The following is a 72,089-nucleotide window of genomic DNA, read 5'->3' on the forward strand; positions in this document are numbered from 1 at the left end:
GCCAAATCGTTAATGGTTATTAAATGGATGCCATATATTACTTGTTTTAAATGTACATCATTACAGTCGACACGTGTTCTCTTACATTCACCAATGTTACTACAGACACTGCTAACATTAGCATAGCAAAGTCAAGAAAGATTAGCTGTCGGTAGAAAAATCGTAAAAGCGTTTGGAGAATGCGGGCATCGATCCCGCTACCTCTCGCATGCTAAGCGAGCGCTCTACCATTTGAGCTAATTCCCCACATAGATAAGCTAGACCGGGACTTATCTATTTTAATGCTGTGCACTGTCTGTTGTCATATGACCTTTCACGAGTGGGTTTGCTATCATGATACCCCTTAGCACGAAGCTAATGCGCTTCAATAAGAAGACTTACGCAACATTAAGTGTTGGTTGCCACAGTTACTTTTTGTAACCCATCGAAAAAGTATGTATGGCAGTCTTCAAACAGCGGCTCCCTTCGATAGCTCAGTTGGTAGAGCGGAGGACTGTAGGTCTGATCTAGAAATCCTTAGGTCGCTGGTTCGAATCCGGCTCGAAGGAGAGGTCTATTTTTATTTACAGTTATTTTTCTCATTTGGATCGATTAATTTGCCACAACTATGCGTTTTGTTTTTTTTAAGCCAATCAGACGAGCGGGTCAAACATTGAACAGCCCAGAACTAAGAGCGTCAATAATTTGATGAGCAATTGGGAGGCGAGTTCAATCTTTTAGGCTCATAGCCAATCATCGGGATGCGTCAATCTTTTGGTGGCCAACCCAATGGGCCAAACTGAAACTTGCGCCGCCTACAAGGCTCATCCATTTCCATCGTCCTGACAGGTTGATACTTCAGGTGCCGTCAGAGTTTGGTGCGATGTCGCCGAACTGGGGAGAACTTTATGCGTACCAGTCTTTTCTGATTTCATTTACTATTTGTGTTCCCGCTAAAAGTCACAGGTATTTAGAAATCACCTACACAACGCAGAAGCCACGTAATATGCGTCGCTGCATTGTTACAATTGTCATTAAAGAGTTCAAATCGTTCATAAATTATTTTGTAGTTAGGCTATACCAAAGCGTGCACTTTTGCAGAATGGCAACAGGTATTTAGAGATCAGCTACCAAGTGGCAAAAGTCGCGTATAGGCCTAATATGGGTTGCAGTAAACTGGTCATATTAGAATATTCAGTAAAAAGTTAAAAGAAAGTGGCCCTGTGATGGACTGGCGAGCTGTCCAGGGTGTACCCTGCCTGTCGCCCAAAGCCAGCTGGGATAGGCTCCAGCTTCCCTGCGACCGCTTAATTGGATTAAGCGGTTCAGAAAATGAATGAGTTAGAAGAAATGATCCATAGTTTATTTTGTAGGTGTAGTGTATTTATAATATATTATGCGGCCTCTGCCCTCTTGTGGTCATGTTCAGGTACTGACTGTAACCTGTGTTGTTGACGTTGCCAAAAAAAAGTCCCAGTCTGCACGCTGAGCCAGTGTCCGTCTTCCTCATTTAACCCACATCAATATATTACAGTTTGGCGACGAGGATGGGATGCTTAAACAAGGAAAAGCATCCCGGAAGACGAGGAACATAAAAATATAATCGGCAGATCACAAGAAAAGAAAATTGTGGCCCCAACGTGAGTGGCTAGCAACGAGCTAACAAGCTAACGTGACTGCAAGTTATTGTTGGACTACAGCATGGCGCGAATCGGCAGTATATCGGAATACAAAGAGGGTAAAGAAGATTTTGAATCTTACCTAGAGAGACTGGAACAATGGATGGTTGCGAATGAAGTGGAGGATGAAAAAAAAGTCAGTGTTTTCCTGTCCTTAATTGGAGCGGACGCCTATAAACTTTTGAAAAGTTTACTTCAGCCGGAAAAGTCAAGTACAAAGAGCTACGATCAACTCACCAAAGCACTCAGCGACCATTACAAGCCCAAGCCACTTGTCATAATGGAGAGGTTTCGATTTCAGAAGAGAAATCAACAAGAAAATGAATCAGTGAGTGACTTTATAGTAGCTTTGAAACAACTGTCTACTAACTGTGATTTTGGTACTCACTTAGATGATGCCCTCCGTGATAGGTTTGTGAGTGGACTGAGAGCAGAAGCAATACAGAGAAAATTACTAGCAGAGACAAATGTGACTTTTAAAACTGCATGTGACACGGCACTGTCCATGGAGATGGCTTCCCGCAACACTTTGGAGTTTTCGGGGAAAATTAAAGAAAGTGCAACAGTTCATCGTGTGTACAACCAAAATAAGAAGAGAGATGACAAGCATAAATCAAGTAACACAAGCTATGGCAAGAGTACAACCTGGCAAAAGAGCAGCGTGGATGACAAGCAGCAGCAACCATACCAGCCCTGCTACAGATGTGGTGGTAAGCATTCAGCTTCTGTGTGCAGATTTAAACAAGAGAAATGTCACCATTGCTCAAAAGTGGGACATATCGCACGCATGTGTAGAAATAAAAAGACCCCACAGAAAACCCATTATGTCAAACAAGAGGCTGACACAAGCTTGGCAGATGGGGATGATGAAAATTCATTTGGACTGTACATGGTTTACACTGCTTCAAATGGAAATGATGCTATGAGGTTCACATGAACATTGAAGGACAGAACATGAAGATGCAGTTGGACACAGGAGCATGTGTGTCTCTTGTATCAGAGATCATCTATAAGAGATCACTCACTCATTTGCCACTTTCACCATGTAAAATACCGCTGTCTACTTTTTCTGGAGAATCCATCCCAGTGTTAGGAAGGGTGTTGGTAAATGTAAAATATCAACAAGTAGCCAACCTACCATTGGTTATTGTGAAAGGCGACCGACCCGCACTAATGGGGAGAAACTGGTTAAAGACATTTAAACTGAACTGGAAAGAAATCTTTCAAGTCAAGGCAACAGGAGATGTTACTGATCCAGATGTGGCAGTAATTCTACAGAGGCACATGGGGGTGTTTGAGGAAGGGCCCAGCACCATCCGGGGGTTTAAGGCTTCGATCAAGATGAGGAAAGAGGCACAGCCAATATTTAAGAAAGCAAACCCAGTGCCATATGCTCTAAAAGAGGCTGTGGAAAGAGAACTGGACAGACTAGAGACCATGGGAATCATATCAAAAACAGAGAAAAGTGAATGGGCTGCACCTATAGTGACTGTGCCTAAGGTAGACAAATCAATACGGATTTGTGGAAACTACAAGGTGAACATAAATCAAAGTGTGGAAGAAGAAACTTACCCATTGCCCAATACTGAAGATCTGTTTGCAACATTGGCTGGAGGAAAGTTATTCACCAAACTGGACTTATCACATGCTTATCAACAGTTGGAGTTGGATAAGGACTCAGAAAAGTACCTCACCGTGAACACTCACCGAGGGCTCTACACTTACCACCGGCTGTCATATGGAGTCTCAAGTGCGCCGTCCATCTTCCAGGCAGTGATGGACCAAATCTTACAAGGAATTGAACATGTGACCTGTTTCCTCGACGACATCTTAATCACAGCAGGTTCAAAAGAAGAACATCTGTGTAAACTGGAGGAAGTGTTGAGTCGTCTGGAAAAATACAATGTGAAAGTCAAGAAATCAAAATGTCAGTTCATGACAAGCAAAGTGGAATATTTAGGACACATTGTGGATAGTGAGGGACTTTATCCCACAAGAGAGAAAGTGAAAGCCATTGTGAACGCACCAAGTCCCACCAATGTTACCGAATTACGTTCCTTCTTAGAACTACTAAACTATTATGGCAGGTTCCTGAAAAATCTGTCCATGCAACTGCGACCCTTGCATGAGCTATTGAAACGAAAAAGTGTTTGGAAGTGGACATCAGACTGTGAAACTGCTTTTAAAAGTGCAAAAGATCACCTTCTACAGAGCACCTTAGTGGTTCATTATGACACCAGAAAGCCACTGAAATTAGCCTGCGATGCTTCACCTTATGGTGTCGGGGCGGTGATCTCCCATGTGATGGACAATGGAGAAGAAAAACCAATAGCATTTGCATCTCGTACACTAACTGAGGCAGAGAGCAAATATGCCCAAATTGAAAAGGAAGCCTTGTCTATTATTTTTGGGGTGAAGAAGTTTCACAAGTATCTCTACGGGAGAAAGTTCACTCTCATTACTGACCATAAACCCCTTTTGGCTATCCTTGGGCCGAAGTCTGCAATTCCCACACTAGCTGCTTTGAGAATGCAACGGTGGGCACTCATACTGATGGCTTATAACTATGAAATAGAGTATCGCCAGTCTGCAGATCATGCAAATGCAGATGCACTATCAAGATTGCCAAGCAAAGTCGGGGATGGCACTGCAGAAGAAGGACAAATCTTCTATTTTTCAGTCATGGAGGATTTGCCTGTGAAAGCAAACGACATCGCACACAGCACAAACAAAGATCCGTTGCTTAGCCGAGTCAGGGAACTCACTTTAAATGGTTGGCCAAGTCATGTGAAGGAGGAGTCACTCAAGCCGTTCCTTCAAAGAAAAGCTGAACTATCAGTGGAACAAGGATGTGTGCTCTGGGGTATGAGAGTTATAGTTCCTCCATCTCTCAGACAAAAGCTGCTGTATGATCTTCATCAGGGTCATCCTGGAATGTGCCGCATGAAAGCGCATACAAGAAGCTACATGTGGTGGCCCTGTTTGGATAAAGACGTTGAAAAAACTACAAGAGTGCAACGCATGTCAAACAGTGAGACAGCTACCAGCAGCAGCCCCATTGCATTGTTGGAAATGGCCAACTCGTGTGTGGCAACGGATACACATAGACTTTTGTGAAAAAGATAAACAGTACCTTTTAGTTCTGGTTGACAGTCACTCGAAATGGTTGGAGGTTGTTCCCATGACAACCACAACATCAGCTAAGACTATTGAAGTCCTGCGCAGCATTTTTGCATCTTATGGACTACCTGAAGAAGTGGTTTCGGACAACGGACCACAATTCACATCCAGTGAATTTAAACAGTTCTTAAGAGGAAATGGCATCAAACAATCCTTGGTCCCTGCATACCATCCAGCATCCAATGGAGCAGCAGAAAGATCTGTACAGACTGTCAAATCTTCACTGATGAAGCAAGTTTTGGCAGATGAAGGGTCTGTTACATTACAGCATAAACTGGCAAATTTCTTACTGATGTACAGAAGCACACCACACACAGTGACAGGTGTTTCGCCAGCTGAGCTGTTTCTTAAGCGTCAAGTGAGGACCAGATTTAGTCTTTTGAAGCCAAGTCTAGCAGAAAATGTTGAGAGAAAACAACAAATGCAGAAGAAATACCATGACAACAGACGGAACAGGCTGAGAGTGTTGACTAGTGGTGATCTAGTGCGTGTGAGAAACTTTCGTGAGGGGAAGGAGAAATGGATCAGAGGAAGAGTTGTAAAAAGACTCGGACCTGTTTCCTATCTCATACATGATGGTGTGAGAGAGCGCACAGTTCACATAGATCACCTGTTACTATCGCATGAAGAAATTGTGGATTACAGCAACGCAAGTGATGATCATATGACACCAGATCTGGATTCAAACCAACCCAGCTGCATCCAGGAGGCAGAAAAGAAGATCGCTACTCCAGTCCCTGCTCGCTCTGTGGTGAAGTCGGCAACTCCGGTAACACTCATCCCTGCTCACTTCCCACACTCTCCACGGAATACGCCTGTAAAACCTGCAGAGCCAGTGACTGTCTCAGCTGCTACACAACAACCTAGACGTCGTTATCCAGATCGCGTGAGAGTTCCACCAAAAAGACTGGACCTTTGAAACCTTTGAGTCAAGTGTTCATTATAAAAAAAAAAAAGAGAGAAAAAAAAATGTTTTGGAATAATTTACTGTTAACTATAGTGAAAGCTAACTGTTTAGTTTGCAAGTAGCTAACATTTAAAAAAAAAAAAAGAAAACTAAAAACACAAAATAATATTTCTGTTGCTAGTTTTGCAAAGTAAACATTTGCTGACAATAGTTATTAAAGTGCAGCATATTTTGGTTTTGGGGGTTAAAGTTTAAAGGGGAGGAGTGTAGTGTATTTATAATATATTATGCGGCCTCTGCCCTCTTGTGGTCATGTTCAGGTACTGACTGTAACCTGTGTTGTTGACGTTGTTGACGTTGCCAAACAAAAGTCCCAGTCTGCACGCTGAGCCATTGTCCGTCTTCCTTATTAACCCACATCAATATATTACAGTAGGTATACACCTGGGCGTGATGGCGTAATGCGCCAAAATAGTCCTCCTTTTCAAAGTTACCACCAGGGCCTGATATTGACTTGAATAAGGACTGTATAGCCTACTACTAATGGACATGGCAGTACGAAAATTGACTGAATGGTTTTATTTTAACTGTCAGTTTATTATGGTTTGTCAAGTTTTATCTTTATTAAAGACGTCGATTGTAATAGCCAATAGGCCCAATCAAGAAAAAAAATCAATTAAACACACACACACACACAAAAACATGGTATATTTACCAGAAATCATTAAGTCGCTGGTTACAAGTCCGACTCGAAGGAAATGTTCTCTTTCAAAAAAGTTAAAAAAATACTTTCCTCCCTGTGTGCAAGACATGGAAAATTGCAATATACCAATTGAGAATAGTTTCACTTACTCACATATGAAATGTGTGTAATTTACTGAATTTATACAATGTGATGTCGTCTTAATCAATGATAGCAATTTTTATTTTTCCTCATTGGGATTGATAAATATATTTAGTTTAATTGTATTTAATTTTATATGAATTCATTTTCATCATAAAAGAATATATTTGTTCTGATAAAAAAACACAACATTTTTATATCTTTATAAACGTCATTCATTCATTCTTGCCTAAGTATGGCAAATGCAAGGAGAGGTCTGATGCAGTAAGCCTCATACAATCTCTAAATTGTTGCTCTGCATGTTGAAACAAAATGATACCACCTCCAAGCACTTTTTATTTTTAAATATAGTTTAAAGGTTATAGGGCTCTATTTGTTTGCTGCAGACAAACATAATAATTTACATTGGAACAGATTATAATTCTGCAAACACATATTGATAGATGACTCAGTTATGATAATTACTAGTTGTGCCGAGGACTGTAGCAGACATATAAAGTGTCTTTGTTTATAGTGTACATATTCCTGTTGCATATTTTATGACTTTGTTCAGCAGTATATTCATTTGGACTACATATTAAAACACGATGGAATGACTAAGTTCAGGAATCTGTTTTCTGAAGTAGTTACAAAGTTTCATATAAATTTTCCATTATGTGCTTTCCTAAGATGAATTTTTGCAGAGACCCATAACAAAACAGTCACAGTGATTTATAACTCCTGGTTATTGATTAAAATGACAGTGAATTACAGAGCAGCCTGTTGTTATTTTCAACAAATGGTTTTGCTCTGTGTGGTTTAACAGTAACCAATGTGTTTCCAAATACTTTGTGAAACCCTTTATACAAAATTATATGTTAAATGAATTTAGTATAAAATATAAAAAGCAAAATATCTTCACGTCATAATTCTGATGGCTTTTTGACCCATCTGTGCAAAACTGTCGCTTTCATCTGACTCATACAATATGACATCTGCATCTTGCACCTCTGTTCCGTTTATAGCAAGGTCGCATGGAAATGCAAGCAGTGCTTTTCACACATCAGAGTCAGTGAGTCATGTTTAAACATTTCAGACAGATGTTGTTGCCAAAAATAATGAGTGTCTCTCTGTCCCTCTCTAATTTGTCTTTTTGTTTTTATTAATCCATGTAGCAGCATCAGAAAGCAAGTTTGGAACTACATCTGCAAGCATGCACAAACCTCATGCCTTTAAGTTGAGAAAAGATAAGGACACATATTTTGAAGTCACCACTTTCATATCTTGCTCTTAAGTTGAAAGCTGCTGCCTTATGTGATTTGTAAATGAAAATGTAAAATAGCAGACCTATTAATTTTCGTCATTAAGTATAGGCATGTGTGTTTCACTGCTTTTCCTGTGATGCACTACAAATGAAGTCTTTGTGATTTTAGGATGCTTTGGGGACGCTGCTTTATTCGCTTTTAATCATTAATCTTTAAAAAGGCTGAACTAGTATGATTACATATTCATTAACAAGCGAGGACTGCTCCGATGCTCCCCATTTAAGTGACGCCTAAAAGTGAATTCAAATTAGATCAATTAAGGAGATGTTCTGCGTTGTGTTTTTGTGACTGAAGTGAATTCATAATTTTAAAGCTATTAACATCTGACTCATAATATTGCAGCTCCTGTTGGCAAAAATCCAATAAAGATTGACAAATTAGGAGCAGTATGGAGATTTCTCAGAGATGAAAGGCCACTATGAATACACGACAAAACTGCCTTTGAAGCCAAAAGTTGCCAGTTTAAAGAGGCACAAAGTGAAAGTCCTTGCTAAGTTGTACTCAGTGCTTTGGGGTATATATATTAGAAGTAACTACAGCCTCTTCCAGAATACACAGCAGGAGGCTTACTCACATACAAACACACACAAACAGCACCACAACAGAAAAATCTATGTGATAAAAGAGAGGATGAAGCGGAGCAAAGCGTGCCATCTGTTCTCATGTATGAATATTTTAGTTAGGTGGAAGTCAGATGGTGAGCAGTGATTTAAAAAGTCTTTGTAAGCTATTCTAAAAAGGTGTTTTTGCCCCGAATTGACCCTCTGAAGGAGAAGTTTTCACCTCACATCCTGGTTTAGCATTCGATAAGCTTTAAAAAGGTATAAACATACCTCGAATAAGTTATTCAAAGTTTAATAAGAGCACAGCTATATTTGCATGTTAAGTTTACATATTTCACTGATATACATGTATCTAGGTGTTCCCTTGTAAATCATCTCCTTGCTATGTTTTTTGTTATGTGACGTACAGAGCACAGTCGATCTTTCACCTGATACAACAGTTTGTGACAGGATGAGTGTGATTTTCCAACTCGGCTCATCCTTCATTTTTGAGATATCTTTGTTTGTAAAGAGTAAACAGCAATACAGCCCCTCTTTCCGTGTGTGTGGATGGCACAGACTGTGATTACTTATGCACACAATTTGAATTTAAGGAGGTGGGCTTATCTATTAAAAAAGGAATATGTTGAAACAGAAATATCATGACAGACAAGCAAAAATACAACTATTTACCAACCCCAGCACCACAATTCGCCTTGGCAATCAAGTACTCCAGTGGGATTCGAGCACTTCAGCATAAAGAGTCTTTAAGTTGTGTTTCAAGATGCATTATTTTAATAATTCTAGGACACTGAAATGTATTTGACAAACTATGGTACCACCTGTTTTCCTGCATTTTTTCCTTATTTTATTCCATATCAAGTGTGAGATTCAGAGCAGTACATGTTGCCAGGCCTATCTATCCATTCATTTATTTCTACAATATTCTACTTTTAAATTACAACAAATGTTTTACTGGTTGCTACATGGCTGCATCAAACCAATTTAAAAACAAGTCAAACACAAAATACAGAAAAAAATTAAGTTTTGCACTGAGAAAACAACATACTGTATACTAAAGCGGAACAGGCCAGGCAGTATTCCCATCTGCAAGACTATTTGGTTATGTCAACCTGATGGTAATTGCAGTAGTACAATGCTGTACAGATAGATTGGTAGTGTTATAAAGCTCATTCGACCAGAAAAAAATAGAAGAAATCTTGCACTTTGTTGCACATAGATTATGAAAAATAAGCGTATGTAAAATTTATTTAGCCGTTTCCCAGATAACCAAATCTAACATCACTACGGACTGATCTGCTCGATGAATCTAAGATGAGCCCTGACTCTCTGTAAATTGTTAAAAAGATATTTGACATATATTGACTTAATTATGGAAAAAAAAACACCAATACATACAGTCAGGCTTCAACATGGAAATTTACATAACATTATTGCTCAAAGAGTGACGTAAAAGAGACGTCAATCTCTTTAACAGGCATCACTGCAGCTCACGGTTATGGGAAACTGAGATGCACTCAGTATTCAAGAGCTTGTCTCAGCCTTGCCTAAAGCTCACACTCTTAAAACCACAAGATGTGCAGTACTTTACTCAAGAGTATGGGGAAGCAGGGTGGTTTTCACATCTAGTCGCTGTGTGTTTACATATCAAGACGTATCTGCATCAAGCAGGTTAGACTGAGGGTACATAAAAACATGTCAAATTCTTTGATATTATCAATGTTGTCATGGAAATTTAAAGTTTTTTTTTCCATTTGTTTGTGCTGTTTTTTTTTCCACTAAGTTTATTTATGCAGATGCAGCGCAGCAATTTCCATGGCTTTATGGATTGCTTATATAATTTGAGTACACTGTGGCTTTGCTATGGGTACACACCACTCACATTTTTTCTTATTGTCTATCATAAAAGCCCCACAATTACTCATGAAGTAATCCTGAATGTCATTTATGTAAAAACTACAAGCACAATGCCTCAACACAAGTTGTGGGCTTTCATATTTCACCACAAAGAAAATTACTTAAGTCACTCAGGACATCTTTACAATCCCTTGTAACAAGTTATTTATTATAGCATTTTGTCTTTATTAAAGAGCACCATTAAACTGATGACAGGAATGTCAGACAAGACTTGACCTGTGATGATGATGTTCAGCTTTGTCTGTGCACAGTAAGAGCTTCTGCAGCATAATACATAGATTTATTTGTGAAAATACCACTTTTTTTTAGTTTATCCATTGATTTTGATCAGCAATAGACCAGTCAAACAAGCATAGTTTTGCCTTTTTTACCAGGGTGCACTGCAGTTGGACTTCACTGGCCTTCACTGCAACATGGTGAAAGGGTGCTATCTAGTGGGAGAAAGAGAGCAAGCTTCATTTAACAGTTTCACAGCTGCATACTGACATCATTGCAGGCGTCACCATCTCACTGCAGGTGTAGTTAGGCGGCTGAGTGTAGATTTAATGATTAATTTGCCTTTCACTAAGTAAATTGTGTACAAGATTGAAGTAAGTAGCAGATGACACTGCATGAGATTGGTGTATGGGAAGCATAATGTAAAGAGCTAATGTCAATACTGAAGAGTTTGAGTCTACTATAAACCTGATGTTGGTGCACAATATATATTTTAAACCAAGCTTAACAGCTTGTATTTAAAGAAAATATGGGATGAGGTTATAGTTATGGTATCAAGGTATCATTGTAAGGGCCCCTCTTCTCCACAAGATGGCTCCAAATGCATGTAGCAAAGCATTATAGGCTCTTGTAAAATGATCGAGTAAAGAAATATATCATTCATTCATTTTCTGATGTATATAAATATATATATATATATATATATATATATATATATATATATATATATATATATATATATATATATATATATATTTATATGTATGTATATATGTATATGTATATATAAAAGGAATGTTTGAGTCCATGCACAATCTCTGCCCCTTTTTATTGATCCTAATCAATACTATTTGGAAAACAGAATAACGGACATTAAAGGGTTGTAAAACTGCTGCATAGCTAATAACAGAAAGATAATGAGTCCTTGATACTTACAAAGTATTCAGAGTTTAAGGTGAATCAATTAGGGTACATTGCAGTCTGTCTCCAGTGAGTTTGCAGTAGTACAATAGTGCCTGGGGCATGAGGGGAGTCTCACAAGCATATACTGCACCTGTGAGCCCAAGGGGAATGAACAAGTATGCAGCTCACTTGTTTTCCCAAAGCTCCTGAGACTGATAACAGAGCACTTAAAACACACCTGCTTCAAATGTGTTTCTACAGGCATGTTTTGTGTGCCACTTACGTGTGCTGTGAACATTAAAAAAAAAAAAAAAAAAGCTGAGGAGGAAATTAACAGAAATGCTTCCCAAGTCATTTTCCCAGATGAATATTTAAAGTGTTGGGTGTAAATTATATGCAACCATGTGCAAAGAACTGATGTGCCACTCACAAAGCCATAAGCTATATCAAGCAGTTATTTAGCAACAACAGGTTTGGAAGCTGCCAGAAGACATCCCACTTTCCTCTGTGTATGGTTATTAATTTGGGGTGCTGGGTATTAGAATGGTAAAATGGATGAATGGATTTGTATTTATAGTGATTTCAAATCATGCCAACCATTCAAAGCTGTCATATTCACACACTCTGATAAGTAAACCAGGGGCAAACTTGGGGTTCAGTGTTTTGCCCAAGGACACTTGGAAATATAGTCAGGCGAAGCCTGGAATCGATCTCCCAACTTTCCTGTTGAAAGACGACTGCTCTTGAGCCGTAGCTCAGGTGGAACTTTTACTACTTTTGTACTATTGTTGTTTTGTTTTTTTCCTAATGAAACATTTTCTAGTTTGCAATGACTAAATTTTAACATAGGGTTATAGTCACGGGGAATTCAGGAGGATACTTCTGGTATACGCTGTGGGTATCAATCTATTCATTTCTCCTGCAGGGGGAAATTAATAGATTATATATATCTATATCTATCTATCTATCTATCTATCTATCTATCTATCTATCTATCTATCTATCTATATATATATATATATATATATAAACTGTGACTGTTTGATGTCATTATTATAAGTAATGTTTCTTTTTTTTGTAATTTCATATTTTAAAAGGTTTTCATTTATGCCATTATTTGCTTGAAAGAGCATCCTGGTGACGGGGGTTGATGTGGAACTACATTCAAGCTCTTGGAAATTGGGGACGAGGGGCTTCTGCTTGCACTGGCACTGGGCCTGACAGTTGCCATGGTCCACTCATTGTCCCTCAGCACATGGGAATAGCATGAGAAATCTCCAGTGCAAAAATTCTGGATAAAAATGTAAAATGGTGGCACCTGAAGCAAAAAAAAATCAGTTGTTTTCTGTATCATGCAAGAATTAGTTGGAAAAATATGAACAAAGCATGTAGACAAAGACAGCAAGACAATAAGGGTCTTTATTCATTCATTTGCATGCATTTAGAGTCACCACGTGAATGCAGATGAAGCAAATTATCATAGCTTCAGCACGAAGATGCAACATTTGCAAACGCTCCCGAAGGCTGTATTTCAAACTCCCGGTAAGTCAGAGCTCCCAAGTAGTATGAGTCATGAGAGGAAGGTAATCACTGGCAATGATGTGGACTGCTGCCGGGCAAGCCCCGTTGTAGAGGAATACCCTTGAGAAAGTCCACACTGTCTGCAAACGACTGCTCACATAGGTCCAGGAATCGCACTGACTTCCCAGCTAATCATTTATGATGTTTTATACCGGTTCAACGCATTTAGCCAATCAACGCTCGTCTTATAATCACTGCCTCCGCGCCATTGGTTGAACTTAGACAAGGGCGTTTTTCCCCCCGCTCTCCAACAGCACCATCTCTGGCAGGTGGTGTGTGTGTGCTTTAAAATCATACAGTAGGCTAAGGTTTAGGACGATAGGCAGGTAGTTGTAGGGAAATAACTACACTTTATGTTGTTAAGTAACTGTTTTTGGTCGTTAGTTTTGTGCTGTGTGTCATTGCGTTTTCTATAAAATCACGAGAGCCGCGGTGAATGGGATGAACGTCGGGGTTCCCCTTTTTTGAGCTAGACATTTTGTGTTTTACGACCAGCGGTGAATTAGACAACTGCTTCTTCATCATGCAGCTTCAGAATGAAGACGGAAAAGCCCTACATGTTGATTTTTATTTCACCACCGGTTGAAGCCTGAATGAGAGAGAAAACCTTCCGGCCACGACTGTCAAGGTCTCACATCCTGGAGCTGGCTCACTTCATCCGCAGGAACTGCATAGAAAATTATATGTTGATGACATTTTTTGGAAGCGGCTGTGCCTTTTGTTTTCGTATCGGGATCGTATGCGGATCTGCAAACGCCACGAAACCCAAATGAGCAGACGTTTTTTTCTGCTTTGAAAATGAGGAAGCGAATTCATAAAGACCCAGAAAATGGCAAGAAGGTCTCGTCGTCCGTGGGCCCGGATTTGAGCAAAATGAGAAGGAAAGGGGCGAATGCAACAGCAGCATGATTTTTTTTTCCACCCCAGAATGACACCAAAGGAGGTAAAACGGTGGAGGTAGATAAGACGCAGCATCGATGAAGGCAAACTGGACAAGTTTTGAGTCGCTCATAATGAACAGAAATACTTTACAGCTTCATATAAGATCATTTTCACTCTGTTAAAAGATATTTTCTAATTCACCAGTCATTATTTTTGCATTGCATCTATTGTATTACCCCCCCCCCCCCCCCCACCCCCCCAAGGTTTTTCTTTTTTAAAGAAAAAAAAAAATCTTTTTTTTTTTTTTTTTTTTTAAAATTCGGATCCTGCCCTGACTATCAATGGAAGTATGTTACCAGCTACCGGTTTTGCCTCTAGACAGGCCGGTTCCCAAGCATGTCCTCAGCCGGAGGGGAGCCATTAGTTTCAGCTCCAGCTCCTCTCTCTTCGGTGCTCCTGATCCAAGACAGCTGTCACAGGTAAAGAAATTGAACTTAATATATCTCAAATCCTTAAATAATTTAAATACACAGTTTACTTCAAGATAGTCTTTTTCTGTTCATTTTTTTTTTATTTTGAAACAAAGTACATGAATAATCCACAGGAATCTTGCAGGTGGTTGTTGGATATTTAGGCCTTAACACGTACAGAGCATTTCCTTGCACAGAAGCACCCAAGAAGTTCTTATCTTTTTGACCTAAAACACACGCAGCTCCCAACTTTGTATTTGTGTGTGTTGCTCTTTGATGAAGGGCCACTACACTTTAGCCTGCACTAACATAATACTGGAGTTTGTCAGTTTACTATACTCTATTTATGTTTGCGCACACTGACAGAACATAAATCATTAAGTCACACCTGGGCTTCCTGTTTCTTGCTCTCTTTTTTGGCACATCTCTATATTTATTTGACCTAGTCTGTGGTGACTTAATGTGAGCAGCAATAACACTCTGCATGTTGTGAGATCATATTTTAGCCTGACTTTAATATATGCAGATAATCTGGAAATAGCAATGCAGGGCATCCCCATAAAAAGCCAACCCTGTACTAAGTCATTTAAAGCATTTCTATATAATACAGCTCTCTATGCATTGTAGACGAACATGTTTTAAGATTTGGGACTCCAGTATGTGCTCAGGTAAACTTTTTCTTCAACCATCTGTTATGCATTAAATCACTGTTGTGCGTGCCCCCTCCAAGTCTGTCCATTAGTATTTTGTAGAGGTCCCTGTTCCACATAGCCACCCATGTATGTCTGCTTTGAACCTGTCACCCTTCCTCACAGACAGCTCCCTGAAAAACCAATGCAGTCTTGGCAGTGGAGCGCTCATCCCCTGTGGCTTTTTTTTCAGTGGGGTTTTTGGGTGTCTTTGTTTGATGTCATAAAATATTTGATAAGCTGACTGGGCAGCACTTTCCTGACTGTCTTAACCATCAGCCTTTTATTGTATACTCGCAGTTATTGTCCTACTACGTTATGACAACTTTAGAAAAAACTTTTTATGGTCCTTCATGTCATCCTGCTTTTTGGGATTTAATTCTCACACAGAATCCAAGGAAGAGTTCCTTGGGAAGGTCCCAAACCCTCAAAAGGAAATCCATCTGCATGAATTTTGTTGCTCATTTATTGCATATGAACACAAGTGTGAAGCTGTTGTTTGTCTTTCAGGTGTCAGGTTCAGTTTCTCACATAGGTTTTTGTTTCTTGTCACATGGTCAGAATGAGATGACCTGATATTGTGCTCCTATTGTTATAGAAAAAAAAAAAGAATAACTTTTTTTACTCTGAACAGTCATCATTGACTCTATGATTTGGTTCAGAGACATTAAATAATATATTTTCAACTCTTTATTTATAGTGCAAAATGTAAATGCACAAAAAAACTTGGTAGCAAAAGAACTTGCCAATAATTGAATTTGTCCTGTTTCCATGTAAACATGGGCAGATTTAGATAAAGATGCTGGCATGCGTACAGTTGTGTCACTCAAGTCTTTGTTGTGGAGCAATTACACTTCTACAAATATTCTGTTTCAGGCCTTATTTATGACCATAAGGATGCATTTGTCCTTGCTGGCTGCTGTGTTTTTTTGTGTGTGGTTCCACAGGCCTGTTGTTTGTGGAAGCAGGGCTAAAGTACCATTTCAGAAAGAGGCAGTTAGGCATGTGCCTGGGCTCTGTGGGCAGTGGTTTGGCCCATTTCCAGACTCACAGATGGCCAGAGTCTCGATCTCTTTTCTTTTGCTGGCTATCTTGTTCCACTCACTCACAAGCTCCGTCTCTTTATCTCTTTCTCCTCTGCCCTCCCTCCTCTTCCCTTGCCAGTGAAGACATTTCCTCTTATAAACAGAGTATAAAAGAGTAGGACTGAAGACACGACTGAGTCTCAGAAGAATATGTTGCTCTGTGGTTGTGGAATGCTAGTGACTGGGTGTAAATATGCTGCTGAAGAGGCGTTGAAAACTGCATCAGATAGATAGGCTTGTTTGTACTTCACAATGGCTTTTTTTTGTATTTAGTATGCTTGTTTAACTCCCAAAGTAAGGTAGAAGATGAACTAGAAATTTGCTTGAATGGAGTAAGGGATGCGGGTCCCATCTGGCTGCTCTTGAAAATATGAAGGGTAAACACAGGACCGAGACTGATTAGATTGGTGCAAATTGAAAGGACCAAGAGCAGCAGACATGGAGTGGGACACAGTAAAGAGTCATATGGTTCTCATTTAAACTATAAAGCACACATGCATCTCTGCAACTCGACATTGTTGCACACATTTTAGAAGATGCCAATGGCTGGAGTGAGTGTTTTTCTGCACGATGTGGTTAACAATCCTGATTTATTGCTTGTGAAACACACTTGCACAGTCACATGTTTGTGATGTGGTAAATACTTTACAACCTTTGTGAAATAAATTAATTAAATTTAAATAAGCAGAGTATTGATGAGGCTTGTTAAGTCATGTGACTTGTGGTGATAACGTTAGAGACTACAAGCACTGAGACACTGATCTGCAATCTGCTTCAGTCTGTTTCGTAACATTCAGTTAAAGTATAGTGGCCAGAGATCTTAGATCAGGTCCTTCAAATTTGAAATGTTTAAGCAGGGGAGATGATAAGCCCCATGTCTAAGGGTGGGAGATGGCAGCGTTTGTTCCAGCCACACCGTGGATGCTTCTTTGCACAGACTGATAAGGGAATACAGTACAGTGCCTCCTTTTGTGGGAGTTACTTTGTTGATTTAAACTGCAATCAGATTGACGTAGTTTCAGGATGTGGTAAGAATGCTGAAGGAGCCGTTCAGAGTCTGAGCGGGGTGTTTCACAATCTCAAAAACGTTAACCCCTGTGCTACCAAAATGTGGGTTTTTAACAGATTTTCTGTGAACAAGCTGAAATGTGCCGCCCTGTTTGTTGTTAAGGGAAATGCCTGGCATTGACAGTAGTAAATAAACTGCATCCTGTCCTCACTTTAGATGAAATGTGTGCTTTCCCCATGTTGTTCTGCATGTCTGACTCTCTATAAGGGGCCCCTATTATCACATGACCATGATGTTTTCGTGCAGCAACGTTGAGTGCAGTCGTCCATAAGAATGTAGCTATACATGTTTAGAGACACCATTGGCTGATGTGGCTGCATCATATTTACTGTTGCTCTGTAGACCTGAACAGAAATGGAGAATTTATTTACCAGTGTAGAGAGGATTTAAACCCAGGATAGATCAGTAGTTGTGTGACCAGGGTTTTGTTTGCCCTCTTCAGAAGGCTCCAGGGAGGGGCTCGAGGAGGTGCATTAAGCTGACCCTGAGAAGCAATTAGAGCCTGGGGTTGATGTTTAAAATGAATGAAATTCCGGCACAGAGACAGGCTGTGAGACTATAAAGCACCCACCCTCTCGTAACTTTGCTTATTTCATAGAGTGCCGCTACAACATGTGAATACAATGACCTTTTTAATGCAATCTATAAAAACAAGCTTAACTCTTTCTCTGGCAGTTAAATAAACGAAAAGGGAAAAAAAAATGTGTTGCAGATGTAGTTCTGCTTGTCGAGCACGCTGCGTTGTGCAGCAGCGTATCTCATTGTCATTTGCTTGCTGAGGCATCAGGCCAATTCACCCCCCAGGCATCTCCGCCAACCAGTAGGCCTCTCCTCAAATTCACTGCAGCTGGTGCGTGTCACAGTGGGCAGCATGCTCTAACACTCCACCAACAGGTAGAATCTATCTTAGGCTTTTTATGTATGCAGCGGATGGTGCACAAACACACACAAACACTCACTCCAAACCTGCCTGTGTTTATGGCTTAGCACTTGGTTACTGGAATGTGCCGTCCCACACAGTGGAGCGCTGCGAAAGGTTGTAACTCAGAAGGAAACTTTTAATTTATGAAACGGTACTGATTCCAGCTGCTTTTATCTTGAGAGTTAATGTTTGTTTGTGTATGTGTGTGTGTGTGTGTGTGTATGTGTGGTGTTTGTGCTTTATTGGGTTTTTGATGTGTTACTTTATAGAAATACTGCTGGCAATCATTTGCTTGAGCACAGCCGACTCACTGGCTGCAATATGTTTGTCCTCAATTAAACATCACTTTTAACATGTAATAACACAATAAACTGAAGTTTTACACCTGTACTGAATACAAGGAAGTGTCAAAATGTATCACTGTGCACTGTACTGTTTGAAAAGGATTAAAATCAGTATAAAAACTGACTGCAATGTGAGCTTTATCATAGACAATGAACATTTGAAAAGTCCCCTAAACTGTTTCAGTTATGCTTTTGTAACTCTGTTTCTATCTTGTTAATTTCAAAAAGCCTCCATGTCAGTGTGTTCTGCTTAAACACAAACTACTGAGAGTAGAGGACTTAGAAAGCCATTTTGGGCAATATAGAGCAGACTTTCAATCTAGCTTCACTGATGGAATGTAACTGGATATAGATTCTATATTTGTGCACTTTTGGGGATTTTTTAAATTTATTGTAAAAGTCAGATATGACAAACATTGAACCCTTGAAGCTATGCACTTTGTCAGGAATTTGACATCAGGTTTTGACCTCAGAAAAATGAGTGTTTGTGACCTCAGGCGGTGAGACTGAGCTGAGATAAGAAACAGAGCAATATGTAAACGAGCTTGCATGAAATTGCACAGAGCACAATGAGAAGACTGTTACGCTTGCGGCAAATGAAACAATATTTATATTGTATTCAGACCAACGCAAGCAAACACCAAATAAGTGCAACTCCACCGGATAAAACGGATAAAAATGTGTGCAAATTCATGGTCAAGATAGTGCACATGCGTGGCAGAAATCTTTTTTGTTAGCTTAATAAATTGCTAACATTGTTAAATTGTGCAGTTGTCCAAAACCTTATTTCCCCTTCACCTCTTTTGTTATGATTTAAAGCAGAGTCGCCCCTTGATTCATTGTTTCCATTTTAACTTCTCTTTTTGGCCACAACTTGTTAGATTGCTAAAGAGAGAAGTTTAAATAAAAATGAGCTGCAAAGGCTCTTGGCTGAAGTTAAAAAAAATAAATATATATATTGTTTTCTGTCAAGTTTTATACTAGGTTATGTTCATTTTAAGTTTTGGATAGCAAAGTGGACTTTCTCTTAAACTTGCATACATAGTTTACCTTGGGTGTTTGGCTAACACCATTAAAAGGTGATTTTAATTATTTTTGTTTGCTTTTCACTTATTTCAATCTTTTTTTAAAATGGACTTGGTTAATTGGTAATTGGAGAAATGTAAACAAAGCATTTCTGTAAAATATTTCAGCATGTTTTCTGGAATTAATTTGGACTATTTTAGCTTTATAAAGTAGCCTCTTTAAAGATTAATATGAATTATATATTATATTCCTGCCATTAAGCAGCAGTTTGAGTAGTTGTCTTTACTAATGAACAGCATCAATGACTGTATATTGTCTGACTTTGTATTTTTTCTATAGTAATCATAGCCGTCTTTGTTAGGATTTTTTTCTCAGAAAACTTGCTTTACATCGTAATGTTTTACAAGTTTATTGCAAACACATTAGAGGTTGTTAGTGATGATTATGTGTATCGTTAAGAACCAATTGTTAATACAATTTCTCCCTTCACACTGCCAATGTGCTTGAGATGTAAAAAGTAAAGAAAAAAAGACCAAAATGGTTTCTGCAGAAATGGGCAACAGACTGTGAGCTACATTTTTGGATCTTCACACTGCATCATTTGCGAATCAGATCATTACATTGACTTGGTCCACATATCATGGTCCATGTTGCCTCTCACTGTTGAAATAATGCCCTTTGGGCCAGTTTTGCAACCAATTTAAAAACATGGCGTAAATGCCACAACACCATTTCATCCATTTTTTTCAGTGAGATTGGTTTCTTATGAAAGACACTCTTAGTGGAACATCAAACATGAATTTGTTGAAAATATTTGCTGGATAAATAAAATAACTGACAAACAACTAAATACAAAATATGACACTATGCTGATGACATGCAAATTTACATAACCATCCAGAAGCCTGTCGTCCAATCCAATCTCTGATCTAATTCATTAAATGAAGGATTGGATGTGTCAAAAATTCATTCAGTTAAATGAAGACTAAACTGAATTAATAGGTTTTGGAGCTAATGAGGAAAGATTAAAATTAAGGACTTATCTTTAAACAACAACAAAGTGTCGTCATGGACTCTGATTGGAATTTCCGCTGTCACATGAAGGCAGTCGTGAAGTCAGTCTGTTATCACTGAAACAACATATCGAGGATTAAAGGACAGATGTCTGCAGGATTTAGAAAAACTTGTCCGTGCATTTATCTTTAGTAGACTAGACTACTGTAATGCTGTCCTTATCGGCCTCCCTAGAAAGGTCATTGCTACTGCTTGAGTCCTCACTGAGATCAAGAAAGTGGACCATGGAAGTCTAGTCCTCAGATCTTTACACTAGCTTCCTGTCTGTCAAACAATTACTTTTAGTTGACAAAGCACTGAATGGTTTTGGGCCAAAATACACTGAGAATTTTATGATTTATTGTGAATCAGCAAGATCACCCCATCAGGTCCAAATCTACTTTTTGTCCTCAGAGTCAGAATTGAACCTGGAGAAGCAACATTCAGTTTTTCTGCTCACATGTGGAGCAAACTCCCAGAACACTGCAGGTCTGCTGAAAGTCAGCAGTTTCAATTCAAGGTTAAAAAACTTTTCTATTTGCTGATGTGTTTTTATTATAACAACTGTTATACTTGCACCGTGTAGCTTCTATTTTTTTTTTTTTTTTTGAGATTATCTTATTTAGCTTGATTTGAGGTAGCCGTTGGGTGAAGATGATTTGTAAAACTGCAAAATAGTACTATGAGCATGGAGTGTGATGGAACATTAGGCTGAAAGCCTCCCTCAATGTCATATTTAACCCTAAGCAGCCTCAAACAAAGTGACACTGGTCATGTTTTGTCTGAGTTCTTTTCTTGGTAGTCTTTTCAGGCACTCATATTTCCTCTACAGCTTACAAAGCGATTTCCTTTACTTGCATTTATTAAACAGTGATGCTGTGCTTTTGTTTTGGATCAGGTTCTCATTAAACAGGACATCTTTGCTGTGGCACATCTGAGTCATTGATCAAATGTTTCCATATGAGCACATCACTACAAATGAAAGTTTAAAATGTTCCCAAAAAAGGCTCAATTCTGCCTTTGAAACCACTTTTGTCAGAGTTTAAAACAGCAGGATTTTTTTTTAAAGTTAAGATTGACCCATGACAATATTTTGCTGTTAAGTAGCTGTACAAAATGTTAAGCTCTCATGAGTTACTTGAATATTGTCACAGGTTATTAAAATTTGTGACAACAGTTTGAAGAGCATGGCAACAGATGAAACCTATCAAATGTTTTTGTGTTTGTACATTATTTCGTGCATCTATGACACTGAGCCCAACGTTTGACATTGACAACTTATCTTTATTTGTGGAGCATAACTTAACTATGACAGAACAGTGTGTAAGACAGTATCATATTTGTGTGTTTGTGCTACAAGGTGACAAGGGAGGCTGTTCTGCGTGATGCAGATTTCAAGGATAAAGCATGACTTTCTTCTTAGTTCACACTGAGAATTTAACATTAATGGTTGCACAGTTCACAGAGGAGCACAGGTCAAATGTCGGCTGGCCCGATATACTGTACTTAAGGTTTGTTTTCTGCTAAATCAATTCAAAAGGTCTGTTTTGGGCAGAACTGTTTGCAGATCTGGTCACTCTTAATTCCCAGCTTCAGAGCCAACAATATACGGTTCCCACGCATGTGACAGCTAATACCACCCCTTTACACATACACACACTCACACACAGATACATGCAGCCCATGCATACATAGACACAATCTACAATACTCACACTAAACACCGGTGCTGTGTGTAAACACAGTCCTGTTCACACTAAAATACAGCTTTGCACATTAGCCAGCGCAAGTCAAGCTGTTTGCTAGCTGGTAAAATATTAGCCTTAGATTGGTGGCTGTCATGAGCTTAGAGGACAGACATAATCATGTTTGAATATGTGTTTGAAGGAGATTCACAGTAATTGTAAAAAATTGGGAGTAATGAGTAAATGAACAAGTCTTTGTGTTGTATGTTGTCTGTGTTTTTGATTTGATGAGACGGTTTATTTTATTATATTTTATTTTATTTTATTGTATTATTTCCCAAATATTAATGCAAGGTAGCAAGTATTTACTACAGGTTTTACTATATACTCTACCCTTGTTGTTTTAAGCATCCACATAGTCAGCAGGTTCATCTTCAACAGAGAATACAGAGAATAAATCTGTCCTACCAGACAGACATCAGTCTGGCAGTAAGTCGGTCAGTGAGCCAACCTGCCAGTTATTCATGCTCCCTGTGGAATGGGTAACCCGAGACAAGGGAAGCCCCAGAAAGGAGAGAGGAGTTAGCCGGGAGGGTATTTAGAGTGCATAGTGAGGTGAGCCAACACCTCAGCGTAGCCCTGAGTGTCTGTCTACTGAACAAATATGCAGTTACCACAGTCAAATATCCTACAGCTACTTCATTGTTGGTGACGTTCCTGCTTCATGCTCAGGGATAATAAATATATCTGGGTATTTTTACAGTATCATACAGTAGTAATTTAGCTGAAAATCCTCTATATAATTTTGTAATATTTCCCCCTTTGGTGTTTGTGTATACTTTTTTCAAGAAAACAGAAACTGCCAGGTAAACTATAAAGAAAAAAAGGTTTTATTGAGTATTTTTATGTGGAAAAATATTGTCAGGGATTTGTCAAAATGCTGCTTGTATGCGTACATATGTAACTATCACATGGCTAACAGCAGCTTCAGTTTCTGGGTTGATCGGCTCCCTGATGTGAGCTGTATTGCAGAGAGATTTCTGTCTGAAAATTATTATGAGCATAGGTCAAGAAAGCAAGGGGAGGGAAAAAAAAAAAAAAAAAAAAAAGCCAGAACTGCCTCTCCAACATTTTCTTTGTTACTTGAGTGACGAGTTCTGCTCATGCCATTGCCTGATAAGAATAGATGTTGACAACAGCAGCACCTTTTTGCACATTTCAGATGCTCTCATAGAAACTCTCAGAGAGGACGCACAAACAGTTCTGGAAAAATAAAAACAAAACCGTGGATACAGGGGCTTTTTTGTTGGTGGCTGAGAAATTAACTGTGGTTCATTGTCTGTTTTATTTTTTTTTCTTAAATGGTTTGATGCAACACTGGATGACATTTGTCCATGACCAGATAGTGTTGAACCTTAAACTTATTCAAAACAAGCGAATCCTGCGGTTTTATTGTTCATCTCCTCTCAGTGATCCTATTTGACAGATTTGGTGTTCCTCAGTCTTAAATGAGAGAGAGGTTTTTCAAATTTTTTTAAATTTTTAAAAAATTTCTCAATATTACCACATTTATATGGTTAAGAGAACAATTCTTGACAGATTTTTCTGTTGCTGTATTACACATTCGTCTTGGTGATTTGGTGCTTAAACAGCCGCCCTGGTTTTAGTCTTTGATAGCTTTCAGATTATTAAAGCCATAAGCTGAATCCCTGCACAACTTCATCATTTGAAAAGTGGTTTATAACATTATTTACTCATCATGCTCAATGAATGGTTGGCTGCCATTCTGCAAGTTGCTTCTCTTTTTGTTTTGCTCTGGTGTACACGGTCATAAGAAGGGGGAAAAAAAAAAATCTAAATCAGATGTTCAAATCTAGATTTAGATCAGCTTTTATTGAATTAAAAGTTAACAGATGGTCATTAAACTTGATGGAGTCAACTTTCCCTGTAGATGCCTTTTTAGAAAGGGTCTGTTGTGATGCAGATACCAACAGGTTTTGTTTAGAATATGAGAGTTGACTTTCAAGAAAGTCATTGTTTTTTTTTCTTTCATTTTACAAGTAATACAATAAATGCACAGTGAAAGAAGATTGCTGACTGGTGGTTTGAATATATTTTAGTTGTAAGTTCCTTCACTTTCATTTGAATGCATTCAAATAATTACCTGCTGACCTCACAGTCTGCAATTTCTTTTGGTTTGTTTGTTCTCTTATCTATACTTTTAATCTTTCTGCATTTCTAACTATGCGTTTTGACAGAGAAGTAATCATATCACAGAAAACTTTTTGGGTGAGGTCAGATTTGGATCAGACTAAATAAATTCCTATCATGGGAAACGCTGTTTGTGTGCGAAATTGTGTGTGTTTGTGTCTACATAGCACATGTGTTTCTCACATGACTGATAGCAGTGCCATATCAGGCCAATGATGTGGAGCTGGAACATGTTTATCAGTGCAACAGCACTTTATGTATGCGCATACAAACACACACACACACACACACACACACACACACACACACACTCATGCACTTTAGATTAGAGTCCACAGCAGCAGCGTTACGCACCCTCTACTTATCAAATTGTGTGTATAAATGAAACTGTATAAGTAAGGCCTGCTTTTGTATGTGCTGGTGGGAGCGGGGATTATAAAACATATATGTATTTAAGTGTGATTAATAACCTGTGGCAGACTGTCATTGTATTTCTGTAATTATATCTTGGTGATTTCTCTTTATTTTCAGAGGCGAGGGGCTATTTCCTACGACAGTTCTGACCAGACAGCGCTGTATATTCGTATGCTAGGTAAGTCTCCCTGCTCTCTGTGCATATGCACATGTACCATATGCATACACACATGCACACACTTATCAAGTCTGCTGAAGGTTTATCTCCTCATAATCACGTCCATTTCTTAATATGCAGTGGCTCAAAAAGCAGTGAGATGGGAAATGGATTAAGAGCTGGAGAGATTATGAAGAGAAGAAGGCGCTCCAAAAGTGCACGTTTTGAATCCACTCAATCCCTGGCTTTTTTCAAATCTCTCAATCACAGCAGGCTTAAACTGTGTGTATCTGTTCTGTTGAGTCTTGGAGGTTTGATCAGATTTGCTAGAAGTACAGGGTGTGTAGAGTGAACTTCTGTATTTGTGTACATGTGGCTTTGTATACATACTGCTTGTGTGCAGGTCTCCATTTGACCTAAGCGACTCCAAACAGAGTCAGCAGTTTAGAAAAGGGATGATAAGATGGAGGGCTAGCAGCACTGCCAGTCAAATGGAGTCAGATGTAACTGGGAAGCCAGCAGTGCCGTAGTTCTGCTGCTTTTATTGAGAGGTAGGAAGAGAGTAGCTGAAGTTACTTTTATTACCACTAAGTCAGATTCTCTGTTAAATATCAGATAGCTTCTGAGAATTATAGTGATTGAAAGGTATATTAGTTTAACTTAACCTTTGTTTTATATGGCTATAGTTTCATTCTTCCCAGCTTAATCATGACGTGACTGCTGCCACGTGTTTCTGGTCACAGTAACAGTATTTTGTTGAGCTGAAGAAGCTTTAGCCTTTTAATCATTTTACTTAGCCAAGTATGACGGTCGTGTCATACGTCACTGGTTCTGTAGATGTTATATTTAATAGAGTGTGAGGAGGAGAGGCATGCTAATGCAGACTGGTGTTTGCCTGGGCCAGGCTTCTGTCTGCTAACTTAATGCTGATGTGCTTTCAAATAGCGGGACTCAGAGCTTTTGCCACATCAGTTATAATGACATGACCTACATCCACCCCAGAGCACCAGCTCTAATGCACTGCAGGCGAAAAATGGACCCTGTGACACTCAAAAACACACTAATCACACACGCACATACACGTGCTAAGCCCGAGCACATGCATCTGCAAATGTGACAGATGTATATACATGTGGGCACACACTGCCCAGGAATGAATATGTTGGTCATGTTTTATGTTTTTGCATGGTTTCACATCCCACATTCATTTAAAAAAAAAAAAGAAAAAAGCCTTTACAAACAGCTTTTCAGAATGTTTAGTGTTGTAATGCCTTGAATTGTAATTCTTAGTTTTTGGTATTTTGATAGGAGCTTGTGTAGTATTCAAACAGCTGTTTGCAAGTAAGTAACATGCTGGTTGTGGGAGCACACCCTTGTGACTTTGCTTTTTAATTCTGATGCACATGACACAACCTGAAGTGCCATGCTGGAAATGAACCACTGCACTGTCAAGCACCTTGATCAGTATTCTGCCATATAGAATCTTGCCTGAAACAATAATCTAGCATTTTGCTGCATCAGTGTCACAGCACCATCCTGTCGCCTCACTATGCTTTCACCCCTTTCGACTGCAGTCTACAAACAAGCCGGCCGCCATCTGTGGGGTCAAAATCTGGAGCCTGTTCCTCTGCTTGACTACTAAAACAAGTCATAGCTCAAGTCTAGATTGCCATCAGTGGCTCTAAGTACTAATGGTAGAGCAGGCTGTCCTGCATTGCACTGCATGCTCAGCTGTTCACTTCTCTGTCCGTTTCTTCTTTTGGGAACATGGGAGTGTGATGTTTGTGTGTGACTGTTCCCACACAGTAATAGTACACACCAGGGTTATATACATATAAATAAATAATAATTTTTTGGTTTGTTTGCTATAAGTGCCACATTGATTGGTTTTACCACATGATATCCTGCTTCATTGCAATGCGATGATTTCCTTTCTGATTCTTCTAAAAGCCTAAGACACAAATTTTAGGTTTTCGTTGAATATTTCAAAGAATAGCAAATATTCAATTGATATCAACCACCAGTTGTTTGTTGGGAGAAAAGTTGGGAGAAATTTTGCCATTAATCTGTCCAAAAGATTGAGTATTTTGTGTAAAATCTGTAAGGTTTAGTGATAGCTATGTATTTATTTGCAGCTGGTGCTGTTGAATTTGAACAATAAATAGATAAAGCATTTTTTGTTTTAACTTTAACTTAATTATAGTCTCTAATCCCAAAAGTAAATTATGATGTTGCTTTGTCTTTGGAAAGAGTCATAATTTTCCAAATGAAAATCCTTCGAACAATAATAAAATGCAGTTGATGCATTTAATCTGAAAAAAAGAGTCCCCTCTCCTAGTTCAGAAAATTATTATAAAACATTAATGTGGACAGGAATGACCTTCTGTATTGGTTCTTATTTGATCATTGCTGAAGAAGCCTCTGACTGAACATACTCTGTTGGTAAATAACGATAATGTGTTGAAAGTCTGCAGCATTTTTTCAATTATGTTTATCAGTTTACTCAATTTTCTTTTCTCCAGAACCAGTCCCCAGCATAAAGACAGACTTCTTTATTGGGTCACTTTTATTGGATCACATTCTCTAATGCTGCTCTTCCAATGTTTGACTGCACAGGAAACCATGCTTTCCAACACGGACTGATTGGGGATGTCCAGCACGTTATAGAACCCCAGCTTCCCAAAAAAAGTAGTTGCTCTGTCCTTGCTTGCAGACCAGCACAACTTGGGTATCTGTTGTTCCTAGCCACTTCCTTGGCTCATTTCCCAAGATAGAAATAGTGTTTAGCTTTTTTCTATTCCTCCTAAATATTTCCAATAATCTCCTTTTGTCTTATTTGTGTTCAAGAGAAAACAATTCCTCCCACACCATTCCACAAAGTTATCTGGTAGTTCTTATTTTCCGTCTTAATAATGTCCATTGTAAAATGAATATATTCAGTTTCTACAAAACTGTCAGCATAACAGAAGCCATTTTCCTTATAGCTGTTAAACTGCTTTTTCAGCAAAGTCATAAAAGCCTAAAATCCACACAGATGGGGACAAAGACCTTCTAGAGATGACACAGCCTGCAAACTGTCTTAAACATCTCATTTATAGTAAAAGTTTTTGTATTTGACAACTTCACCATAACATGTTTACAATTTCTCATATAGCACACTTTGATCAATTAATGGATGACTGTTTTGATTTTCAACAATTTTTGTGACCAGACAGGGCAGACTGGCTTTTTTTTTTTTTTTTTTTTTTTTTTTTTTTTTTTTTTTTTTTTTTTTTTTTTTGGAGGAGGAGGAACCCTTTTTTAGGAGCCTAGAGCTTTAAGATTTTAGTCGAACATGACAAGAGCTTGTGCATTAGTTACAAAAGGAATTTTGTTTTTTAAAATATTGTATATAATGAAACACCATTTATCAAATATGTCAGATGGCAACATACAGAGAAGCAACAAATGACAGATTACGAAACTGGAGTAATCAATAAGTTTTCAAATCAAATGAAATTTTAATGAACAGACTCAGGTACATAAAAAACTCACATAAGACAGAGAAGAAAAGACATATATACACATAAAATCCCAAAAAGGTCATCAAGATCATTTAAAAAACATAAATGTACTTCAACCAGTTTATCCTCAGTCTGGATGGGCACAGAGAGCAACTCTCAGAAGGATCTGAGAGAGCTACTATGATGCTATTTGCAGGTTTGTCCAGACATTGTATAAACTTAAACATCCCATTTTTTAGAAGTGCTTTGAGTGTGCACACTCCTGCAGTGACAAATGTCTCAATGGCACTCCCACCTCTGGGAACCTTAAGTATTGTTTGCATAGCATCATTGTATACCAGCTGTAACTTTCATACAGATTTCATATTAAAAGACCACAAATGTGGTATGTAAAGTGGAAATATTTAAATCTTTAATCTGTCTTGTGGATGTTGCAAGAGAACCAGAAACTTTCTAAGCTTCTGTCCAACAGAAACTTGAAAAACAGGCTTGCTTAGAAAGGTTGGGGCAGCCTGTTAGCTGTGTTAGGTACTTGACCTGCATTTGTCTTACTGTCCCGCTTTGTTCATTGCTTCGTGGTAAGGCTCATCCTCATGGCACTTAAAGCAAGATGAATATCAACGCAGCCTAAATAATTATTAATTCAAAGTACAGCTTGTTTGAGAACATTCACACACTTTTTTTTTTTTATCATGTATTATGAATCTTGAGGAAATAAGTGTTGATTTCTTCTAGGAGATGTGAGAGTGAGAAGTCAGGTTGGATTTGAACCGGAACAAAGAAGCTCCCACCCATACCTTTGCATCGACTTCCGAACACTTCATAGTGAGTATGAATGACAGCATAATTACCCCAGCTCTTTAAGACTGGATCCATATTTTTTTCCCTTGCATCTTATTTGTCATTATATAAAACAGTGTTTCCTTATCTTGGTCCTCAAGTATCACTTCCCTGCATGTCTTAGATGTGTTCTTACTTCAACACACCTTATTCAGGTTAACAAATTCCTCATCAACTTCCTTGCCACCAATTACAAAGTCATTCATTTAATTCAGGTGTGTTTAAGTAGGGTTGCCTCTCAAACATGCAGGGCAGGGCTACTTGAGAACCCGGACTGGGAAGCATTGAAAAACACAGCTTCATAAAAAAGTAATTTGGCTTTAAAGGGAAAAGAATTCATATAATCAGAATGTCTCTCCACATAGTTTGGTCCTAATCTGAAAGGTATACTGTATGTTTGTACATTGCTTTTGTGTGTTTTTAGGTGTGTCTTAGTATAAAACCTGACCAAAGATTAAAAGTAAAACTTTCTTCGTGACTGAAGCTTTTTGTTTAAACCCTGAAACAGTTACAGACAAGTAGTGTGAATTTGCACGGACAGTTTGACCCAAAAGTAATCCTATCTCATGCTGACGTATTTCCAATTGTAGCTATAGTTTATACAAACACACTGCCTTTTGTTATGCGTGTGTGTGTGTCCACTGACAAAGCATGTCTGCCGTGTGATTCCAGATGAAAGGCTTATGAGTGGGCGGCTGTGTCAGCAGCGACTGTTTGTACACCCCTCTCTTGGTGTTGGATCCCCACCAAGCTTGTCCAAGCCAAATGATGCTTTAAACTTATCAAGCCTGTGACATAATAGTCCTGCAACTCCTCTCTATTTGATGTATTGCATCTATTGTAAAATATTCATACACGTCTGTGTCTTCTATGTGCACAGCACGGCTGAGCCGTGGGTCTTCATTGGCCAGTTCTGGTACTGAGAGGAGGGTCCAAAGACTACTCAGCTTCCAGAGATACCTGCATTCATCCCGCCTTCTGCGGGGAATCCCTCAGCAGATTCCCCTTCACATTCTTGATGAAGATTACACTGGACAGGCCAGAGTACGTTATTCATATAATAACACGATGCTAAAGTATCAAGAAGTTTGTCTTTTGGCTTTTTTCTTTTAGTTTTCACATCTGTATCTCTGCTTTTTTTTCTCTTTCTCTCATAGTGCATGTTGGAAAAAGTTGGCAACTGGAATTTTGACATTTTCCTCTTTGATAAATTCACAAATGGTAGGTAAAATATGATCTGAAATACTGTTTAGATGTTGTTTTACATCAAAATACTAATAACTGTAAAGCTCTGCTTTAGTTTCAAAAAGTTACCACTGATGCCATCTATTGGATAACCCAACAATATGAAGGTTGCTCCAGGAATCAGACACTGCATCTTGCATTGTTGGACATCAGTGCCATGTGCATTTTAGCTTTAGAGCAAATAAATAAATACCTAAAAGAACAAATAAACAGTTTGATTTAAAGTAGATTTATGGGATGGAGATCTCAGTATTTATCTAAAAAGATCCTTATTTTAATTAATCATACACAAGTTTGTCCACATTTGTTGTTAGTTGTTGCAATAAAATCATAACCCAAAGAAGGAAAACATTATAAAACAACTGAAAAGTGAACAAGATCAATGACTCAGTTGTGTTTCAAATTAAATATTTTTTGGCCAAAATACAAGTTATGCACCAAAACCAATGTGAAATTTCAGAAAAATGGCAAATAATGTAAAAATAAATAAATGGAGTTGTATTTTCCCCACAGTGTAGTTAAATAAAAAGAGGAGGACTTTGTTTCTACAAGAGCCAGGGGGATGGACGATGTCCACAGCGCAAGAACTACTGTTTTACAGGTCTTAGATGTTTCCTGGTGTGAACGTACCTGATTCAAATAACTGGGTCTTTGCACAAGACTTGCCAACAAGCTCCATCCATCCATGTAATTTGAATCAGGTATGTTGGAGTAGTGTAACATCCAAAACCTGCTGGACAGTAGCTCTAGAGTTGGCCTTGCCTGACCTAAGTTTAAAAATAATAGCAATTTTCAACATAGTAAGATTATTAGATCATTACAATCTAACAGGAATTTATGCAACACACTGTATTAATGCATTCAATGACGTGATGAGGCTGAGGATAACAATCATTAAACCAGTAGAGTCCTCGTATAACCACACCAGTTAAACAATATATTAACTATGAGACAGTGGAAATGTGCATTTGGAATTAAAATTTATTATGTACTCTGTGATGTGGCTTTTTTGTACATAATTATTTATGGAAATTAATTGTATTTGGTGCAACATTTTGGGTGGTTAACTTTGATGAAACATGGTCCCATCACACAGAGCTGCAGGTTAATTTTATATGTTTAAACTGCCACATGGAGATGGTTGAAAGTAAAGCATATTGTGGCTGTAATTGCACATTTTGTACTTGCAGTCGCCTCAGTCTGTGTTCCTGCCATGTTCCTGACTCGAACAACACATTTCTCTGGGGAGAAATGTGCAGAATAGTCACAAGTATTTAAAAAGATTTAGTGACACTGGATACAGCTTTAAACTTTCATTTAGAGAGACAACGTGACGGTGTCTAATTGTTGAGTTCTTCCTGCTCAGGAAACAGCCTGATCACCCTGACCTTCCACCTGCTAAACCAGTATGGCCTGGTGGAGCTCTTCCAGCTGGATATGGTCAAACTCTGGAGGTTTTTAGTCATGGTTCAGGAGGATTACCACAATGACAACCCGTATCACAACGCTGTCCATGCTGCAGATGTCACACAGGCCATGCATTGCTATCTGCAGGAGCCAATGGTGAGGCATGCCAACGAGACATTCTTTTAAGTTTCAGTAGCCAACTTTGACACAGCTGGCTGTCAGCCAGGATGATGACTGGCTATGTTTCTTTTTTCTCTTGTGTGCCATCTCTTGCTTTAGATTTAGATAGAAGATTATTGCTCAAGCTGTGAAACAGCTGGCAGTACAGGCTATTCTGATTGACTCTTTTCAGCAAATATTAACACTTAACTGTGAGTTTGGTAGTCTCCCGCATTTGACTGTGATGTACATTTAAAACTAAATGTATTGTCTTGCAGACAAGGCTTTAGAATGAGTAGGAATTAAAGTGCCTTTTACCAGTGTGTTAATGCTTTAGAAAAGGTGTTTTTGAATAGGAGTGATGAGTCATAATCTTTGTGACATTGTCTTGTGAGAACAGCTTGCAAAATCTCTGACGTCCTGTGACATCCTACTGGGGCTCCTGGCAGCTGCCACACATGACCTGGACCACCCTGGGGTCAACCAGCCTTTTCTCATTAAGACTGACCACTATCTAGCAACACTTTATAGAGTAAGAGAAGATAAATCTATCATGTGTAACTTGATGTATTGCAGGACATCATGTGATATTTTTAATTAATGTGGCTATGAATAATCTGGTTTTTTTTCCCGTTTAACTAACAGAATACCTCAGTTCTGGAAAATCACCACTGGAAGTCAGCAGTGGGTCTCATTAGAGAAACTGGACTGTTCTCCCATTTGCCTGCCGAGGACAGGTCAGTCTTTAGCAATGAAAATATTAAAACTCTGTCAGCCACATTTAGATCCACTTTAATGTTTAAAAACTGATCATTGTGTTAAACCATTGTACTTTCTTGCACATAAGTCTGAGCATGGAGAGGGAATTGGGCTCCTTAATCCTGGCCACAGACATCAGCAGACAGAACGACTATCTGTCCAGGTTTCGCATGCACTTGGACCAGGAAAACCTGTGCTTGAGCCATGCCAGTCACCGTCACTTTGTCCTACAGGTTGGTTACGTCTTCCTTTTTTTCCTCACAAACACACTTGATTCCAGCATGTTGGCAATGTGTTGTTTTTCATCCCCACTGCATACAGATGGCTCTGAAGTGCGCAGACATCTGCAACCCCTGCAGACCCTGGGAGCTGAGCAAACAGTGGAGCGAGAAAGTGACAGAGGAGTTCTTCCAACAAGGTTATCAGTCTGCTTGAACTTTTCTTATTCGGTCATTCGTTTTGTAACTTTCTTTTCTGTTCTAGCTCTATCTATTTTCTTTTTGTGAAGAACAGACAGTTCACAAGTATGTAAATATTTTGCTTCATTTATGCAGGAGACATTGAGAAGAAGCACAAACTTGAAGTTAGCCCACTTTGTGACAGAGAGACAAACACAGTTGGCAACATTCAAATAGGCAAGTATGGATATCTGCTATTTATAGATGCAACTAATACATAGCCTAACTTGTGTCTGACACCTTTCCCTCCCCCTCCAGGCTTTATGACATATGTGGCGGAGCCGCTGTTTGCAGAATGGGCCCGTTTCTCTGACACACGTCTGTCCCAGACCATGCTAGGTCACATGGGGCTGAACAAAGCCAGCTGGGGCGGCCTGCAGCAGGAACAAACCCCCGTCTCCGAGGAGGCAGAGCCCAGCACTGTCGGAACAGACACAGAAGATGCCGCCACAGGAGGAACCAGCTCCAAAGAAATACCTCAGGGAAGCAGAGAATCCTGACACTCCTTCTGTGCCCTTTTCACCTCAGCCTCCCAAATCTTGAACCCTGGCGTCAAGGCTTCACCACGTACTGAGGGCCTGGTGGGGCTCCCACCAGCCTGCAGCCATGTCGCTGCCCCTTCTGATCCAACACCTTGTCTATGTTTTGTTGCTTTGGTCTCCCATCTTGATAAACCACTGATTTTTATTTAATTTATTTAATTTTTAATTAATCTTTTTGGCATAGAGCAATACATAGATACCTCATCGGGCTACTGCTGTATTTTCTCTTATTTGCTCTGTTTATTTATTTGTCCACTGTACTTTTGGCTTTACTGACTGAAAACGCCTTCATTTTTTTTTTTTTTTTCCTATAATTTTTTTGTGAACCTTTAGGGGGAAAGCAGTATACAAACTGAAAGACTTTTTTTTCTGGTATTTTGAAGTGCCATTTGAAAACTTAAGATTGAAGAATGATTTGAACTGAATTGACTGAGACAACTGAGTATTCATACCCTCCTGAGACTTTTGAGTAATGACGTGTTGCATTTGTACTGAAGATTCTTCCTCTGTAAAAAAAAACAAAACAAAAAACAAAAAAAAAATGTGACAAGCCCAGTCCTTCTGCTGCCTCTATGATGACTGTTTACGCATCTCCGTGTCTGTTGTATCTTTCCCTTGAACAGAAGTGAATCTTGTCAGCTCCACGGTTTGCCTTCGAAGCACAGATGTAAGGAACCACTAGTTTAAACCGTCATCCCACTGTTGAAGCCATGAGCAGAACCTTATTCAAACACACCAGATGCCATAATGAAATGACTCCACCTGTGCTACCGTGTGTTCTTGCACTCCAGATAATGATGTTGCTTCGTCTCCATGACCTTCCTAAGATGTCCTGTAAAGGGTGTTATCTAGTCCTGGTTGACGTAGGGGAGCTCCCCAGTCAGACTGGATGCTGGTCAGTCACTGGACATGCATCTAACCTTAAACTCCACTTCATGCAACTCTACTCGCTCAGGGTTTTGCCTGTCTCTTTATAGAAGGAGAGGGGGAGGAGGTGACAACGGACAATGGTTGCTGTTTTTTTTTGGTTTTTGTTTTGGCTTTGATCAACTGGAGGAGACTCCCTCTCCGCAGAATGTCTCTCACAGCCACATGAAACCTAATGGACTGCTTGACTTATGCCTTATAACTATGCACAAACTATGCTAAGTGACCAAACCAACTCTTGTTCCCATCAAGTGCATGTGTGCTTGTCTTTGAATGCACTATGCCCTCTTGTTGTGAGGAACAACTCCAGCTGTCTTTTTTTTTTTTGTGTATGGAAACAAAATGGTCGAGTGAATTAGAACATTCCACTTCTTTGTGTTTGGTTGTCTATTTGATTCTGTATAGTGGCACAGGTTGTGTTTGTGTTGGAAAATTTTGAACGATAACAGGTGCTTTTCTTACTTTAGCTGATTTGTATTTTGCTGTAAGTGCTGTAAGACTGTTGATAAAACTGTTTACAATTTGTTGCGACAGCCATTTTTGGGAAGACTTCAGTGTCAAGCCAGGTTTTGTAAAGGCTTTGCTGTATTGACCTTTTTGATACATGCCTGTTGCAGTTACAATTTGAATAATAAAACCTGTTGACTTTGAGTCGAGTGTGCCGTCTAATACTGATTAGCAAAAACACTTGAAAGTCCATGAAAAATTGAGGTTAATTAATGGCTGTAACAGGTTTTTCTTTTGCTTGTTTTCATTCACCTTTAGAGTATGAATACCACTAATACCACTAAAAACTATTATGAAAAAGGTATACATTTACAGGTTAATTTAATTTATAAATTGTAAAAACTATGATAAATGTCTATTTAAAGCAGTAAAACTGCAAACTAAATGCTAAAAAGGCTTTTGTTCCACCTCAGCAAAGGACATTCTAGGTTGTTCCTGCTTACAGCATTAGCCCTACACTACAGGTTCCAAACCTATTTTCCCGGAGGACCCCTGACCCACCATCAGGACAAACTCAAGTTGCCAGGACAGATTTAACTACTCCATTGTAATAGCTCCTCAGCTCACTGACAAATCATTAAACCACAAAGAGGAAACATTAATTGGATGCACAAGATCTGGCCTGATGAGGATTTTACTTTTGGTGTATAATTATAAAGTAAATTATAAATCAGATTTATTCATTTTGGGACCTGGTTTCAAATTACTGTTTAACAAAGCACCATTTCCATGTGAACCGAATGATCAAAAACTTGGGTGGATACACCTCAACCCATCCTTGTGAACATGGCTTTAATTCTAGTCACACTGAACAGTCAGACTCAGAGCCTTGGGATCCAGGAATCCATTGGTTACATAATTTGTTTCTAAAGATTTTTGATCTCTAGAGAGAAATTAAAAATCTTTCAACTTAAATTTAATATAAAATGTATTAACTGGCACTGATTACAGAGGATTTTAAACTAACTTCCAGAAAAATGTTTGAGTCAGAAGAAAATAACTTGGTTTATTGATTTAAATTCTGCATAACTCTTCTACAGCATCTTGAAGAGTAAAAGTGAAATCACCATTACTGACACCCAGCCCACCTTCCCTTAAAAAAAAAAAAAAAAAAAAGTGTTGACATGAAGCATCTAATACACAGGCTTAAACAATAATTCTACAAATGTGCAGCAAATCACTTTAAACAAAATAATGCATTATAATAGAACAAGATTCCATTAGTGTCAAGTTTCCAAACTGAGGAATGAAAATGTGACTATTGCCAACATGAAAGCATGACTTAAGTTTTGGGTAAATAAAGATGTAGGGGTGCCTTAGGACCCATTATGTTCGAATGTGCTGTCAATACAGAAGACAAGACTACTTCTATAGACAGATGAGTAAAAATAATAGAAAACAACTACCAAGAAATATAACTTTCCCAAAACAGTTAAAATTTTTCCTAAGTTAATAATTTCAAATAAAGAGCAGAAAGACATTGTATAAGCTTGATTTGGCAGGACAAGGTAGAACCTTGTGGAGCATAATGACTTTGGCCCTTAAAAAAAAAAAAATTTGTACCAAATGATGCGCGAGAACGCAAAACTGGTACCTGGGATACAACTTGCAGAGGAGGACCAGACCACAGTTGCAAATGCCACTTTTAAAACCTGACCGAGTCCCTGTTTTAGTTAAGGACATATCTAGAACATAAATGTTAAAAAATTAAATTATCTAATATAGCCATAACATAAATAGACACATCCCAAACATAAATTAGTCTACAAGTCAAGCATGTATTCAAATAATACAGAATGAAATTCTACATGACAGAAAAGTGTTTCTTCCATGCTTGAAATTAAAAAAACAACTTTCACTCATCCTTAAAAATGGGGATATAACACTGATCACCCATGCTATGTGCAACAATGTAAAAAAAAAAAAAAAAAAAGTTAGAAATGATTGAAAACAAAATCAATACTACTAATAATCCTCTAACATTCACTTCTCAGAATGTTCCCCCTCAAAAATAAAAAGTCCTCGTAAAAACAAAAAATTGGTATGATTTAGAAAAGTGCAATAGTGGAGAGTCAGATAAGCACACGCAACACTAAGAGATGATTTGGCCTCCCAGACTGAGTCAAGCAAAAGGCCTGGATGATACAAAATGATGAGGCACTTCAAAGTGACATCTGGACCTCAAGCTCATGTTCACCTGTTCAGAGCAACTTCCTCCTTCCAGTTGCTTTCAGCATGTGCTGCCCAAACTGTGAAAAAATGCAAAAGAGAAGAAAGGAGATGAAAGCACAGCAAGCCATTCCGAAAATGTCAGCATATATATATTAAAAAAAAAAACAAAAAACGAATACCAATGAATCAGGCATCTCTTACCAGTGGGGTTTCGGTTTGAGGCTTCACTTCTTGGACAGGAACTTTGAAATCTTCTTTGTCATCCCGTTCGCTGTCGTGTCGATGGCGATGGGCAAATTTGCGTTTCAGGGCTTCAGCAATCAGAGCTGCAGCATCGGTTGGCTCCTTCAACTTTGCTTGAGCATCGTCTTCCACTGGACGACTAAAAACGTGGTAAAAAGAGCATTTATGAAGTCTAATAATTCATGAGTGCAGCTTGCACTACTGCAACTGATGAAGACTAAAGTTGAGACTAACCTTTTCACAGATCTCAGCTTTACTTTGCTTATGTCCTTCAGGACTTCAAGCATGTTGGGAATTTCTGCTGGCCTCGATTCCACCACTGTCTGACCGTTTGCCTTCTTCTCTCTGCGCTGCTTTATCAAATCAATGGCTGAAAATGTCCACTGTAGACCCAGAGGTGGGGGCGGGGGTGGAGGAGGTGGTGGGGGAGGAGGAGGTAGGATACCAGAAGGTGGAGGGGGAGGAGGAGGTCCAACTGCGGTAGCAGCTATTGTTGAAACAAAAGAAAGAAAAGGCTTGAGTTGTTGCAGAAAGTGTACTTCTGCTGCCACCTAGAGGACAAGAGCCACTACTAGTTAGTACAAAGCAAAACAAGTCTGGCACCTGTTCTTTCTTGGGCGATCACAATTTGAGCTATCTGAGCTCTGAGTTTTGCAAGTTCAGTCTCCAGCACACTGATCTTCTGAATTGCCTCATCATTTGCTGTTGTTGGCCCCTGAGGGTCTGGAGCTCCTTGATGCAGGCTAGGTAGTGACCTCTGACGGGTAAGTTGTCTCTGAGGATGAGGTCGTTGGGCCCGAAACATGAGCCCTGGCTGAATCCCTGACCTGTTTCAATGTATTCATGTGTTATACAAGCAACATGAACTATTACTTTTATACATTTCTAAAAGAAATTTGAAAACATATAAACTTGCTGTCTTCAAAAGGACTGAAACAGATTATTACCCTGGTCTCACCTGGATATGTCAAAGTAATCTCTGTCATCCTCTTCTTCCTTATCAAGCCAGGCAACATCAGCCAGAGAAGCCACAAAGCCATTCTGCCTTCTGGTGCCAATAAGGACACCTGCATTCTCCGTATATGGGTAGAGCTATCAGAGAAAAAAGCGGGGGAAAAAAAATTGAAACATTTGGGGGTTTAACATTCAAGAAAACATGCGCAAATAACACACACACACTCACAAACGCACACTACATTTTAACTACTACAACCCTGCTTCCAAAGATGCCAGACTCTTAAAAAAACTAAGAACCAAGGTCTAAAATGAATTTAAATTTAAAAAAAAAAAAAAAAAAAAGGTATAAAAACAACATAAAAATATTTTAACTCAAAAGTTGAACTAAAAACCTGGAAGTTTACAGTATTTTAGGGTATACAAGAAGCATTGCAGACACATGGAAATCACTCCAGGGCTCAGGAACACTTCTAAAATCTGCAATCAGCGAAGTTCACATTTTAGAGCAATTTACAGCTCGATCATGTACATAAGAAAACTATATATAAACAAGATCTACATGTTATTCACTGGACAGACGATGAGAAGGACTATCCAACTTGTCATCCTATAGTTCCAAACTAAGCATCTGTGGGGCAAAGGGACACATTAGTCCACATGGCATGGAGAAGTAAAACATGTCCAACAACTCCATTAATACTAGACTGAATCTTAGCTATGAAGATGATGTTATTTTCAGTTAGTTAGATTTAGTCTAAATGACTTTCTAATCAGTTTAAGCCTTTTCTACTCTTTGTTTTGGAAACAGGGTTAAGATTAAACAAAATCATTTAGTAAAAACAAAAGAAAAGAAAATATCAGCTCACAAAGAAAGGGTGAAAATTGTTAGTTAGAAGTAATGAAATGTTTGAACAGCTCAGTGGGTCTTGAGTCAGCTCAAGGTTGTTGAAGGTTGCAGAACAGACTGACCTAAAGCAGAGAAACTGCCTTCCTCATTGAAAAGGAGGGTAGCTGGAAACAGAAGCAAAGAGGAGAAGAAAATAGCAGCGTTGAAGACAGAAAGGTTTCAAAAGTAGTTTTTTAAGAATCAGATCAGATAGCTCTGATAAAATGTTGAGTTTACAATTCAATTTGCAAACAGTGATTTATAAATGAAGAAGTATATCTTGTTATGACTTCTCTCACTCACTCTGTTTATGGTTCATGAATGAAAACAGACAAAAAGGTAAATAAATGTTAAAGGGGCGTGTGTTTTTTTTTCTTCACCTGAATGTGACTCCATCTCAAGGACACATGGACAGAAATAAAATATCACAAAATAAATCCTCCATTGCAAACAAAGGATTTTACAATCAGAAAAAGATATGAAGGTCATCATTTTAAAACACAAGCTTTCATTTTCCAGTATATGAGATGCAGGTACTCTTCTCTCACCTGAAAATGAACCCTCGGACAGGGTTGAATGGGAAGATTTGAAGCTATTCTTCTTACAATGCTTCTTGAGGATCCATAGGGCTTTGCTGATCCAAAAGCCTGAAAAAAGAAAGTTTGCTACAAGTTACATCACAGATAAATGGGAGAAATAAAAAACAACATACCAATTAAAAGGTAAGCTAAATACTCAGGGTGCATTTAAATGGAAGGAAGGAATTGATGGTGACTGAGACTGTATAAGTCATGTAACTATTCTCAAATGAAAAATGCAAAAATGGAAAACACAAACAGAAATGAATCTGTCAGACTTTCACGTACCAGGTCCATTTCAATCCTTGCATGCTTTTTACTCATTTCTGTCAAAGAATTTCATAACAACCAACAGGCTCCAGCATCATGTTCAACAAATTTAATCTGAAAGAAACATAAGGGCAAAATAGGAATTTCAGGTTTAATCACCTTCAAATAAAAACAAAGACAATGGAGTGAACTTTGTCCCTCTACTATCTACCCTTTCTAAAATGCACTAATACACTTGGATCAGTTCTGGGTTGCAAAGACAAATATTTATTATGAAAATCAATACAGTTCTCTCTTCACCATTATCATTGCTGTCAATATTTGATCCAGAAAGAAAAGGAAATTTCTCAATTCATCCCTCCGAGAATGACTTCATGAAGTGGCACTCAAATTAAGTGGATTGCAGTTTCACATTGGGACAAATAATGTATTTATTAATTTTACTGAACTGAATTTAAATGAACCGAGAGTAATAAAAAGTATAGGCTACACACAGTTAGTTGTAGTTATTTACTATAACTACTGCTATTACAATCAGTTTTAAGTTTAGTTTAGCCAACAATAGTTTTGACCCCGGGACAAGAGGAAATGTGAAACAAAGGTTATAAGGTGATGGCACATATGACATACATTTTAGTATTGGTCCAAACATTAAATATGAGTTTTAATGACTTCACGCTAGCGGACAAATTGGCTAACTGTTGCTAATGATAGCATACTAGCTTGATCCAACTTACCAGATATGTGCCTTTTAAAGCTTTGTTTTTAAACACACACTGCGCTGCTGACCTATTGTATTATAACAGACCTATACGACATGATTTAACATTATATTTATAGTCAAAGATGAGATGAAAGTAATAGTGAAAACAATTTACCAGACTACCGCTAGCTGACAACTTTCTGGAGTTTTTCCACCTTGCCAAGCCGACGAATATGTACCGCAGGAGGCGACTAGTGTGGGAGGAGCTTTGGAATACCTTGGGAGCCAATTGGATTATAGGAATTACATATGGATAAATTGCACATGTAAAAGAACACCATTGGTTTATTAGGATGATTGACAGCCAACGTTACTAATTAGCGTTGAGCCCTGAAAGAGAACTAACTGGTGATTCGTCAAAATCACAGTCAGTCGAGCTACAACGTCCAATCATATGCAAGTACATCTTTGAGTGTTCGTTATACTGTCCTGCTTTTCCCGGTGGAGGAATTTCGCATTTAAGTAGTCCGGATGCTGACAGACACTGGGATGTCTTTGACAACAAAACAGCTGCACCCATTCGTGTGCTACAGAACCCAAACACTGTCCATAGCGGCTAGCTAGGAACACGCAAAGAAAGGGACGCAGGCCTAGCATTACTAAAATTCTTTCGTTTTTCTTTTTAAAAGGCCCTATCAGGACGTAACTATTTACGTTAACTCTGTTTTATATTTTTTTTTACTCAAACAATCTGAGCTTGATATCTGTTTTTTTTATGAGAACGAACAAAAAGGTATCCTCTAATTGTCAAGTAACGATAGCTAGCTTAGCCTAGCTGTGGAATCGGCTGTGTACCACAGGGCTTGATCTGAGGTGAGGTTGGGGGTCAAAAAAGGCGTGTGGGCAAAAATAAGCATTTGTATCGGAATTTAGAAAGTTTAAATGAATGGGTAAAAGTGTCATATTGGTGTAATTCTAGGTATTTTGGAATAATTTACCACAGCATGCTTAGCTATTTGCTGTTTCGTTGCATTTGTACTTTAATCAGTATGTGTAAATAAACCAATAACTTCATCATTTGCAATCAGCTGGTTTAGTACCACGTGTCATAGATTATTGAAGACATTTGCCACTGCTATTCAAATAGTTTAGTAAACCTACTCGGCATACATCGGACTAATAAAGTCAATTGTGTGTTTAGTATCATTATTATGGGGTTCAGTGGTGGTCTTTACTCACTCCAGTCATAATGTCCATCATCGTGTTGTGATGTTATAATTATTTTTCCTATCATAAAGCCAAAAGTTACAACATTCAGTTCAGTTTTTTTTAAATACTTTTTTTTTCACCTGTGGTCAGAGAAACATCCTAGCAATTTGCAATTGCAAGCTTTAGTTCCTAATATAGTAATTTTCTTCATTAATGCATCAGAAAAACTATCTTGCTGATTTGTCCTAACGTTGTATTTCCAGTAGAGAGAGAAAATTGGTTTGATGTGTATGACATCAAAACAAGAGGCACTATGAGTGCGGAGGTGGATGCTCTTACTGTGGTAAACCAGCTGCGAGATCTTGCTGCAGACCCTTTGAACCGAAGAGCCATCGTAGAAGACCAAGGCTGTCTGCCAGGTCTTATCCTTTTTTTTGATCATCCCAACCCACAGGTTGTCTACTCTGCACTATTGGTAAGCAACATCCATTTATTTCTTGCTCTGTAAAGCAGTCAATATGGTTTAATTTTTCAAATAAAACAAATTAAACTTTGTAGCCCATATTAACAATATGAAGTTCTTGTCAAATTATCTCGAATAAGATAATTTCCTGTTGCACACCTGACAATCTCTCAAAGCACACTAGTGTGCCACAGCACAGTGGATGAAAAACACTGTTGTAGAAATACTGTACTTTTAGCATCTTGTCAGATTAAGATTGTCTTTAAAAACCATCCTGGATTTGGGCCGCTGTTTGTTTTCTTCTCTTGCCTTTTATAGCCCCCTACTGTCTAGGAGTGTCACAACAAGCTTTAGTGAAGACTAGTTGTTGTAATCTGAACTGTAGCAGTTTAATAAAGGACACATATTTGTGCAGTGTTGACATCTGCAGTTTGTTTTGATGTGCAGTAAACATAATTGAGTAAATCCTCTCTGCACTTAACTCCCAGCCACCCTTTTGTTCAGTACATGACTTGTACACACTTAAGTGGCTTTATGTAACACTTGTTTGTTGAGAGAAACCTGTGAAGTGTAAACACAAAGTCAGTGAATGTTTATTTGTGATGTTTACATAATATCTTGACACTGCCCATGTACAATCCTTTTAAAAGGGATCTTTGCTTTAATATGAGAAAGTGATTGTCAGCTGTTAGCATGGGATAGTTAACAGTTGCCCTTGTCCTTGCAGGCTGTGCGCTACCTGGCAGAATGTCGAGCCAACAGGGAAAAGATGAAGGGCGAGCTGGGCATGATGCTGAGTTTGCAGAATGTCATGCAGAAGCAAGTCCTCGTTACCACCGCTTCTCAAACACACACACATGCTAACATTGCAATTTCTTTTCATGAAGCATTAACCCACTATTTTTTGTTTTGTTTGCGAGTCTGCAGAATATCCAGCAGGATGACATCCTTTTATTTGCTATATCAGGATAAATTAGTTTCAAGTTGAATTATGGCCATATGGAGGGCGATAACTTGAAATGCTGTTTCTGCATGATAAAGATGTTAATTGATTTTGTCACCAGGCTTTGACTGATGCTGGAAGATGTTTTATCTTCACTGCATGTGATTTGGAAGTATATTTGAATAAATAAAGGGGAAATAAAATAGATAATGCAGATATTATGGTCACCTATGTTATGTAATAGCAAGACATTATACTTCAGGTAGCTCAATTTGAGGGCAGGACCATCTACCCTGTAGCCAAGCTAGCCCAAAACTAAGCCTGTTACTTCATTTAGTCTGGCTTTGGCATGAAGAGACGGCCTGCTTCATGTTCCCACTCCCGTCTGTTTGTCTTTAGATAGAGGTCGGTCAGATTTGGCAGAGTGGGGACACGTGGCTGAAGGGTGAAGTCTAGCATAGCTGCACAAACAGGTGTGAAGATAATTTTTGGTCCCTTAGATACGTAACATCTGAGGTTTGAGATTTTGTTGTCTTTTCAATGCAGAAAGTTTGAATTGGATAAATAAACCAGCTGAACAGAGTATAAGTTTTGCCTTAAAGCTGACAGGATTCTGTAGTGCTGCAGTGGGGAATGTATTGTATAGGCTCCTAGAGGGCAGCTATGCTTGATAGCTAGTGTCTGAGGTTACAATAGAAAGAATGATGACTTGGTGACAGATGCTGCAGTTTAGCCTGCAGGGTTGTCCTACTGTCCCTTATAAATTATTAAGTCCTGCATGACTGCTGTCACTGACCTCACATAGTTTTCGCAAGAAAAGCTGCAGTCTTCTAAAATGTTGTCGTATAGTGTACAGAAGGGCATCAAAGCTAAGTGTGAAGCATAGAATAGGCACAGTCTGTGTACTTTTGTTGGAAGTTTGATCAGGACAAATGCAAAAGTAATATATATATATAAATGTCAACAAAGTGGAGCTTTTACATTAACTAGTATCTTTTGATATTTAATCTTTTCTCGCTTTCAGATTTATGTGTTCAGGAAAACAGAACATAGTTGCAGTCATTTAAAAAAAAAACTTTGTAAACATAATTGGAAATACAATGTAAAAGGAAAAAAAAACAGTTAATCTCGATCGAGCTTGAAAGCTTGCATTTGGTATTAATATCTTTATTTTTCACCATGGCTCAAATCCCCTTAGGCAAACTTTCTTGCAATTTCTTTGTGTAGTCTTTAAGAAAGTTTCTCCAGGCTTTATGAATAATATTTCAAACCTCTTTGGATATTGGGTGCCATTTGTTCCATTTTCATTTATGTGTGTGATCCCACATTGCTTTAGTAACATGTGCTCAGGGGTAGATTCATCACTCCATAAAACCATAGAACCTGTTGCCACTGATTTTCAGTCTAGGTCTTTGTCATTTTTCATACTTCAACCTTTTTTTTTCCCTTTTTTTTTTTTACTTTCTGTCTGTTTCTTAAAACCGACTTCTTGACAGCCCACCTTTTCATGTAGAACATTTCTGATAAGGCTTGAACAGATCAAACCCTTCTACCTGTCATATATTTTTTGTCTTATTTTCAAGGACATCACTTTCAACTCATGTACTCCAGTTTTAGAGCTTTTTAAAATTATTTTAATGCTCCGATGCTTCTTAGGTCCTTTTTTCCAGTTTTCTCACTGTTTTAAAGGACATGTTCCACACCATGCTGAGACACGTCAGATTTTTATCTAACAGTATTTTACTTTATTGGTCCAAAAATACAGCTTTATGTCTGCCACATTGTGCTGCCTTTGCCATTTTTCTTACATGCAGCAGAAGAAAGTTGAACAAAATTTGTTTCCTTGCAGCAGTTTGCTTGTAACAAAATGCAAGTTAAAATTATTAAACATTATTTGAATGTTTTGTTTTGTGGAGATGCAACAATGCCTTATCCCTTGACCAGTGATTAGGTACAAAGATTGGTCTGAAACTGATTGAAAATACAGTCATGGACCAAAGAAAATCTTGAAAAACCTTCAAAAAGCCAGGAGAACTGTCGGTTTAAGAGATTACAGGAAACTTGTGGAAGGAAAATGTGATGAAATGGAATATTTGTGTAACTGAATTTTACAAATCAGATTATTATTAGTATTGCAAATGCACTGTTGTCAACAATTATTTCCACATAAGTCCATTTCGTGGAGGGTCTCTGAGTAATTGTACATAAGCCACGTGCAAAAAATATACTAAGATGTCTCTTTTTAGCATATCTGTCTTTCTCGTGTAATTTACTTTCTGTCACACCAAAGGAGTACATCACCTGGAGAGACCAAACTGCTGGCCTCTGAGATCTATGAGATTTTGCAGTCAGCTGGTGTTGAACAGGCTGAACAGGCCGAGGCTGCTGCCACCTCCTGTCGACGTAAAGCCCACTTCTTCTTGGGTTCCAACAACAAGAGAGCCAAAACTGTAGTGCTGCACATTGATGGACTAGACGACTCTGTGAGTATTCACAGTGTACATGCATGACTTTACACAGTATATTAATATGCAGATGTCCCACTCACACACACCAGGCATTTATTGATGTGCAAAAGTCTTCCCTTCAGATCACCTTGCATACTGCTGTCATAATCACACTGTTGCCAAAGGTGTCTATCTAGCGCCTCATAGGAGGCGGAGGGTTCAGGTTGTAAATGTCAGCCATTGAACAGCAGGATGTTAAGATTGAACCTGAGTGTTACTCTGCAGGAATCCTGCACCTAGCCAGATTACATTACAGCAGACAGACGGCCTCTGGTGGGCTGCAGAAGCACACATGACTGTGGCAGCTGGAATCTACAGATGTATAAACCTAGTTTGCTGCTGAATGTCATATGTTTTTGACTTTACAGCTTTCATAGTAAGCCTTCAGGATACGGTTATTTCTGAGCTCTTTAAAGACTTTAGTTTTACACATCTGCTCACAACTTTCATCTGCGCCCTCCCTGTGTCAGACTCGAAGGAGCCTGTGCGAGGAAGCTTTGTTAAAGATTCGAGGAGTCATCAGTTTCACCTTCCAGATGGCTGTTAAACGATGTGTTGTCAGGATCCGTTCTGACCTTAAAGCTGAGGTAAGTACAGCATCTGTCAAGACACAGAAAACAACTTGAGCCTGTTTTCAGTTTATTGGACACATAGAGCTTCATATAGGCTTTATTGATGGATTACTTTTATGGTTTTTAACATTAAAATTGTATTATGTCCCTTCACCTTTGCTAAAGGACTGATGGAAAAAATATATTAAGGCTTCTTTGAAAGTGGATAATCCGGAATAGATTAAAATATAGCAAATCTGTAGGTTGCCTAATTTTCGTATTAGTGTTTGTAACAAACATTACAGGACATCTGCAGTATTATGCACTGTATATGTGATAAGAACACAGCTGTCATTGCTGTTTCTCCTGTACTTCCAATTAATGATAAACAGCAGAATTTTCTCAATATGCTTCATGAAGATGCATGTAATTATTAATGCAAATGAAAACAAATCCCTTTCTCGCAGGCACTGGGAACAGCAATTAACTCCACCAAAGTCATGACGGCTCAGCAGGTGGTGAAGACAGAGAATGGAGAAGAGGTGAGGACTAGCATTGTTTCCTTCAAACTGCTGTACATTAATTTGCACCCAGATGAAGGGGAATGGTAGGTCCGTGTGCTTGCTGTATGTTGTATGCCTCTGTGTACAGAAAGTGTAGCCCCCCCTGCCTCTGGCTGAGACTTATTCACAGTGACATGATTAGCTAGTCACATCTCTGCCTTGGCCTGTAGGCTAGTTGCTTTCTACTGGAGACACAGACAGTCCTAACTGCACCTTTTTAATGCATTACCAGTATCAGGCGGATTGTCTGTACTCTATATTAGTCCCATATTTATCAAACTTGAGCTGAACAAAATGCATTATGGCAAACAGAAAATTTAAACGCAAGTTGCCTAAATAATTGAGGAACAACATACCAGTAGGTGCAGTATATAATGTGTCCAGCAGGGGTCAGACCAGTCCCAGTCATGCAGCTTCATTTCAGACGGTAATATTTGGATCCGAGCTTCATGTTAAATAAAGACGGTTTTCTTTAACAAATTAAATGCAGTTATGGTGCCTGAAAACTAATATTCACTCTTCTGTCTGTTCAGCTGATAGTGCCATTCCAGGAGGACTCTGCAGTGCTGGTGGAAGAGAATACTGACATCCCAGACTACCTGCCTGAGGATGAGAGTCCAGCCCAGGAGCAGGACAAGGCTGTTACACGTGTAGGGTCTATCACAGATGGCATGGGGTGGCTCAGCACTGCCGCCAACTTCCTCACTCGCTCTTTCTACTGGTGACAGCTTCCTACGCTTCCTTCTTTGTTCCCTGTTATATCAAAGGTACCATCCAGCTGCAGCCTTAGCATCCCTCAGCCTAGTCTTGGACTAAGCCCTGTCTCACTAGTCTAGACCCCCCCACCCTCCCTCTTTCCAGAACACAGAGCTGGCCATGCAGAGCTGGCCATGTGTGCAACAAGTGTTGGACTGCCAAATGGAACCTGCAATAACTTAAACTTGTGTATATATTGAGCTACAAATCCCAGTACTGGCTGTATGTGCACAACTATCTACTAACTGTATATGTATCAAAAAACATAGCCAGAGAACTTGATATGAACTGAACCAAATAGTTTTGTGGAAATGTTTAATGCAACATTGACTGAGTTGACAGTTTTAACTGTTCTGAGGCTGAAAATTGGGAGTTTAGTTTTCTTTGTGTGAGTTTGTGTGTGCATTAATTTTGTTTGCTTACATCTATCCAAAATCATCATCCTTTTTACTCAACACATATATTTTATCCTATAGTTTCCCAACTGTGTTCCTTTTATTGTCCCTTATCACTTTTTTTTTTTTAGCATGTGATTATAACTCTTTTGTGCCAATCTTGCCTGATGCCTACATCTGTGATTTTTGTGTGCCTTTTTTTTTTTTTTTGACATTTTAGTGTAATTATTTATTCATCCTTCATTTAAATGATTTGAGAGCTCCGAGCATGTGTAATATTTGTGATTTCTTAACCACAACTTAGCTCACTGTAGGAATACTAGACACCAGCAAGAGATAGCAGCTTATTCAGCCACACTTTTGATCTTTAAAAACAACTTGTGGACTTTTTGGTCGATAAGTGCACAACCTCTTAATGTGTTCAGTTGTTTTTGTGAAAAATCAGGGCTCCTGTGGTGTAAATGATCATAATGATGCAGAAGAAATTGAATGTGAGCTTTGTGGTTGGCTGTGAAATGACTGACAGCTCTTTGTGTTTATTGCACAGAATTTGGGCTACCTCTGCTTTCACAACCGCTTATCTCACATCAGCATTGTGGTGTTTTTCCATTTTTAGTAACAATGTCAGAAAGAGCATGGTCGTGATAACCCTGTTAGCTGCCTGCTTGTAAAAAAAAATTCCCACTGTTAAGCAAAATTCTGCTGAGATTTTCGCAGTATTGTAAGCGCTTTATTTTCAATTTCAGTTTAGCCAATAGTGTCCTTAAAGCAAATATCACTTTGGTGCACTCTCACGCATTCAGAGGACCCAGTAATGCTATTATATAAGCATCAGAGGGGGTTATATGTACATTTTGTAAATGGTGCCTCATTCCCGAAAAAATTCAGACCTGATATGTGAATGACTTTGTTTTGGGGTTTTTTCTTTTTCAGTTTTAGTACAACTGGTTTGCATTTTAATAATAATTCATCTCAAGAGGTTGTAGCATCTGATTTTTTTTTTTTTTTTTTGTGAGGATTTTCCTGATTCTTCAGCTCTTACAACCTCGTGACTTAGTCCAGGTTTAATTATTCTGGCGTGTGTCATTAACAGTTATTACAGACTATGCTGACCAGGTCCCTTTTTATTGTTTGATGGTGCAAAGACGTCACACTTGGTTGAAGTCAAAGAGGGGAATGGCACTGAATAGCCTGAACTGTTGGTGACAATACTCTGTAAAAGCAATATTTTTTTTTTTTGCATTTTATGTATTCATGGTAGCTCAACAACACCATAAAAATAATTTTATTCAATAGAAAGGATTTAGTAGAAATCAAGAGCTGTCAGCAGGAGTACATCTTCATAATTTGTCAATTTTTGCAGTTTGTCTTTGTTGCGTTGTCTAGTTTCTTTCTATTATTAGGTGTTTTAGCTCATACTGCAAACATACTTGAAAATTGCTCAGTTGTCCTTTTGTTGATAATAGCCATTGAACATGACTAAAGTTGACAGAATTAAAGTCCTCAAAAGATGTAACTTCTTGTGTACAGACTTCCACTGCAAGCAGATGTAATATAATTGAAACTAGATTCCCATAAACTGTTAATGCAAACAATGATAAACTTAAACAAAACTGCTTCTGTGTTGTTGTTGTTGTTTTTTTTTTATTATTTAAGCTGATTTTTGTCTGTTTTTCCCTCATGGTGACCTCTTATTTCAGACTATTGTCTTCATGCAGCATCCTCGCATCAGTTCTCCAACCCACACTTTATGAAATTAAATAGCAGAGGGCAGCAAAATATTCCTAGCACAGACAGAGGTAAAATTCACTTTTTTTTTTCTTTTTTTTTTTTAAACTGGTGCATAAGTGAGGTTCCTCAGGGCAAGACTGTTGTTTGCCCACCACTTCCCCCATCCGAGGTGCTGGTAGGCAGACAGAGGCAGCAGTCACCCCCAGCTGGAAGCCCCGGAGCCACTGATGCTGCTGATGCCGCTGCTGAGCCTCCAATGAAAAGGTGCCAAGCTGTGCAGAAGGGCTTCACTTATCTGCCATATCATGCGGATGGATGGTGACTAGAAAGAGCGTTTAATGTTAATGCTGACAAAACACTTCTGAAATTCCTGAGGCCACTTTAGTACAATCCTTCAGTTTTACCAGGATTTTTTTTTTTTTTTTTTAAAGTTGAAAAATAAGTTTTTTTTTTTTATTTTTAACTATTTCTGTTTTAAGAATGACTTAAACTCAATTTTGAAGCTTTTTTCCCTTTATATTTCAGGTTGCTATGGCTCCCTCCCACTGTCCAAAGACATGCATGTTGGGTTAATTGGTTACTCTAAATTGTCCCGAGGAGGGAGCGTGAGTGGTTGTCTCTCTGTGCTGTCCAGGGTGTATCCTGTCTTGATGTATGATTGCTATGATAGGCTCCAGTTTCCCTATATTGGACTAAGCCCTTAAGAAAGTAAAGATTCACTTTACTCATGTTATAGAACTTAAGATACACTTGCACGTTATAGCACCATTTTTGAGGATGTCTGGTATTTAGAATGCATGTGACTATCAGCACTTTGGTTTCAGGCAGATATTGATGAGGATGCATCAATTAAAGACAAATAAAAAATATAACAATAGTGTGAAATTAACTATAAAATGTTTGTAATATAAGGAGTCTTAAGATACCTGTCTGTCAAGAATAATGCACCTGCTGAACACTTCTGCATTGACCAAACACAAGTGTGGATCTGATTTTTCAATTAAAAACTGTTCTCAGGCTAATGTTTCTCCCCTATCACCACTAGAGAGAGACAGCATGCCTGACAAGAGGATGCAAAAGAGGAAGTATGATTGTGGTTGATACCGTAATCTCCTCACATGTGATGAAAACACTTGTAATCAAATGACCAGAGATGGTTACTGAGAACTCATGCTGAAACTTCATTTCCATCTGGTGGGTTTGAACCTGATAAAGAATCATCACAGCCTAATTATTACCCAAATACTATTAACAGGCTTTATTCACCTCAGTCAGACCCTGATGAAAATAATGCAGCCATAAGGTTGTTTTCATGGGTTGATTTGGTGTCTTAGTGAGCATTGTGTTCAGCAGTTTTCAGGTTGACATGATTTTCTTTAAGGGTTCAAGTGCTGTTTCTTTTTTTGTTTTTTGTTTTTTTTTTCCTCCAATATTTGCATAGACGTTTTTGCACCTATAACCTCCAAAGAATACAGGCAGCACTCACCTCTCATATTTAAATAAAAGCTTTAGATAATTTGTCCTCCTCATTCATTCTTTGATAAACCGTCATACAAGCCTCCCATTGTCACCTCCCACCATCTGATAAAACTCAGCCAGACCCTCTTGTGCATATTTCCCCTTCCCCATATCAGCCCAGCTTAGTCATGTGCATAAATGTGTTGTCGGTATCACCCTCCCACCTGTGCGTATTTGCATGGCTAATCTGCGTGTGCAGAAGGGGATCTGATAGGGAGGAGTACAGATAGGTGCGTCTCATGCGGCCCTGCAGGCTCTTGAGGAGTTTTATTGGAGGTTCAGCTCCCAGTCAATGGGATCAGCCGTAAATCCCGCTCACAGTGAGGCAGGAAATGATCTGACTCCGGCAATTTATGTCAAATAACTTTTGAGGATGTGTGAGTGTTGCGATCAGCGCTACCAGGGCAGCGATAACTCTTCGGCAGGGGGCCCCGGTGAAGATTTAATTGAGACATTTTTCTTTATCTGGAGTGAAGTGCCGGAGCCGTGTTGTTGTGCAACGAGATGTAATGTCTCTCTTTATACGGGGGTCAACATCCGGGATGAGGGAAGGTCACGGACTGACTGTTTGAGCATCCAATTTGCTCACGTAATACCCACTCTACAGGGAGCTGAGGAGTATTAAGTTACACACTGCACACAGCAGGCAGACCCAGAGGCCCAGTGCTACAAGAATGTAATGCATCTCTAGGCTCACAGGCTTTCTAAGAGAATAAAAAGATGGCAATTTTGGTACTGAATCTAGAAGCGGTAAGATGTTTTAAACTAAACTATGATAAACTATTGTTCTGGCAATCAGATGACTCCACTAGTTTCTCTTTCCAATAAGTCATCACATTTGCAGTTACTAAAACCGGGCAACAGCTTTAATAAGTATCAATAAAGCTGTCAATTTCCTGATGGTGATGCCACATTAAGATAAGTGGTGCCAATGTGTACTTGGCCTTAAATGGAAAAAAAATAAAGTCAATAAAATTCAGCATAAATAAATATATTTAAAAGTAAGACAGAACACAATTATACCTGCCATTAATTGCAGATAAATGACTGATAAAAGCTGGATCCATGTGGACAAATCACTGGAGCAATCATATGACGTGAAGAAATGCTGCGCAGTTATAAAACAGATCCAACATCATTTATTACTTTCTCTAAATCTATAGAACAGAATGTAAATTGCATCATAAATCAATCAAATGAAAAATGCTGGCACCTAAATCCATAACATAAAAATGATCCCATTTGATTATTTTGAACCCTGCGATGGACTGGCGAGCTGTCCAGGGTGTACCCTGCCTGTCGCCCAAAGCCAGCTGGGATAGGCTCCAGCTTCCCCGCGACCCTGAATTGGTTTAAGCGGTTCAGAGAATGAATGAATGATTATTTTGAATAGGATCTTATATATATTGTAACAACCAGCTTTTTATGGATACTTCTATAACATTGAAGTTAATTTAATAAAACTGTTTAAATGAATAGTCACTGTAGCAAATAAGTAAATGTGAAGTCCTAAATGTGCAGCTGGAAGAAGCCTTCAAAAATAATTTATAATTAAGATATTTGTGTTAAGTGTAAACTGATATCAACACTGACAAAAAAAAACCCATTAAAAATGGTTATTGTAATTTGACTATAAGAAACAAAATGCAGGTAGTAAACTGAGTCCACCTTTCACCTGTTATCATGTCATCAGACTTAACAGTGGAATAACAATCTGTTATTCAGTCTAAATCTGATGTAGGCTGTAAGCCTTGTTTTGCGTTGCCTGCTGCCCTTCCTGCAGCAGCTTGCACGAGGCCCTTGATGAAATTCATGCGCACACAGGCGGCTCATAATTGTGGCCATAGCTCATTATTGTCCCCCGGATGATTTGGATCCACCGGAGGGAGCCTCGTCCTCTGACACTGCTGCGTCCGCCCCGGCGACAACCACTCCAGGCACTGATTGGTGGGATGAAATATTGCCGGCGAAAATTAAAAGGTCCCAGTGTCAAAATAATTCATGATATGCATATCTTCCTGGCTTGATGAAATCGCTGATATCTGGATTGGATGGATAATAAAAGCTTTCAGGCTACAGTGAAACTGTTTGAGCAGCATGGATGGGTTGTGTGTGTGTGCAAGAGGCGGTGGGGGGCTGGGACAGCTCCTTTGTGTGTCAAGAGAGGTGGACTGCAGGGTCAAGATACAACAAGTGTGGATGTGTGCGTGCACATGCACTTTCGGTTAAACCACTGTCAGGTTTCCCTCGGCACACCCGGACCTGTGATTTGAATATCTGCTGTAATTGTCCCAAAACGGCTCATCAGTGGATCTGCCTGCTGCCATTAGGGCCCAACAAAGTGGTGTGACATTCAAATTCCCCTCAATGACAGGTTATTAGAGGGCCCCAAGCAGCCGGCACATAATTAAACACCGTAACGCTGACCTGTAATATGAATTGTGACTCAGTCATACAGTCTGTGAGATTGTTAAAGCACATCAGAACTGGTAAATTTTTTTCCCCTTTCCTCATAGAAAACAGGAAAGATGTCAGTTTCAGAGGTAAATTGCACATAGTTTGATTAAAAAACGAAGTACATGCCAGATGCCATGGCAACTGTAGTCACACATAAGAGATTGAGACATAAAAAAAACTGTTCAAATTTACATATTTTTTTTTCCTTTAATTTTGCTCCCCTATGGGAGATTGTGTTGTTACATGAAATGTAATTCACCCAGAATCCGTTTTCATCACATTGTTGAGCAGTGTGAGCAAGTATCTCAGAGAAACAAGCAACTGAGAAAAAATACAAAAAAAAAAAAAAAAGTGTGACTTTCATTTGAGACACTAAAAGCCTATATTACACAACTTAAGACATGCTATCTGAAGCCCCCGCTTTCCCCTTTAGAACAAGTGGACGTTGTGATGAGCAATGGACCCATCTGCTGTGCCCTCTCCTCCAACTGGTGTGTTAACATGATGTAGTCTGGAGGTGCCATTTCTAAGCCTGAATATAGCTAATACAAGTGGTACCTGGGAAATATTACAAGGAGGATAACATTTGAGTTTATGATACTTGACTGTAAGCATTTATCATGCCTCTACATGTGAAAACTTGTGGTTTGTTGGGCTGTTGAATCATGTAAAAGAAAGATTTTCACAACCCATCTCTGCCTACTTTAATGGATCGAAAACTCACCTTTCCATATCGGAACAGAAGCAAGTGTCCATGTTAAACTGAAAGCCAGAGGCCTGTGTAATAGTGGGTCTGTGGCAGGCCTGCTGAACAGAAGGTCTGCAGTTCCCTCCCTCCCTTTCTATCTCTCTGCGAGCCCCCCACCCCCCCTTCATAAGGGTGGCAGATGGCTGCAGATGAATCCCTCATAATCATGTCAGGACGGCTCCTCCGATCCCAATTCATCTCTTTAAACACATTTCATCAGACGGAGAATTACACAAAGATAAAGGCGGCCGGCAGACAACAAAAGCACACAAAGATTGTCCTTGCAAACAAGTGTTCCCAGTCCCTAACACCACTTAATCAGTTGTGCTCCTGTTATTGCTCCTCACCCCGTGTGCAATCAACTCTACCCCATTTTCCTCCTGCGTCTCTCACTCTTTTGCTCTTTATTTATGTTTTCCTCTCTGTTAATTGTCTCCATTGCCAGCGACTAGCTGTGCTTGTTAAACGTAAATCTTTCCACAGTTCCCTACTGCAACCTTTTAAAACGACAGGTGTGCAAAATCCTTTTCTATCCTCATTGAGTCCCAGTTCCTGATGGCTGCTCCTTCAGGAGGGAAGGGTGGAGAGAGGATGATTTCCACAAAGTGAATTGTGCTCTTCCTTTCTTTCATTTTCTGTTTTTTCCCCCTCCCTCCACCTTCCCACCCCTGCTGTGACTCTGTGTCACCCATCCGCATGATGCCATTAATTGTGGATCAGGTGAAGTTTGTCTCACCTCATTTCAGGGCCATGCTCTGGTAGGGCCATTCTCCCCACTCAAAGGCCACATAATTTCACAGCCTCCTACTTCTCATTAATCCCTCCTGAGTGGCTGCTCTCTGAGTTCCAGTTCACAGATTTGTTTTGCTCTTGTTTTCTGACTCGCTGCCCTTCCTGCCCCCCCCCACCCCCACCCCACCCCAAACACACACACACACACACACACACACATACATACACACCTTCATATTAACCCCTTTAGGAGGGAACCTCTGCCCTGCTGTATGCTAGGATATTTGCTGTTTACTTACTTTTGAAATTTTCCACCAAAATCCTGGCATTTTGCAGCATTTGACAGATGATGGTACATTTGTCTTTTTAAAAAAAAAAAAAAAAAAGTATTACCAATTTACCCTATTTTTTTCTCTAATAGACAACTTCTGTTGGGATAAAAGACACAGCTATTTGAACAAGATGGCTATGAACAGGCGTTTGCTTATGATGCCAGTATCACCTTTTTTTTTTTTTTAAATTCCAAAACAACTCCACAGCCGGCTGTGTTAAGCATTCAGCTACCATCTTCAACCCAAGAAATATCAAGTGATAAACTGAGCAAAACAATAGCAAGTGAAGCAAATCTGTGTATTTCTGCACCTCGGCACATGTGCACGTGTCTGATCAACATGACTTCCTCATCCCTCTCCTGCTAAACTTTTTCCTCTTTTCATAAATTATTCATGAGAAAAAGCTGAAGATCTCTCATTAACATGAAATAACAATTTGCTAATTTACGGAATTTCCTAATTGCTTGCCTTATTTGCCGTGACCAAATTAAATATTCATAAATATGTGATTATTTCTTTGATTTGACTGCCATTTTAGTTTACTCTGATATTTTTCTCAACAATAGCCAAGTACCAGCTTGTGCTGTGTGCACAGTGAAGGAGAGAACAAAGAACAATATAGTATATTCATAGCAGTTCACCTCCTGTCTAAATGCTAATTTGCATAGACTTCTAGTTGATTATTTGAACCTTTTCCATTTTCAGAAAGGTTTCAGGCTGGAGATGTCTGAGATTATGTAGTGAACTGATCTATTAGAGGGTTTAAGTGTGCAAATACAAGGTTTAAAGCATCAACTCTAAAGGTTATTATTTAGTTACCATAGGTTGGGACTTAGAACTATGTGAAAAATATCATCCATGTATGCAGTGAAAGCACTTAAAGTGTTACAAAGGAGTAAATAATTAGATCACCAAACTTGTGAAATTGTATGTGGGTGAAGCTTAATTCCACTGCACGTCAAAATCAAAAATGCACTCATTCATTCTGCTTCCATCCAGAACAAATAACTTTGTTTTTCATTTTGCTGCCTGAAAGCCAAATTTCATTTCACTTCATTTCAATTTACTCATAAAGACAGAAAGGGGAAACAAAAAGAAAATAGTTTATCTCTTTCCCTGCTCTTGTATTTATTGTAGCACGCAGTTGTCAGTGAAGGTCTCGGCCAAGTTTTTTGTGAGAAAGCGAATTCTTGGATCCCATCTGGGACGTCTAGATGAGGTCTCTTGCTGTCATCACGTCTGTTGTCAAGGCTGTGTTTAACCTCAAATTTATGGCTTTGTTATATCAGAGTTAATTACAGATATTTCCCCCCAAAGTGAGTGACGTTGACGAAAACGCTAAGCACAGGCAATTTAGCTCTATTTGCAGATTAATTTGGGCCCACCTGTGATGCTTGGTGTGTTAAGTAGGTACATCAGTTTTAATTACAGACCTCACAGAGTGGGTTTAGTGAAATTACAGTATTAATTATCACATTTACCAGATATCAGAGTGACAAACGGTTGTGGAGAAGCGCTTCCCTTGAACCTCCTGTTTCTCCAGGCAGTGGCTTCATTCCTGTCCTTCAAGCAACCTTCAGACAGGTGTGTGTGATGGAAAAATCCTGAAAGACGAGTTTACCTTGATTTAACACGTCTGATTAACTGTCAAAGATGGATGTCGTTCCTGAAGTTTGTAGCTGCAGATTTAAGTTTTCCTGCCATATGGTGAAATTAGGTCAAATGATGGGAAAGCGGAGAAAATACCTGATACACATCAAAGCAGTTACAGCCATCACAAACATAAAAAATAACTCTTTGTCCACATCATTACCTTCTTCATTCACTCAGATACATTAATCTCCTCAAGGATAATATGATTCAAGCTTGACTGCCATCTCACTAGTCTGAAAGATAAAATTGTGACTTTTGACCCATGGGATCATTGTAAATAGAGTCCATATAGTATGAATGATCGATTTGAGACATTAATCTTTTTCTTGTTCATATGAGGTGATAGTTCACGAAGCAATAAGCTGCTCTTTGCTGCAGCTGTAATCAGTTGCTTCATAAAGAGAGCTTACACTGACTCGTTTTATTAATAAGTTGGAGGAATTACATGTTCATTATCTAAAAGATGTACTTGATTAATGCTTTCTTGAAAACAGTAAGGTGAGACAATGTCAGGATGCGCCGCTACACACTCAAAAATAGAGGTACCAGCTTGTACCTAAAAAGGTACAAATGCTTGTCACTGGGGGTGTACTCTTTTGAGAGACATTTCTGTACCCTTCAGTTCTGGTCAATTTTTGTACCTTATCAAGTTCAACCTCACCTTTTCAAGTTATGTTTTTCTTATGTTTTCCACAGCATTAGGCCTGGTCCATTCCACTTAGCAATATTATCTTATCTTTAATCTAGAAATAATCTTCAAAAACTCAAAATACTGACCAGACATACACTTAGTTTGCAGCATCTGACCTTCATTGTCTGGTGTAGTAAATGACTGTTTACTAGTACTACTGTCATCACTTAACTCTGCTCCAGTTTGTAACATTACAGTCATTAACATTACATTTTTCAATGCTGCAGGTACCCTTATGGTCAAAATGGTACAAATTTGTACTTTATGTCACTTTGAACCCTTTTTCGTACTCTGAAGGTGGGCTTCTGGTCTCTTAAAGACCAGTATTGTACTTTTGAGAGAACATTTCTTTAAATTGTACCTATAGGTGCAGAAATGTCCTTATCTTGTACCTCTATTCTTGAGAGTGTACTTAAATGTGAAGATTATGAAATAGAAGCATATCTGTTGAAAAAAAAAAAAAAAGCCCAGTCTGTCTGAAATTAATACAATCCACAAACCACGTCATCCAGAAGATTCCACATCCTGCCCAGAAATAGTTATAACCATTATCATTAACTTCTTTAAAACTACAATGTATGCTTCAAAGATCCATTTTTTTGTAGATTGTGAGGCCAGAATTAACGTGTTAAACCTGTACACACACACACACACACACACACAAACATATACATATATGTATATATATATATATATATATATATATATATATATATATATATATATATATATATATATATATATATATATATATATATATATATATATATATATATATATGTTTGTGTGTGTGTGTGTATTCAGTATATACAAATGACATTTTTAAGAATGTCCTGCTCCCTTTTGATCTTTAGCTTCACAGTTTCTGATACACAATCAATAAAAAGACTGATGCTGCAGCTGTCTTTTGTCCCAAAGAGCACTGACACTTGAATAAACTTGACTTGAATGAAAAAAGCAAGTAAACTTTCACATTTTACCTGCAAATCTCTATGTTGTCATTTGTTGAAAGTAACACACCACGTGTTGGTCTTACTGTAAATAATTCAGTGGGGGAGTTTATGTGAAGGCTTTGAAAGTATTGTAGACATTTAATGGGCAGAAGATCCATGTGGAATCATTCACTAGGGAACTTTAAAATGAATTTCCTTCATGAGTGATTATTTATTTTTTTGTCAGTAGGGATGGTAAAACATTTTCCACTGTATTTTCCACTGTATACTGTACTGCACTTAATCTGTTCTTGGTTTAATGTGTTGCAGATATCTTGCCTAATGACACTTCTATAGGTCTTCGTATGATATAGAATGAAGACTGAACCAGCAATGTATTCAACTGGAAGGTGGCTGATCTAACTTCTGAGTAAGAGTCTCTGCAAGTTAACAACTAGTATTAAAGAGACACTTTTTTGCTAAACAACAGAAATAAAAAGGTTGGAATGTTACCACGCAAATAGTCTGTGGCTGCAAAACTCAGATCCAAGAGGACCACAGTCCTGCAGGATTTCAGTGTATCCTTGCAACACACCTGACTCAGATGGATGAGTCATCGTAGGCTATATAGAGGATCTATTTAATTTGAGTAAGGTGTGTTAAAGCAGGTAAAAATTGGAAACCTGCGGCCCAAGTGGGATGGAGTTGAATAGCCCGGAGTCAGTATAACTGCTAAACAAACACTAGTCTTTCACACTAGTCTTTTCATCTAACCTCCAGCAATCAAGTAAATAATGAACCTGTTTAATTGGGTTATACATTTGGATTATTCAAAGCTGAAAAGTGTTTCCCAAAAATATAAAAAATGGTTCTTAAAAAAGCATTGCAAAATACAGTACTGTCATTGAAGTGTGTTCAATAAATTCTACAGCCAAAGTCTGAGCTAACAGACCAATGCATGTGTCATACCAAGAGGTCCAAGGCAGAGCTGAAATGTGTCCAGCACTGGAACTGGAGAGGGAAGGTCCTCATTTAGCTGTTGGCTGATGTTCTCTCCCACCAAAGTACCATATTAATCATAATCACAAAACACCATTAGACTATGTCATTCTATTAAAGAAATCACATTATCATACATTTCATTAATTAAACTCAAACCAGGGCCATCCACAGACAGAAGAGGAGGTGGGGGTGGATGGGGGCTCAGAGGGCAGGACTCTTCACCACTCCACTCACCATCTCTCCAAAGTGAAATCAAGGGGATACATTTGCATGTTCCAGGCTGTGACTAGGGCTTAGACAATAGAAGCTGATGATGGAGGTGGAGTGGGAGTCTGAGAAGCAGCAGAATCCTCCTGACAAGTGTCTTCTTGATGGAGAAAAGCAGCAGAAGAGGAGTAAACTCCATCCTTAAATGTTAATCACAGGCAGGGTCATGGGGTGACTTTGTATGGCACAACGAGGATGCAAGTGATGTGATGCCTTCTCACTGGCAAAAACACACTTCAAGTAGGTCTGAAGAGACACTACTGTTACCTATACCTCTTGCACAAGGAAGCATGCGCTTATTGTCACATAAAATGTAGCACAAGGTAGCATTATCGTTTTCCGCCCACAGGAATTAAACAGTTGATATTAGCAAGGGAAAACACAATGAGATCAAAGTTTAATACTTTTTCTGTCTCTGTTCAACAGCTTGCTTCTTTTTATGTGGCATTGTTATCTTTAAGTCATTCTAATTCCTCTTCCTGTTCTGCTTTTCATCCCTTCCTCCATCTGCCCATCTCTGCAGCTCCCTCTCTCCGTCTCTCTGGGTCTGATTAGCATGTGTAGTGTATGTTCCCGTCACGCTGTAGTGTTGACCTGTGCTGTCATCTCCCTGATTACCTCCCTGATTCACTTTCCTTGTTTAGTAATGTGCAATCAATCATAATCAATTAGCCAAAATGTTGAATCATTAAAACCATTATCATTAATTAAAATAATTATCACTTTCTGCCAATGCTTCATTACCAGTGTTGTCTGACGTGTCTGCCACACACCAGACTTTCCTGCTGTTTTTTTTCTTCAGAACTCAGATTTACAAAGTTCTCTTTAAAGCTCATTTGATGCATATAAACAATTATTAATTGCTTTCCTTTTGTTCATGATAATTATAAATTTGACAAGTATATGTATGTGAAAAAGCTGCAAGTTTTATGGATGTTCTCAAGATGACCTAAAAGAACCAATGTGCAGTGAATGAGATTGAAAGTTTGAGAATTAACTTTATATAAAAACTCTCTAACAGCACAGAAGCAGCTCCTCTTGTCATGAACTGAAGTGTTTTCTCACTCTCTGTTCCGCTGCCTCCTCTGCATCACTGTTTTCTTTCATGCTTGACCAGAAACTGTCTTTCCCTCCACCTCAAACCTACTGCAGCTCGGCTCCTTTAGAGGACAGCGCCGCAATGAGACAAGAAAACCTTAATGATGTGTAAACATCCAGGGAGAGGCAGGGTGCTCGTCTAAAAAGGCCCAAGGGGGGGAAACAGAGCGGCAGGCAGACATGCAACTCAGTTAGTCCAGAGCACTGCCTCGACCCCGGTAATTCCACTCAATTGCCAGCCTGCTTCTCCTCTGTGGACGTGCTGAAATCTGGAATAGACCTGTCACTCCCTAAAGCTCAATAATTGCTTGTGTCAAAATTTCCTTTAAAGTGGGCTGGAGACCCTGAGGGTGAAAAGGGTGCAGCTGGGTGTACGTAGGAGATTTGCAAGCCTGTTTGTAGGCGTCTAGGTTTTTTTTTTTTTTTTTTTTTTGCAGCACATTCCACTGGGCAAAGAGGGGTCTCCTCGCTCTCCTGCCCCTTCGTTGTGGAAGAGCATCACTCACTGCCACCTGGGGAAAGCAGGCGTCTCATTGGGGTCATGCCACCCCCACTGGAATGTGAGTCAAAAGGAAATGGGCCTGAACATTGCACAGTATCCCCAGTCTGAGCTCCATTAAGCCAGGCATGCTCATTCTGGGATGGATGTCCATTATCACACAGAGCGCAAGGATCATCCATGGAGCCCATAGTCATACTAGCCCACGTCCTACTCCAGAATAATCAGAAGATTCTTTATTGTGCTTCTTTTGATATTTTGGTAAATAAACTTATAAAATATTCAATTTGAATGATCAGATGAAATCCTGGAGTAATTATTTACCCATATGTCTGGCTCTTCATCCCACTACCTCTATTGATGCCCATGGCACTGCCTGGCATGGAGGGTGGTCCTGCAGAGAGGAACCAGAAAAAACAGTCTGTGAGACAGGAGGAGTTTCAGAACATGTGGCATCCCTCTTTCATCCATGGAGGAGCCTTCTAATCCTTCACTGGAGCCCATCATGCCCACCTGATTCCATTTTTCGCAAGTGGTCTCAAGGAATGAATTAATTGTGTCACATTTAGGGTTGTGCGGTGTGACAGGAAAAGAGTAAACTTGTACTAAAGGAGAATAAAAATTATTTTTAAAAAGCGATCATCCTAAAACTTTCAGGAAGGACAAAATCCTTTGGGGAACACAGACCTGAGGGAGCTTGTTTGATGTAGTAAAAGGCTTTGATAAAAGGACAAATCTGGTGAAATAACCTAATAAGAATAAGTATCCAGAAATAGACAAAAATACATCCTACTCAGTCTTGGTTGCCTCCATCTCTGGCTGCTTATAAGGAAGGGCTGTTCTTAGTGTGAGAGTGAAAGAGACAGGCTGAGCTGACTGTCATGTCATAAAGGATGCAGTCAGAGAGAGCAGACATGATTTCATGGCTAATGATTCCTGCACTAATATCAGTGTGGGCTGCAGAGGGGATAACCAAGTTGAGCTGTCTTAGCTCAAATGATTCAATTAGGCCAGCTGTCCCTATTTGTCATGGCTCAACTGGCTTCTAGATTACCTTTCCAGAGTGCATACGTGCCTCTGCATTGAACTTACCAGCTCAACAGTTTCATGAAAAAAAGAGAGGAAAAAGCCAGAGAAATAAAGAGAGGAAGATCTGAGCGGTGGAGGGGAAGACGTGAAAGAAAGAATGCAGCCATGTTTTCCACTTAAATACTGAGGCCAATTACAGAGATGAATATGAGTTTTTGTTTTGAGGAAGAGCCTTGTGAAATGAAAGTCGAGCATCAGAGCACGCTAGAGTAATTTGAGAGATGTCATACATTGAAATCTGGTCTGCTAAACAGCATGAGAGACAGCAGCAGAGACAATGTGGGAGTAAAGTAAAACGTATGGAAAAGATTTTATTCATACTCCGGAAATTATGAAACATTACATTACATTAAATAAAATTAAAAAAAAGAAAAGAAAATGGCAGTAGAAATCTTTTATCCTCTTTCTTTATCTGATTTGTGGGTTGAGGATCAATTAGGTGCAATAAGTATTAGATTTAAAGAAGATTTAGAGTCATTAGTGTTGATTGAGTTGATGACTCCAAGGGCGATGTCTACCTCCTTTCACTGTAACGTAGTTAAATGTAAATTTGTGTCAACTAACCTCATGAGATGTAATTAACACAATTGTCAGTTTTGGGTCAAGGAATTGAAGACAAGGATCATCATCGTAAAATGGTAAAATATCTCATTTATTAGAGCTAATTAGTAATGTTAGCATTATTAACACCATCACTTGGCACCTATAAAGTAAGAGCGCAACTGCGTTGCTGCACAACAGACAGTGAAATGTGTGGTAGAGCTTGATTAGACATGCTTTTTTACAACTCAAATAAATAACATCCCATTAAAAGCAGAGACGTAACATCCTCTGTGGTAAGCGTGCTCAATGCTTATGCAACCATGAAAGCACAAATTATGTTTCATTTTTCACTTCTTCATGGCTAAACAGCATCACATTATTGTTCCCCACAGAAGCAATATTAGTGCAAGAAATAAAGGGTTTTAACCTTGTGGAGACATCTTAGCAGCTTAATGGGACAATGGTCCTTAAAGAGGTCCTGTTTGACTGTCCTGCTTATGGTCTGATAACAACAACAGTAGAGATAATGAGATGAGAATGCTGTGGACATTGTTGCAGCTACGCATTCTTTAAACTAAAAAAATTATGCTTATTTCCTTTAAACAAATATACAAACACTTTCCTTCATTTTATTCTTGACTTGAAGCACTAGAACTATCTTTCACATCTAATTAGCAAGACTCAATTCTGATGGTAAATAACATAAAATGAATTTGAGGAGTATTTAATAAGTTTATTAAAACATCTTAAATCATCTTATTTATCTTAAAAATTGCCAGTTATGTATGTGAAGGCATATGAAATTAATTTTCTTTTTAAATATACACATATATACATATATACAGTATATTTACTGTACACACACACACACACACACACACACACACAAATATATATGTATATATATATATATATATATATATATATATATATATATATATATATATATATATATATATATATATATATATATATATATATATATATATATATATATATATATATATATATATATATGCATATATACATATATATATATATGTATATATACATGAGCTAAAACTGAACATTAAAGACTGACAGCAGTAACAGAAGTAGATTAAAAAAAATGTATTTCACAAAATAAAATTTGGTCGATTCTTAGAGTTTTCAATGTTCAATGACAGTATAAAGGCTCTTTAATTTTCACAGTTTCTGATGTCGGGTTAAATGCACTGATGTATGTAGATAACAGATGGATTGCATTTTGTTAGCACGAACACTTTGTTTCCCCTCTTGCCATATAGAATGAGGGCAAGCTTATCTCAGAGCTGTCAAAGCTCTGAATGGGATCACCCTTATTACAATGATTGAGAGAGCGAGCCTTTGCACCAGCAACACAATCTAAAGGGACTAGAAAGGCCGTACTCATGCCACCGAGTTTACACATTTGTCTTCGTTAATCCAATTCTCCTCTCTATTGTGAGTTTCTCAATCAAACATCCATGCAATTATATCCTCAGCGAAGACATAAAACAAGTACAATTTGCCAGAGGTCACAGAATAGAAACAGTAAATAGGAGTTCTTCATTTTTTAAAACAACAAAATCCTAAAAGTGCCTTTGTTATTGACCATCTGAACACCAAAAATGGAATGACAGTGTTGAATGAATCATTGACTAATCTTTCCCTTGTTATTATCTTAAAACCCATTCTGTTCAGCAAAAGATGTTTTATTACAGTGATAAAAAGCTCAAAGGCCTTTACTCCTTACTTTTTTTTTTTTTTTTTTTAAAGAAAAAGCATTGATACGGAATGATTTTTTATTAATTTGCCATATGCTGTCAGCATGCTAATTTGCTGCTGAAATCTTTACAGTGCATGCCAAATAGTGACTAACACTCAGACTCGACAAGCCTGGGTATACAGAACGTCATAACTGCCTTATCTTTAGAGATGGAGCGAGGTGTCAATGACACTTCTGCTGTATGCAGGCAGCAGCTGAGCTGTGAGTTGTCCTGGCACACATCACAGTCTTCCTGGCCAGAGCTTTGTAGCCTAACAAGTAGGATCTTTAGCTTTTTCTTCCATGAATATTTTAGTCATACATTCAAATTCTGTACATGAATGTTTTATTTTAGTACCTAATGTATTTTTTGTAGTCTTGTTGCAAGTTAAGCAAACACCTGATAAATTAATAAAGTCTTCTTGAGGATCTTGAGGACATGCAGAGGGTTTTCAAAAAGCAGTCATTTAAGATCCAATCAGATTTAATAAATTAGAACAGTTAATCTTGATATCCATTTTTGCAGGGAAATACTTCAGGTAGACAGAGATGGTCGCAGAGCCAAGCACTGCAAACATTATCAAAAAGGAGGCAAACAGGGAGCAAACTGGGAATCAATAAGGTTAGTCAGATACTTATTTAATGTTTGGGGAAAGGCTCAGTGGTCCCAGAAAAACTGTTAGAAAGCCAAACGATCCCCGACAGGCTTGAACTGAAATGGCAGGAAGTTCATCTAGAAGTTCACTAAGATGTTTGATTAAGAGATATTCTGAAAGGGGGTAAAATCTTGCTTGGCAACATATATTTTTATTGATATTCTGCTTCAAAATGAACTAATTTATGTGGGAGTAACCTACACGTAATCTCCAAAGCGTGAATGAAACTTTAATTTTCACCTGGAAATGGCATTAAGCGGTGAATCTCAAAGAAAGACCACACTGTGTCCATAGAGGTTGGATGAACACAATCATGAACATCATCATTTTCTATATGGCTTAGTCTAATTCAGGGTTGCAGGGGCCTGGAACCTGTTCCAGCAATTATCAGATGAGAGGCAGGATACACCTTCGACAGGCCGCGAGTCCATCATAGGGCCAACACACAGAGGCAAACAACCATTCAGACTCACTTACTCCTCAGGAGAATTTAGAGAGATTAATAAACCTAAATAGAATGTCTTTGGATGGTGAGAGGAAGGGGGTGTACATGGAAAGAACTTGGGATGCACCGATATCGGTATCGACTCAATTCCAAGTGTGTGTACTCGCACTTGGTATTAATAAAAGTGTTCGGATACCACAACCGATACTTGATACCACACTAGTCAAGCCAGAGCAGATGTGTTTGATGACATGCTTCGGACATGTTTTAAAAGAAATAAATGCCTTGAATGTTATATTGTGACATTTTTTTTACACTATAAGCGAGATCTTTGTTTCAAAATTGCACATGCATAATTGTATTTGGGTAAAATGTGCCAATCAAAATAAAACTTGAAATTGTTAGCTCTGTAATTTTATCAGTGAGGAAACCTAAGAAAGGATGGGTAATTTATTACAACCTAATGATATCTTACACAGTTGTAACGCAGTTATAACAGCAATAACAACCTTATTCACAATAATGTTCACATCAACAGATTTGGCATCGGCAGATATTGGTATGCAGATTTTTAAATTTCAGATATTGGCATCGGATCGGAACTCCCAAAAAGTTAATCGGTGTATCCCTAAAGAGAATCCATGCATGCAAAAGGGAGAATATGCAAACTCCACATGGAAAGGCCACAGTTCAACCCTCCCCCAGCTGAGGATTGAACCAGCAACCTTCTTGTTGTGAAGCCACCACTCCTCCGTGATGGTTTGAACAACTTTTTAGAGCATTTTACGGATCCCCAGATATTGTCTCCTTGCAGCATTGTCAAGCTGAGATAGAATCCTAAAGGTACTTTTATATTTTGGTATAGAGTGTCAGGGGAAGAGTGGGATTGTGTGTTTGGGCCGTGTGTGTGATTGCATGTGTGCATAAGTGTGAAATTATTTTCATGTTGTAAAGCACTTTGAAATGTGCCTGTTTGAAAAGTGTTACATAAATAAAGTTTGATTTGATTTGATTCGAAGTACAGATTACCTACTTCTTCTCTTGTATTCATAATTTTTTTTTTGTTGTGGCACATTTCATCAAATTGGAAGGAAAAACTTAAAATGAGTTTGATAGTATAAAATTTTTTTCACATTTCTACTTAAATAGTAACTAGTAGTAAAATAGTAGAAGTAATAGTAAAACTACTCCCCTATCTGAGTACCTTGCCTGGTAAGAGAGTAGTTACAGAGTGAGGAATAGAAGACCTCTTTACCTGCTCTCTTCACCTCTACCTCTTTCCTCCTTGTGTACCTGTGATACAAGACTGCACTGCATCACGGGTGCAGCTGAGGCCATGCCAAAACCTAATTTGGAACGTGTCCAGCACTTCATTGGAAAGTAATGGTTTTCACTGAACTGAGTTATGACCAGCTGTTTGCAGACAGTCTGTGACATACTGATGGAGCAGAACACCGTATGTTGCTTTCCAAATCAAATGATACAAGGAGTGTGACAGTGTGGAGAAACATCTGTCATTAGCAATTTTCAGCACGCTCCACTAATTCTGGACAAAATACGGCTAATGAAGTTACTGCAGGAAACTTCAAATATTGTCAGTGCAACAAGGCCATAAGAAGCCAGAGCTCACCAAGGCTTGTAATCCGATTCATTTGTTGTGAGGGAAATACAGAAGAAGGAGGATAATTGTTTTTGATCATGATGTTTTAAATGCAAATCGCAAATGCTCTTCTTTAATCCCAGAACAAAACCCCTTGAAATCAAGGACGAGAGGGTGCTTTGCTCTTCCTTTATTGATGTCCCCTCCCTTGTTGTGGTGCTCTATAGATGGAGTTTCCACGAGAAAGAACACAAAAGCTTTGATGGGCCTGGCAATCAAGTTGAGTCAACATATTACACAAACACATAAAAGGTATTTAAATAAAAATAATTAAAATATTACACACTGGCCCTCATGTGGACAATCACTTCTTTGGACAATCATCGTACCTTAGCTGTTCCCAGAACTGAGGTGATCCAGACAGAGTGCTCAGGTGCTCAAAGGAGCTTCTCTCCCAGTCTGGAAGGAGGGACCAAGTCATGGACTCAAGTGCTCTGATTGCCACAGGCAATGATGTTTTTCTTTTAGATTTCCACATTTTTTTTTCTTTTTTTGCTCGTTGACCTCCACAAATAGTTTGCCATCCATCACCAGTTTATCAGTCTGAATCTCCATGTCCATCAACAGGATCTTAGCTCTGTCATTCTCCATCACCCGTGGGGGTATCTCCCACTTTGTGATTTTTAGACATCCTCTCATAAAATATGTACTGTATATGTATATTTATTTACATAGGAGTGCACTATTTTATTATATCACATTATATCTCAGTAGTTATAGTTTTGAGCTTTGTGACAAAACACAAAATAAAAATTCATTCCTAAATACTAAACTCTTCAATGGCGAGTTGGTGCAAATGTCCATATAATGGGCTGAAGCAGTTGGTTAAAATGCAGTGTACACAGCTACTCCTAACAATATTCATTTGGCTCCTCTGTTTGTTATTTGCCATTTTCCAAGAGCTGTTCTCAATTTATGCAGACTTTGCTGTGAGGATGAGAGGGTTTGTGACAGGCAGCTCTGCTGAAAGTGGTCCTCTCCTCCAGAACAGTTGTTGTGGTGAGAAGTGTTAGAGACGGGTGGGCGTCTGGACTCAAGTATGCTGCTCAAACACGAGGCCTGTGTCTATCTGGCAGCCATCCCCTGGCGGCAGAAGGGGCCATAAACCCGCCTGTGTTAATTCTGCCATAATTATCATGGGTGCCACATGTTATGCAGGATGTCCTACCACTGCAGATTCACTCAAAAGTTTGCAGTGAAATCCTTCCACGCTGCTAGTTAAAGCTGCAGCAGACGAGCGGATGCGGTGGGTGACAGTTGGCCATTGTGATTAGAAAGGGCTGCTCCTGGAGCCCTGCCCCACATCTCATTTCCTGTTATAGCCCCCTGTAATAATTGTGTTTTATGTGGTGGATGTTGGTGAGTAACTGGCTGCATTGAAATGACAATAATCACCCATAATTCCCCCAGGGAGGGGGTGGCCTCTCTCAGACACAGCGTTGATCATAAATATGCAAAACGGCTGTTGTCCTTTATTGTGAGGTATTTCAATGAAAAACACTGCTTTAGTGTAAAGCATGACTTTTTTTCATGGAGATGTGAAATATTTACTAAAATAATAATAATAATGAAAAAAATCCAACCTCTGGCAAGTTGTAGTATTATCAGTACCCATTTCACTCATCTCCTACTTGTGAAGCTTATATTGTAATCCCCACTGCCTCCTCTTGAATGGTTGTATCCTCAGGATCTCTTCTCAGCCCGCCTGCACCGTGCTTTGGCAGAACGATGGTTTAGCACCCTGAGAAATCACACTCTCTCCCAAGTCAGCATGGAAGGCTTTTGTCTCTCTCCCATCTTGACCTTCTCCCACTCTTGCACTCCTGTCATCCATCTGTCAGAGAATGATTTCTTCCTGTTGTCTTGTGTTTCTGACAAGATCACCCTCATGCTTCCATCTTGTTATCTCTTCACAGGAAAAGCCATTGTATCTTTGCACTTTATATTCACCTGATTATCATCACTTTCATGTATTTGCATGAACACATACATGATCAAACTGTAAGGACCCTTGTCTGGGCAATGATAGAAAACCCTCTATTATATGTGATAGTAAAATAAAGCCCTGTGTTTTATCCTCTCTCTACTCTAATCTGCATGAGCACACCATCCTGTTTCCAAGGCTCCAAGCAGTTAGAGCAGGGCAGTGACATCTAGACATTTCTGTCAGGTTAGTGGATGTCTCCCTGTTTAAATCTGCTGACGTTGATTGGGGAGCTTAATGGCTGATTATAGGATGGTTGACAGATAAATTTGATCAAAATTAAAGCACAATTAAACATTTCATCTCCTCTAATTACTGGCTGTAGATTTGGCGAGATGACCATGTGCTGTAGGAAATCAGCAACCATAACACATTTTAATGGGGCACAGCTGTCTTACAGCTTGGTAATATTTGCACAGTGCACCAGAACTGTAATTTATGAGACATAAAGAGGGAGAAAATCTGCAATGGATTGAGTGCCAGGATAGATTTTGAATTTATATTCTTTAATGAGGTTTGGATTTGTTGCTAATAGTTGCTCTGCATCAGAGATCGATGTGGGTACTGTGCAGTCCTGGAAGAGATTGTTGGTGATTGCAGGAATTAAACTGATGCTAATTTTTCATCTTTTGACTTTGCACTTATAAATGAATATTTCTTTAAGAAGCTCAAGGTAGCTGGTTTTGGAGAAGGCAAACTGGGCAGACATGATGGGTTCACGCTAAAGTAATCAGCCCCGGTATCCATGTCTGCCAAGGAATAAGCCTGGGAAATTCACCAAAATGTGGGAACAGCTTGGGAACAGATTGATGCAGAAGGGTGAAAAAGGCTGAGAGTGAGAGTGTGCTGAAATGGGTGTGTAAGTGAGTATGTGCTCTCAAAGCTAATTCCAATGCAAACAAGGGGAAGCTTCTTATAAGTAACCTAGCTCTGGTGTTCTCTGATATATCTCTACTGGGGTCTAGCAATACCTCCTCAGTTATAGTCGATGCATAGTTGAAGAATATCAAAGTTATTCTTTTCACAACAACTTGATTTTTGTATTTCCTGTCTATCATTACATTGTACAATGCCTTTGTAAACCTGGCAGAGATGGAGAGGACCCGCTTGGTCTTCACTGGCATGCTGCAGGCTGTGTTTGGTTGGAGCCCGTAGAGGTTAATTTAACTGCTGTTTCCTGGGTGACACCTTCAGTCAGTGACAGGCCTGCAAGGGTCAGATGCTTGTGCCACTTTCCATGATACCCCACTGATCAGCAGTTGGGTCTTGTTCAGGTGCTGCTCAGTACAGTGCACCCCCTGAAGGCCCTGTTGACCTCTTTTCATGAGCGATTATGTTCATGTTTTGTGTTTTGGTATCATAGCTGGGTGAGGTCATTTAGATGGTCAGATAGTCTGTCTCTCTGAAAGACCTTTAGCAGGTTTTGGTAGCTGCTCTGTGTTTTGCTATTTATTTTTGTATCAAATAAACTCCAAAAGGTTATTGAAAGATAGATGGAGCTTTTATACTTGGGAAACAAATTTATCTGCAAAGGGCAGGACATTTTTAGGCTAAAGATTTGATCAAAGTCATGTCGCAGTCTGTGGCCATAGAGTGTTTCCGCTTTGCTTTGAGCAATATGACCACAGGCTGGCATACAGTATGTCAGTTTGTGCACTGTGCTG

General features: G+C 38.8%; 3 protein-coding genes across 5 annotated transcripts; 2 read left to right on the forward strand and 1 right to left on the reverse strand.

The window, feature by feature from the left end:
* Nucleotides 1-13,392: 13,392 nt before the first annotated feature.
* pde7a (phosphodiesterase 7A) lies at nt 13,393-35,414 on the forward strand. The gene is made up of 13 exons (XM_079260057.1): nt 13,393-14,434; nt 25,041-25,101; nt 26,389-26,421; nt 29,319-29,408; nt 30,304-30,467; nt 30,581-30,644; nt 32,035-32,231; nt 32,635-32,766; nt 32,880-32,971; nt 33,082-33,226; nt 33,315-33,411; nt 33,548-33,628; nt 33,710-35,414. The coding sequence occupies exons 1-13, from the start codon at nt 14,297-14,299 to the stop codon at nt 33,949-33,951; spliced, it is 1,536 nt and encodes a 511-aa protein (XP_079116183.1). The 5' UTR covers nt 13,393-14,296; the 3' UTR covers nt 33,952-35,414.
* A 1,097-nt stretch (nt 35,415-36,511) lies between these two features.
* mtfr1 (mitochondrial fission regulator 1) lies at nt 36,512-41,465 on the reverse strand. Of its 2 annotated transcripts, none has more exons than XM_079259460.1 (8): nt 41,412-41,465; nt 40,552-40,647; nt 40,234-40,332; nt 38,801-38,934; nt 38,446-38,669; nt 38,077-38,329; nt 37,801-37,981; nt 36,512-37,676 (listed from the first exon to the last, which is right to left on the reverse strand). In XM_079259460.1, the coding sequence occupies exons 2-8, from the start codon at nt 40,585-40,587 to the stop codon at nt 37,629-37,631; spliced, it is 975 nt and encodes a 324-aa protein (XP_079115586.1). In that variant the 5' UTR covers nt 40,588-40,647; nt 41,412-41,465; the 3' UTR covers nt 36,512-37,628. The 2 variants fall into 2 exon arrangements, with proteins under 2 accessions (XP_079115586.1, XP_079115587.1); XM_079259461.1 differs by having other exon boundaries at nt 41,271-41,440.
* A 384-nt stretch (nt 41,466-41,849) lies between these two features.
* Nucleotides 41,850-50,206, forward strand: armc1 (armadillo repeat containing 1). Of its 2 annotated transcripts, none has more exons than XM_079260109.1 (7): nt 41,850-42,109; nt 42,709-42,920; nt 43,636-43,727; nt 46,142-46,334; nt 46,829-46,945; nt 47,377-47,451; nt 48,006-50,206. In XM_079260109.1, the coding sequence occupies exons 2-7, from the start codon at nt 42,759-42,761 to the stop codon at nt 48,195-48,197; spliced, it is 831 nt and encodes a 276-aa protein (XP_079116235.1). In that variant the 5' UTR covers nt 41,850-42,109; nt 42,709-42,758; the 3' UTR covers nt 48,198-50,206. The 2 variants fall into 2 exon arrangements, with proteins under 2 accessions (XP_079116235.1, XP_079116236.1); XM_079260110.1 differs by having other exon boundaries at nt 42,712-42,920.
* Nucleotides 50,207-72,089: the final 21,883 nt, after the last annotated feature.

The sequence above is a fragment of the Telmatherina bonti genome, assembly GCF_933228915.1.
Source record: "Telmatherina bonti genome assembly, chromosome: 20".
NCBI lineage: Eukaryota > Metazoa > Chordata > Actinopteri > Atheriniformes > Telmatherinidae > Telmatherina > Telmatherina bonti.

Coding starts and splice junctions, on each gene's coding strand:
- armc1 (XM_079260109.1), top strand. CDS start 42,759: ATGAGTGCGGAGGTGGATGCTCTTACTGTGGTAAACCAGCTGCGAGAT. Junction 42,921..43,635: donor TTGTCTACTCTGCACTATTG/GTAAGCAACATC, acceptor TTGTCCTTGCAG/GCTGTGCGCTACCTGGCAGA. Junction 46,946..47,376: donor GTTCTGACCTTAAAGCTGAG/GTAAGTACAGCA, acceptor CCTTTCTCGCAG/GCACTGGGAACAGCAATTAA.
- pde7a (XM_079260057.1), top strand. CDS start 14,297: ATGGAAGTATGTTACCAGCTACCGGTTTTGCCTCTAGACAGGCCGGTT. Junction 30,468..30,580: donor ATTACACTGGACAGGCCAGA/GTACGTTATTCA, acceptor TTTCTCTCATAG/TGCATGTTGGAAAAAGTTGG. Junction 32,972..33,081: donor CATTTGCCTGCCGAGGACAG/GTCAGTCTTTAG, acceptor CTTGCACATAAG/TCTGAGCATGGAGAGGGAAT.
- mtfr1 (XM_079259460.1), bottom strand. CDS start 40,587: ATGAGTAAAAAGCATGCAAGGATTGAAATGGACCTG. Junction 38,330..38,445: donor GATCGCCCAAGAAAGAACAG/GTGCCAGACTTG, acceptor TTTCAACAATAG/CTGCTACCGCAGTTGGACCT. Junction 37,677..37,800: donor CTCAAACCGAAACCCCACTG/GTAAGAGATGCC, acceptor ATTTTTTCACAG/TTTGGGCAGCACATGCTGAA.